This window comes from Varanus komodoensis, unplaced genomic scaffold (genome assembly GCF_004798865.1).
Source record: "Varanus komodoensis strain SLA01 unplaced genomic scaffold, ASM479886v1 scaffold3, whole genome shotgun sequence".
NCBI lineage: Eukaryota > Metazoa > Chordata > Lepidosauria > Squamata > Varanidae > Varanus > Varanus komodoensis.
Window position 1 is genome coordinate 36,579,943 of NW_025335761.1, and position 71,369 is coordinate 36,651,311.

General features: G+C 45.0%; 3 protein-coding genes across 3 annotated transcripts in view; 2 read left to right on the forward strand and 1 right to left on the reverse strand.

Annotated features, from left to right (window-relative positions):
- Positions 1 to 3,422, forward strand: part of VASH1 (vasohibin 1) — a 24,724-nt gene extending 21,302 nt beyond the window's left edge. Inside the window, exon 10 of the transcript XR_006415286.1 lies at positions 598 to 3,422. The gene's annotated coding sequence lies outside the window, so the exon portion shown is untranslated. The remainder of the gene's footprint in view (positions 1 to 597) is intronic.
- Positions 3,423 to 5,191: 1,769 nt separating this feature from the next.
- Positions 5,192 to 21,027, reverse strand: ANGEL1 (angel homolog 1). Its single transcript, XM_044435907.1, has 10 exons — positions 20,950 to 21,027; positions 18,517 to 19,125; positions 17,504 to 17,724; positions 16,208 to 16,277; positions 14,792 to 15,225; positions 12,581 to 12,707; positions 11,204 to 11,314; positions 10,089 to 10,158; positions 8,432 to 8,595; positions 5,192 to 7,158 (listed from the first exon to the last, which is right to left on the reverse strand). Exons 1-10 carry the CDS (start codon positions 21,011 to 21,013, stop codon positions 6,998 to 7,000), a joined length of 2,031 nt encoding a protein of 676 aa, XP_044291842.1. The 5' UTR covers positions 21,014 to 21,027; the 3' UTR covers positions 5,192 to 6,997.
- A 3,419-nt stretch (positions 21,028 to 24,446) lies between these two features.
- Positions 24,447 to 48,973, forward strand: LRRC74A (leucine rich repeat containing 74A). Its single transcript, XM_044435803.1, has 14 exons — positions 24,447 to 24,483; positions 26,770 to 26,892; positions 28,017 to 28,192; positions 29,918 to 30,025; positions 31,636 to 31,732; positions 34,357 to 34,406; positions 37,258 to 37,339; positions 37,967 to 38,052; positions 40,549 to 40,743; positions 42,978 to 43,073; positions 43,365 to 43,508; positions 45,660 to 45,767; positions 48,299 to 48,384; positions 48,907 to 48,973. The coding sequence occupies exons 1-14, from the start codon at positions 24,447 to 24,449 to the stop codon at positions 48,971 to 48,973; spliced, it is 1,455 nt and encodes a 484-aa protein (XP_044291738.1).
- The last annotated feature ends 22,396 nt before the right edge of the window (positions 48,974 to 71,369 follow it).

The following is a 71,369-nucleotide window of genomic DNA, read 5'->3' on the forward strand; positions in this document are numbered from 1 at the left end:
GTACACAACCCCTTTTCCCAAATGATTGCAAGCCTCAAAATGTATGGAATTTAATAGTTAGATGAATTCTTTTCTCTGCTCAATCTTGGGAAGTACAAGTACTAAAAGTACCTCAAAGGCTGTCACAAAGAGGAAGGTGGAGATCTCTTCTTGCTGATACCAGAGGGTAGGACACGGAATAATCAATTCAAGCTGCAACAACCCAGATTCAGGCTAGATATCAGGAAAAGCTTCCTCACTGTCAGAGCAGTACAGAGGACAGAGGAACAAGCTGCCTAGAGGGGTGATGGGATCTCCCACACTGGAGACATTCCAAAAGAAACTGGTCAGCCATCTGAGTGGGATGGTGTAAATTGGTGTCCTGCAACAGCAGGGGGTTGGACTTGATGGCCTTCATGGCCCCTTCCAACTCTACTATTCTATGATTCTATAAGTATTCTCACTTAAAAATGCAGACTCACTTAATTCCCCATCCATCCCTAGCAACTGCCTCTGTAAAGTCTCTTATCAACCCCCCACCCATTTTTTAAAAAAATACCAGATACTATCATCTAACTTGTACTGTGTCACCATCTTCCACCTTTTCTACCTTGTTAGATGCCAAGTCCTGCAACAGAAACAGGAAGAGCAAAGGTGATACTCATGAGCTGGTGATGATCTGTTGGTTGTTGAGATTAGCCTTAAGTTTGGGCCATGCTTTAGATCTGGAAAAGCTTGAACCAGGCTCTAGATTGAATGCAAAGAAAGATGTTGAAGAATGGATGCCGGTCACTGAGTTGAGCCCTTGAAGTGAACTAATCACTGGCACGAGGAGTCTCTCTTCAAAAGGATGCCATTATAAAGCAGCTGAACCTTGTTGTTGTTAGTGGTGATCAACCACAACTAATAAAGGAAACATAAAACACAATTAGAACATGAGTTTTTGCCTAGTGTGTAACGGGTCCTGCCTGTTTCAGAAAAGAAAAGAGAAAGAGTGGTCTAGCTATAGGCAGAGAGAAGAAGTTGGCTGGAAAGTTGTAAAGGCAGAGTCACAACTAGTAGTAGTGTTGAGGACCAGGGCTACTTAGTGCAGGAAAAAATTAGTTTAAGAATCTTACGGAGAAGAAATGTGGCAACTGTTCACATGCTGCGCTGAACTTTTAAAACTAAAGGGAGGCAAACGGTGGCCCTCCCTCTAGTTTTAAAACTGTTTTAGGAAAAAGAGTGCCCCGATTGTAGTAGAATTCACTGACAGAATAGGCAAATGCAGGAATGTATAGAATCCCCTTCCCTAAATGCTTTCCCCTGCCATGAGGTCAGCCAAGCTTGTGGAGGGCCACGAGTTGCCCATGTAAGTCACCGTTCCCTCACAGTAACAGCAGAGAACTGCATTCATTAAACCCACATTGTGTCTGGGCACTTGCGTGTACTACTTCAAAGTGAACCCTCTGTCTTAGAGGTGAGTTTCGTCCAGAATACCTCAAAAATGTAACGACACTGAATATATTAAAACTGAGAGGGGGTTGTGCACTGCTGCAGTTTACTTCACAGTTCCAGGTTGTGCTGAGAAAGCTGATGATGCGTCAGTAAGGATGGACTGGAGAACTGAATAGTATGATCAGCAGCCCCGTGTGCAGAGGGGGAATTGAATGTTCAAATGCATCCGTACCTACGCTTGAAAATTAGCTTATCAGCAAGAAGGTTGCTCCATCTTCCCTTTGAAGGACTAAGCCTGACCATGAGCGAAGTGTGTATGGTATTCTACTGCCACGAGCAGAAGCATCACAGAGGAGCAGTGCAGACAGCAGTGCTGGGGGGAAATCAGGTGTCTGAAGAGGATGTCAGGAACAAGCTGGTGCTAATGGGACATGTGGGTTTGCTTCCAACACAAATGGGTATCTCTGTCACTGGAATATTCTTGCTCGAGTGTCTGAATTTGTGTGCATTTGGAGTCTCTTGTGTGGCTGAAATACCAATAGGAAAAATAGGAAGAGACTGGAAGAGGGCAGACATAGTCATGCTTCCCACAACCTTGAAAGGAAAGGAAGGAGCTGCACACACTGTAGTAGCATGGCAGGAACAAAAAGCTTCACCTCTGAGTAGCCTGCAAGGAGAAGTGTGGTGAAAGGGTGGTATGAAGTACAGGTTTTTTCTCCCATGATTATTTCTATTGGTGAAATGCTGCTCCCTCCAAAGCTAACACAGCAGTTGATGCAATGGTGTTTTAAACTGAGCTGTGACTTCACTTGCACTGTAGTTGTGTCAGTATTAGCAGGTCTACTTTATAACAAGGCAAATGTTGTGTGTCCACTATATTTGCTGTTGGTTTTTTGACCTTCCTTTTGACTTCACATGGCCAACTAGTTACCTGTTTCTGTGGTGTAATGTCCATTCTCACTGTCTGTACATCTGCCTGGTCAATATCTCCGTTCGTGCCTGTCCCATTCTTGAGTATCAATCAGCCTGCATCATGAATGGACAAACTCACTGGATCTGGTCAGTGCAGCCAACCCTGATTCAGGGGAACTTCATCTCTGCTAACGCAGTGCTGAGCTCCTGCCTGTTCTGCCTTCGCACGCAGCCTTGTGTCAGAGAAGTCCTGTGTGCTGCAGAAGTGCTGGAGAAGGTCTTGGGACATACATGCTGGACCAATGGGGTACTGCCTTTCACGAACTGTATATCACAATATACCTCCCTGTAGCTGCCTACTGTGGGGAAACGTGTGTTCTGATTGGGCAGCTTTCATGCTGTTGCTGATTTCTCATTGAGGGACCTCTGCTAACCCTGAGGTTCCTTGGAACAGTTTTCAGATTTTTAAACCTGCCTTAGAGGGCTACAGAGACCCATTGTATCTATTGCCCCCAGCCTTCTGTGCAGGGCTAGGTTTACATTTGCCCTCTGTTGAGATATATACAAGGAATTTGTGACTCATTTCCTTGTCATTGGCTGCTGTTCCTGCCCTGTTCATAGGCCAGAAAGTCAGCTAAGCTGGGCTCCTCAGGGAATTCTCAATGAAGCATGATCTCAGTAGCAGATGTCTCATTTATCCATCAACCACCCCCCCCCCATTCGTTGACCACCTGGCTCAAACAACTCTGACTGCCTCCAAGCTCTGTGGAGCAGAAATTCTCTGCCTGATTTGTCAGGAACAAGATGGTGCTAATGGGACTTGTGGGTTTGCTTCCAACACAAGCAGTATTAAATGCTGGTTTTAGCAGCTAGATTTTGTTTTCAGAGCCATTAGCATAAAAGTATTGTATTGAAAACAGCTGGTTTTCTTTCTTGGCCTATCATGTGTGTCTTTTGTGTAAACTGGTGCCACTTGTGGATCTGTGACCTTAAGTAGACACCACACAGACCTTTCTTAGATTTAGTTTTTCTTGCTTCCCAGTTCTGTATTTCTCCCCAATTCTTTTTCAGAGTAAAACAACCAACCAACCAAAGTTATTTTCTGCATAATTATTTACACCTTGAAAGGGGATAAAGCTAACTGTTCATTGATGTTGGCAGGTGCAATCACAAAGGGTACCGCTAAGCTCTGCTTTCTTTGGGCACCTTGGGCCTTTCATGCAACTGTTTGCTAGCTTGTATTATCATTCACCTGGCAAGTGGTAACTCTGGGACACTAACCACAGAAAGTGTGTGAAGGGCTTTGTGAGAGCTGTGTGGTGTAGTGGTTGGAATGTGGGACTGGAATTCAGGAGATCCTGATCTAGGTTTTAGTCCTCACTCTACCATGAAGTTAACTGGATGAGAGTAAAGTGGAGCTACATAAGCCACCCTGAGTTTTTCTCAAGAAGAAAAAAGGTGGGATATAAATGCAGTGTGATGATGATAATAATGATCAGAGTCAGCCTAACAAATGCTTATCTTTTCTGAAACTAAATTGCCCTATCCAAGCAAAAGGCCAGTGTGCTGCAAAAATTCAAACAGCAGAGTCCTTTTCCTGTGACTGAGGAAACTCAGAATAAAAATAGGCAGGGCATCATCTTTGAGATGTTGGAAACTGGAGAAACACCAGACCTGGGCCCATTTCAGTTTTACCTTGTGTACACAGAGGAAAGGTGAAGGGTGCCACAGCATGGTGCCTTGAAGGAGAAGCAGTATATTAGGCTGCTGTTTGACAAAGAGTGTCTCTTAAGTACCAATGATACACGAGAGGTGCAAGTCAAAAGAGGCTAGAAGCTCAAATAGTTTGCATTGTTTTCCCTAAGGACAAGAGCCTAGACAAATGGCAGTAAATCATCCTTCTCTATCCTGGTCCTCCCACTGCAATGTTTGAGACTTTACTTCTCAGTATCCCTGACCATCTGCATGCTAGCTGCAGCTGAAAATTCTGAAATGATCAGAGAAGATTTGAATTAGTGGAGGAAACTAGAATAACCCTCAATAAAAGCATGGCAAGCAGAAAAAGGTTGGGAACTTGCAAGGAGCCCCCTAATCCTGAACTTCTCAGGTGCAGAATGTAGGGCAAAATGGAGCAAACAGAACTAGGCTATTAAGTCGTGTTTATTCTTTCAAGAAAAGAAAGATGGAGGGGGAGAATAAGTGTACTGTGAAGCAAAGTGTTCTTGGCTGAAACTGGACTCAGACTTGAGCTCTTTGGTTGGACTAAAGGATGGTTTAGGCCAGCAACACTGATATCCCTCCCTGCCAAGGCATGTAGGGACAAGATCTCTTCAAACTCTAGAAATTGCTATGTTTTTCAGAGGAATGTTAGACCACAACACAGAAGTAACACTTAAAGAGGGCTGACTTGGCAATGAAACAACTCCTGAGAGCACATCTTCTGTTTCTCCTGTGGAAGCCAATCCAGATTCCTGAAGGGATGCTGTGCATCAGGAAAGGTGTCCTAGGGAGGGGGAGGAGCTGTTCCCATCTGTGCTAGCTATATGATTTGCAAAGCAGGTGAGGAGGAAAATACATATTATATTTATATCCATCCAGAAAGAGAAATCAATATACTGCAGTCTTCAGGCAAAGCCAGCAAGTGGAGAGAGCATTTGTAAATCAAGTTGCTCTAGCAATATTGCTGACAGTTTAAGGTAGGGATGTAGAACTTGCGGCCTAGATCCAAAACTCACTGTGCCGCTCTGCCTTTACATCCCCCCCCCCGCCCCGATCTCCATTAAGTGCTACAAAATTAAAGCAAAAGATGAGATTCACAGAATGCTAAATTCTGTGTCTTATTAAACAAATCTAGAAAAACAGGTAGGTGCACAGATTTGCCTTTTTTTATTGGAGCATCAAAGTCCACTACCTATAGCCAGGTGCAACTTTAGGGATGGCATCAGATGCAAAAGATGGTATGAAGCTGCCTTGAACACAAAGCTAATCCAAATATGAGTTGCTACTGGTCAGTTAATCTAACATAAACTATCAGTCAGCTGAGCTGTAAAGCCCAAGACATGTACAGGTAGCTAAGCAATGCCCGTTTTTCATGTAATGAGCACTAAAGCTGAAACATGAACAATTAACAAAAGGTTAATTTTGTTAACAAAAGTTTTTTTTTCTTTTCAACATGATTACTATTAACTCTTTGGAGCCAGCGGGCCTCGTAGATCTTCTGCCCTCCCCTGCTGTTAAGTTACAAAGTCATTAAGGGTACAATTGTACATGTTTAGCCAGAAAAAAAGCCTACAATTTCCAGCATTCCCCAGCCAGCAGAGCTGTGGGCCTTTTTAAGGAGCTGTTGTACTGAGATAATCTCTTTGGAAAGGCACATAGCATTTGTCATTTTTGGATGATGCTTTGCTGAGAAAATATTTTGAGACTGAAGCCGCCTGTATCCTAAGCATTGCCCGCACTATCCACCAGAGGGCTCCTCCCACAGACAACTCCAATGAAGCACTTCACAGCTTCGTCCTGTGTTCTCCCCTCCACAACCCCATCTCAAGCAGCTTAAGTTTACAACTGTTCTGAAATTATAAAATTTTATTTTGCAAAGTTAACAAAACATTAAAAATACTGAAAATTCCCAATGCATTTTCTTTTCTGAGATAAACACTGCAGCATGGCTCACACACAGCTGATGTAATTCATGTGGGTTCTGTGCACCAAAGAACAGATGGGTGGGGTTATCTAGAGGTTTGACCACTAGTCTTTAGCTGCAACCCAATGATTAGAGAGAATGAGCAGCAACTGCCAGGCCAGGCCCAGCTGAGGGACTTCATGCTGTGGCTTCCAAGCTGTAAACAAAGCAGCTTTCCTCCCATTTTTCTACCATTTTTTTTCCAATCCGTCCTTCTGACTTGAGGCACAAAATTCCATCCCGATGGGTAAGAGACAGAGAGTAACAAAAGCTTTCTGAAGACCTGAGAATAGAATGCAATAAGGATTGAGAGAAAAAGAATTCTGCAACAAATGCAGAAGGGTTTCAAATGTCTCTGCTGTTCATGCAATCTTGTTGTGGAATCCGAAAAGAACACGTCTCTGTATGGTCAGGTGATTCCAAGGGGGTTGGAAGGCCATGCCAGCCAGCAAGCACCTGTCCCTGGAAGTTAAGAGCAGAAGCAGCACCTCCAAAAAGTGATTTTGCATGCTTGCTGAAATCAGCCCCACCACAACTATTCTGGAAATAATGCATGTAAAAAGGGGAGAGGGGAGGGAAAGTCTCAGGTCAAATCAGCTCTCATCCTGCTAGCCAAAGCCTTTGCCCTATAGGATCTGCCTTCTAGATCATGGTGGCTAAGCATAGTCACCGAGCAGAGAAGGACCATCTAATCATTTGCTGGAAGATGCCTTTTGAAAGGTTAGTGTAGCAGCCAGAGTAAAGGCAGGCATAAACTGGCAGTGAAGCTCAGACTAGACTGCAGCATTACAGGGTAAGCCTAGTGGATATTTCCTCATGAAAAAGCACAGGAGAGAAAAGCCAAGGGTATCTCCAAAACAGGGAAGGGTGAGGGTAGAGAAGAGAGAAAAAAAGAATTTTTTTTTTGAGTTAGCTGATGCAAACTTCAAAAACAGCATGATTTTCTCAGACTAACTCTCGTGAGAATCCTGGAGTTCTGGCACATGATCAGAAGTCAGAGATCTCGAGGCCAAAGCTGGCCAGAAGACAGAGGTGATCAGATGAGCAGAAAGGGTTTGGCAGGCCGTTTGCAGACCAAAGGATGTCTTCAGAGAGGAGGGAGAGGCGGCCGAGCAACTTGAGGGCTCCATCTTGGTACATCCTGCGGCCTGAAGAGGAATTAGAGTCGCATGTAAGACAAGGGAAGCTCAACCCCATGTGGAGACTTTGAAAGCAGCTTATATTCTACCACATGCAGGGACTGCAGTGAATGTGCCAGGGGGCGAAAAATACACACCGGTACCAAAGCAGTCAAGGGCACTTTTCCCCAATATACAAATATATGGAATACCCTCCTCTAACTGGATGCTCTCCAGATGTGCTGGACTGCAATTCCCATCATTCCCAGCCAGCATGGGAGCTATAGTCCAAAACATCTGGAGAGCACACATTTGGGGAAGGCTGCTATAGACTCATACACAACACAGCCCCTTGCCAGTATTATTTAATTTCTTTAAAATAAAAAAAAAAAAGCTGACATCATCCCTCCCAAATTGGGAAGATCCCAGATGGCCTATAGCCTATCCTCCTGAACCTATCAGCATCCTGGAGACGGTGACTCCTGGCTGGGAATGAGGGGCACTGAGTTCCAAAAATTCTCAGCAAAGGTGGATCAGATCAAGCAATCACCATGGCAGCTCACTTCAGAATACCTCCCCCCCCCACCCCCTCACTGCAGTGCTGAGATGGACAGGCCACAGAAGCATAAGAATTGAAAAGGCCTGTCTAGTCCAGTGTTCTGTCCACTTCGTGACCTGTGGGATGGCCACAGGCAGAACACGAGTGCAAGAGCACCATCTGTTTGCGTTTCCCAGCAACAGGCCTACTGCCTCTGACAATGGAGCGTACAGTCATCAGGACAAGCAGACACCAGAGCTTTCTCTTCCATGGCTCTCAGGACTGCTAACTGCAGTCTTCCAAGAGTTTTAAGGAGGCATCCTCTGGGCACTTCAGACAGTGTCTGAAGTGCCACAGGACAGTTCAGATTCCCAGATCCAAGGACAGAGACAGTACTCGGGCTGCGGAGCTGGAGGTCAGAGCTCCAACCCACCCCCTCCTATCCTTGCAGCCAGTGCATTGGCTGATCTCCAAGCTTCAGAAAGCAACTCCAGAGAGGGGAAAGCCAGGTGTTTCCGTGGGCAGGAAGAGAAGGAAACTGGAGAGGCCTGGATATGAGGGATCTACAGTCGCTCCAGCCTCTTCCCTGACCCTCTGAGAAGTTCCTGCTAGATGAGCAAAAAAGCACATTTAGTGAAAATGTGGAGCAGGACAGGAAGGCAAGGATCACCTCTGCCATGCCCCACAGGATGCCCGCAGGATGCCCCATGTTCAAGGTTGAACCAGTATCCCAATAAGGCTGGGCCCTGTATTTGTTGCGCTTACATTCATCATGATGATTCTTGACTGGCTTTGCTGAGTAGAAGATGTAATCAACTGTGGCCCCTGCACCCATTGGCATGGTTGTAATCTCAGGGCGGCCTCTCTCAGGCAGGAAGTGGTTGTACACAGAGGTCAGGTTGAGGTTGTGGTGAATATTACCTGGATACCTGCACAGAAGAAAGAGCAAGACGGGAGCAGGAGGGTAAGAAGTTGGATGAATAGATTCAGAAGCAAGAAAACGTACTGTGAGTACTCAATGTGCAATGAGTACTCACAGCCTGCTCCTCCTGCTGCTCTACTTTGAAAAAGCCACAGGAGTCAATGCCAGTGCTATACATCAAGGGTCAAACTAGGTGGCATGTTAAGTTGTATTCATTTATTTTGCTGTAAATGAGTTTTTCTGTGAGTGAGTGGAAGTTATAGTATTCCAGCTGAGCTATTCAAAATCCTAAAAGATGATGCAGTTAAAGTTCTACATTCAATATGCCAACAAATTTGGAAAACTCAGCAGTGGCCATAGAATTGGAAAAGGTCAGTTTACATTCCAATCCCAAAGAAGGGCAATGCCAAAGAATGTTCAAACTACTACACAAATGTGCTTATTTCACATATTAGCAAAGTTATGCTCAAAATCCTACAAGCTAGGCTTCAGCAGTATGTGGCCTGTGAACTACCAGAAGTACAAGTGGGGTTTCGCAGAGGAAATAGAGACCAAATTGCCAACATACGCTGGATTATGGAGAAAACTAGGGCGTTCCAGAAAAATATCTATTTTTGCTTCAATGCTTTCTGCATTGGAAGGAAAGTGCCTACCAGATAACCAGACAGTATCATCCCCTCTACTTGCACATTTCTAAAACGAAAGGTGATACAAAGACGCATTTAGTGGTATGTGTACTCTGGACCCTGGAAGCCAGGTATGCAAAATCCTCTCTTGAAGCCCTTCCCTTCAGCAACACAGAGTCTAGCAGTCTTTCAGCAGAAATGCTTTGTGTACCTTCTAAGGCAGGAGAATGTGTGGCTCTTCCATCTGTTGGTGTACAACTCCATCACCCCTAGCCAGCATAGCCACTGCTAGAGGAATATGGGAGTGTGAGCCAAAACATCTGGGAAGCCACACATTGCCCAATCCTGCTTTAAGGGCCACCTTCGACAGCTATTTGCTTTGCCTCTGCTGTCTAATCCTGAGGAAAAGCGCCTTGTAAAATACAGGAACTTTCCCCCAGAGTTAGACAACAGTGGTAAAATTGTATTAACTCGAAAATTACAGGAGCATATTTGAGAAATGACTCATTTCAGGAGGAATCTGCTGCTACTGGGGCCCAAATCCTGCTGTGGCTCAGGTGAAGTGGAGCAGGGAGCCCGAATCCAGTAAGTTCGCGACATCCTGGGGGTGAGCAGACTCTCTAGCAAGCACCTGTCTCAGGCAAGCAAGCGCCCTCTCCTTGGAAAAGCTAGCAGAGGCACATGGAGTTCTCCATGCTAGCAAGAGCCTTGTGACTGGGATCGGACAAACTCTTGCAGCCAAAGCTGTGTCGATTCTGACCAGCATTCTTTAGAGCGCAGCTCTGTGCATGTTCAAGTTGTAGGACTGCTTTCCTTCCATGTTCCTGGTTAAGGCCTTGCCACATTTATAGCACTCAAACCCTTTTCCTGTTACCTTGAACAAAACGGTTCCGGATCAGAGTTGTTCACAACAGTGAGCTCCTTTGGCCAGTGTGCAGGACAGTCTGCAGAGCAGCAAAGCAACAACAAAAATGCAGATCAAACACACAATCAAACTTGTATGCTTTGGGGCCAAACCCACCAGAAGTGGCCTAATCAAATGCTGCCCCTCCATCCCACAATGCTAGGCAACACGGAAACAGTGGTCTCGGTGTCCAGTGTCGGCTCCCTTGAATATTTCCAACTTGAAAGCATTTATGACAGTTAACATTCCATGCAGGGAGCAATTTTCATGAGGGATTATAGGTTAACCCTCTCCATATGCTGGAATTCCCCTCCATTCCCGTACACAGCAATACAGCATAGAAAAAATAAAACTGCAATTGGAAGCTCTTCTTCTAGGCTGAATTACATGAAGTGAAGGATTTTTCCAGGAGGGAAAGATAGAAGTGGGGAACATGTGCGCAAGCACACACATGCAGTGTAAATTAATGGTAATTAAAATGGAACAACTGATTTGTTACTACTAATTGTAACCAGAGTGCAACTTTTTTGAAGAGGGGATTTTTATTTGAGGCAATTTGGAAGAAAAATTCATTGCAGTGCCTTCTGCGAAATGTAAATAAACCTGAGTATTTCTCAATTTACACATGAAGCAATCCACCAACATCTGGAGGGTCACAAATTCCTCATCTCCAATCCATGGAGCAGCAAACTAGCACTTCTGAGCAGAGAGCATGGGAGAATTCCACGTGGACCTTTTAATCAAATTTCATAGAGTAGGCATAGGTCTGCTAGCCTGATATCCTTCAGAAACAGAAGGGCTTTGGTGAAACCCTTACAACTTGGATGGGGAAAGCATGACCCTCCAGGTGTTGGACTGAAACTACCACCATCCCTCAACATTATCCATGGTGGATTGGGCTGACTGGAATTGCAATCCAGAATCCTCTGGATGACACCAAGTTCCCCACCCTTACTGTACAAGGCCCACAGGAAACGAGGATTATGCTGATGCTTCTGGGCCATCTCAAGCCATTATCTCATCTCTTACACTGAGGTATAGCTATAGGAAATCAAAGTGTCATGGTGAAACTTGTGTCTGGATACCTGGTTTTGCATCTGTCACACCTTCCAAAAGGATCAAATCTGCAGGCCGCTCGCAGGCAGCAGCACAGTAACGAAACTGAAGAAGGAAGTCACGGCTGTATTTGCGCCTATCTGCATGGAAGAAATCAGACCAGAAGGAGAGAAACAGAAGGAAATAGTCAAGGTGTGTCCTCAGACTGCAAACTGTTTGCTATTATTACATCTACAAGGCAGAGGTGCAAGTCCAGACTGCATCCTGTGGGCTGTGCAGACTCTATTTCAAATACTAAGTTGCCAATAAAAAAAGAGAATTGGAACCTAATCCTAGGGTTGGGGGTGCAGATCATACACACTCTTCCAAAAACTTAAAAGTTGCTTCAAGATAGTGAGAAATGGAACAGATGAAACATGAGAAGCCTAGAGCCTTGGACACATCTCCACAAGCATCAATCACAGACTTACATCCTTGACAACCCAGTCTTTCGCACCTCAGAGACCTCCAGATGGGTTGGACTGCATCCCAAAAATTAATGTGTGTGTGCCAGGCCAGAATATAAGCTGGTGTAAAAGGGCAGGGAATCATTAATAGCTTTCCCTCTGATAATGGATAACTTACAACATAATAATGTGTGTGCTTCTTTATATATTTATTTCCAATATTTTATCCTATCTAATATCCAAGATGGCTCTCTAGATGGCTTACAGAAGCAAAACCATAAGAACACATTAACTAAAACATAATCTTCAATATATATAAAAATCAAGTAAAATCCAATACCGTTAACCATCAAAATACAGGGTGAATAAAAAAGTTTTAGCCTGGCACTGAAATAAAGCATTGGTCCCAGGTACACCTCTTTGGGGAACAGGTCTCATAGCTGGGGCGCCAGCACAGGAAAGGCCCTCCCATAGGTAGCCACCCTTCTAGCCTCTTTCAAAGAGGGCTCCCGGAGAAGGACCTCAGTAGAAGATCTCAGAATTCAGGCATTTAGAGCTTCCTACGTCAATGTTAACACCAGTGCAGGTGACATAGGACTGGTGTTAAGTGGTCACATTGGCCAGTCCTAGTAAGCAGCCTGGTAGCTTTATTCTGTACCAATTGAAGTATCCAGACTATTTTCCAGGGTAGCCCCATGTATAGCACATTACAATAGTCCAACTGGAAGATGACCAGAGCATGGATTTCAATGGGACTTCCTCCCTAGTAAGTGGGTTTAGAATGGCAGCCTAAAACTCATCAAGAGTTATCAGAAGTGCTTAAAGTGTTAGTGGTGTGTGCCTGCATGTGTGGGCATGCACTGAAAAGCCCAAAGACCCTAGGCTGTTGGAAAACAGTCCGTTCATGGAAGAGGACAGGACAGTGATACACGTGTCCTCATTTTTCACCATGAAACTCACCTGACTTCTTGCTTTGGCAAAGAGTGATGTACTGGCAGCCATCTGTTACACCCAGGCTAGCAGGCCAGAGAGGAGTCAGCAGTTTCCGCTGATGTGGGTTCTGACACAATTCTTCCTGCCCAGACACCTGCAGAGGCAAAATTGGCAGAACACAAATGCCCACGAAGTCTTTTGAGGCAGAAAGAGCCTTTCCAAGCCACGGTCAGCCACTGACAGCAGGTACCTGGCCATGTTAAAGCAAGTCAGAAAGCCAGCAGCCATGCAGCTGCAGCAACCTTCTCTAACCTATCCACCTTTGGAGAAACACTAAGCTGGGGAAGGCCGATTTAGGGAATCAGAGCATTTTACATCTCCACTAAGGGCACAGAAAGAGAAAAACAAATGACCAGTACAGTCAAGCTCAGTATCACTGAAATAGGCTTTGCATGGCACAAGGAGGTATAGCATCATGTGCATTTGTCTCAGGGACAGAAGGAGATTTCAGGTCCAATCATCTTAAATGCACCAGTCCCCAACAGTGCTCACCATGCATCAAATGCATACATCTTGGAGTTCACATATACTTGGAGTTCAGCACTTCCATGTTTTCTTGCCTGATCATACTTTATGGTTTATGCAGACATTTTCAATGGTCTGGTACTTTGCTTATCTTATCATGATTTAACTTCCTGAAAAGCTTTGATATTAATTCTTTCATATTTCTGAGCCTGCTTTGTCCATCTCTCAAGCTGCCTGTTTTGTACTACTGTCTGTCTGTCTGTCTGTCTGTCTGTCTGTCTGTCTCATTGATATGCTGCCCAATTGTGCAACAGCACCTCTGGGTGGCTCACAACCACAGTGTACACTATTTATTGGGGATCATGGGCGGAAGGGTGCTGTTGCACTTGTGTTCTCCTCGTGAGTTTCCTATGAGCAGCCAGTTGCCTACTGTACGAACAGATGGAGCGCTGGTCTGATCCAGCACGGCTGCTCTTATGTTCTTCGGATGATGACTAGAGCTGCCATGCCCTACTTAGGCCATAAAGTGGCTCCCATTGAAAGCAAATACTAAGTATGCGACAGTTCCAGCTAGCTAGTCTGGGAAGACATTTTTCTCCGTTGTGCCAAAATGCAACAGAGGTCATCCTATGAAGCTGACTGGTAGGAGATGCAGGACAGATGAAAGCAAGTATGTCGCACAACACATAGTTAAACTGTGGAATTTTCTTCCAAAAGTAGTAGCAATCACCACCAATCTGGATGAATTTAATTATTACTATATACTGCATTACATTTACAGTGCACCATTCTTCCTCTTGCAAGGAACCCAAGGCAGCTCAAAAGCTTCTTCTCCACTCCGTTTCACCCTAACAGCAAAAACTGTGAGGAAGGTTAGACTGAGGTTACTGCAGGCTGTTCTTAGCACTGTCTCTATTTTGTGTCTTTGGTCAGATCCTGGCTAAATTCATGGATAAGAAATCTTTCAGTGACTGCAGGTCTTCATGGCTCTGTGCTGTGTGTGGTATCAGAGGCAGTTTCTGGGGATGATGGGCTCTGTGCACCAGTTTCTGGGGATGATGGGCAAGAATGTGCTGTTGCACTCATATCCTGCTTGTGTTTTTGGAGTGTGTGACTAGTTGGCCACTGTGTGAACTGAATGCTGGACTAGATGGATCTTTGTCTGATCCAGCATGACCCCTTTTATGCACTATGACACCGCAGGAAACTTCCATGAAGGCACACACAGATTCAAAGTTCTCATTTCACTGTTATCCCCATTCCTTTCTAAATATCCTGGTTACTCCATTTTTTTAAATCTTAAGTTACTTTTATCTGATCAATCCAATTGCCAAATACTGTTCGGTAGCTTGTACAGTGCATGATAGAATTAATCCTAAATGTTGTTAAGTTCTACCAGAATGCATTTATTTTCTTATCTGAATTATCGTAATTTCACTAGTACTGCATTTTCTTATTTGTAATTAATTGTAATTTTGTGTTTTACTTATTGGCTGGTCAATGACCAAATAAATAATTGAGTTCTCATTTCACCAGAAATTAATTGGTTCAGTTTTGCTGAAGAATTTGACCAGACACAAAAATAGAGACAGTGCTAAGAACAGCCAACAGTAACCTCAAGAGATGTTAAATCCTCAGAGATTGCATGAATTGCACACTCAAGAGCTGAAGCTAGCCAATAGCTGTTGCTTCCTAGTCACTTTCTCTGCTTACCTTCCAGGCAGGCATCCCATGGTAGTACAACTGGCCATTCCGGATGAATCTGTACAGTGGCGAATCAGGCACAGAGTTAAGGTCCCCACATAAGATGACAGGGCAGTAATTGCCATCTGCCATCTTTGCAGTCTTGTCAATCTCTGCCAGGAGTAGAGCCATCTGGGCCAGCTTGATATCTCCCCGACGAGGGTTGTACAACACATGAGTGTTTGCCACACATAAGGGCTTGATTGCCTTGCCTCCCAAGGTCTCCGGAAGCACAGGCTGCAGCAGCAGCACTAGGCCCACATTGTCCCTGTTGAGGATATCCAAGCCAGGTCGGAAGTATTCAACAGGGCTGGCGCTGATCAACTGGAACTTGCTCTGTTTGTAGCAGACTGCACACCCATCCGTCTTGCGTCCTGTCCGTCGCTTGTAGATGCAGGTAAAGCCTGGCCAAACAACAAAAGCCCTTATCAGAGCCATGGTCAGCAATTCAGGCTGCAACCCCACCATACAATGGGAGTAAGACCCACTGAACTCCAAGTGAACCTGGTGCATAGGAACAGTGTGACAGTCTCTGCAAGTCAGACATAATATATACATCTTATTCTTCTGGCTTGTGTTTACAACAGGCATGTGTTTTTCCTGGCCCACTTATAGACTGAATCTGGGACTTTCTACATGCAGAACAGCAGGCCACATTCCCTGCAGACTGCACAATCTGTTCCTGCCAGGGTAGAGAGGGGGGTGCTTTTCTTTGTCTCAGGAGAGACAAAGGATTGATACAGGAAGAAAACCCACTTGCAGAGGGATCCCAGTGTGCAGGGAAAGGAGGTTCAGCCATTCCATTTACACATGTGGAGAAAGGGAGGAGAGCTGAAGATTCTGCATGAAGGGGAAGGCTGTGTATGGGTGACCAGCAACCCTCAATTGATAGCAAAGAAAGGTTATTTACCCAGCAACAATATATAGGTATGAGCTTTCCTTGTTGCAATGCAGTGGGGTAGCCTGGTCCTGAATGGGAAACTAAGACCAAACTCACTGTTGGCAACACGAACTACTAGAATTGGGTAGCTGACACTGAAATAAACTCTTTCTCCATGAAGGCTGGGAAAAAACCTCCTAGAATACTTTGTGCCAGTGGTCTTATGCTGTCAGGAGTCATCTTATGTCCCTCTTCTTTCCTTTTCTCATGTGATCTCACTTCTTTCTAGCCGAAGTCCAACACATTAATCACTTTACCCTTTGTTAGCAAGCTATTTTATGACTATCAGGTGTTACTAATAAACTGAGCATTATGCTGCACGCAAAAACACAGATCAGCATAATTGCCGGCATTTGCAGAATCTTCCTGGCAACTGTGGCTATGGGGACTCTCCTGCTGAGCACCTGTGCTTCAAAATTTATCCCAGCAGCAAAAGGAGGTGATACCTATCATCATAAGTGCTGGCTCCAGCTGCTCCCAAAAGTGATTTTCTTGAACTTCTTGGAGACAGAGAACCTGGAGGGGGGGGGGGGCAGAATGAGAACACACTTAGCAGCTGCCAGTCCAAGGCAGAACAACAGAAAAGATTTCTTCATTTTAGTATTTTCTCTTTGCTGATTCCACTTGTCCTAGAGTGGAAATGCACACACCATCCTTTGGGACTGTGCACCGTTATGCAGTCAAGCAATGTCAGCCAAATAGGGTACCTCAGGCTGTAGAGTTTTGAAAAGGCGGGAGCCTGAAACCAGAGATGCTCACAACTATGAAATGGTTCTACCAAGATGTCAGATTGTTCTCAGCAGCCCTTGACAGGTGAACCCCTAAACCAGCCATTTCAAAAACATACCAGACTCAAAGTCTGGCAGTGGGTTGTATGTGAGGATGATACAGATTGCACTTTTTGCAGTGGAGGGCCCCTGGTGTTTTATTAACAAACACTGGCTGAGTGAAAGTGTCTCAGGTGCACATTAAGCAAATACAGAAGGGTCCAGGTCTGCTAAGTAAGAACACTCCTAGCCCCCGGCAACTAATACCTCCTTCAAACTTATTCCAGTTTTGTGCTATTTTGAGTCACAAATCCCAAGTTTTGTGCTGCCACCTATAAACTGATACATCATATACTGGTTCATAGTTAATACATACTAAACCCAGTATCATGGCATCACCTCCAAAACAGTGCCAAGGTCTTGCACTAATTTTATGCCAAAAATCTTTGAGTTGTAAACGGGGCTATAATCCACACAGGTTTGTGCTAATTTATTAAAATACCAGAACAACTGAAACAGTTATTTTAAAATTATCCCCTTATTCACAAGGATGGGAGCCCACTGAACTCAGCAAGACATGAGTAAAAACCTAAGATTTGTGGCAGAAAACAACATAAACTTGGAGAAATGGTTAGAGGTGATATGGGAATGTAATTTTTTGTCCAACTTAACTCCAATTTGTCCAATTTGATACATTAATGCACAGCTATGGGTGGTGGCAGAAAACTCAGGTTTAGTGGCATAAAAGAACATAAAATTTGGCATATTTAGAGAAGATATGAGAATGTGCATCTTTTACCTTCACACAGCCCCCTCCAAGGGAATATATCATTTTCACACTTTTGGTAGCCACACAAAAGCTCAGTATTTATGGCACAAAACTGGCACAAAATTGTGGTAAACGTTTGGTAGGGAAACTAGCTTGAGGCAAGGTGCTCATACTTAACAAAGGCAATGGGTTCAAGTTTTACTCACATCCGGATCCCAGTGCTGAATCTCCTGCAAGAGATTTGTGAAACGATAGGTCCAGTTCAGAATGTCTGGATGGCAATGCATGTAAAGATGAGGGGTTTGCTCTATCAGGTCCTGGGACAGAATGTTGTAGGACATGACCCTGAATTCAAAGAATCCCTCAGAGCCCAGGTCCGGGATGCAGGCCTGAGCCGAAAGATCCTCCCAATCTCTCCACAAAATCTCTGCAAAAGGACAAAGAGCAGAAGCGGTTAAGTCAGTGTTGAAAATGCTTCTCTGTGGTACACCTGGAACTAAGGAAAATATTCCAGGTGGTGAGGGTGGCATTGGGGTATTTAGATAGAAAAATCTGCAACTCCATTTCCCAACAGCCCCAATCTAATGTAAGAGTCCACACAATTTCTTTTAACTTAAAAGAAAAAAACAATAGGAGATCCTGATTACAGCATCCTGATCCCATGTCACATTTGGTTCGAAGCTAAAAGTCAAATCACCTGAACTGGTAAAATATACCTTGGCATTTAATGAGAGCCATTTGGGCTAAAGAGGCAGGTTAGAAATCTAAAAAAAGTACACATTTTTAAAGATGAAAAATGGCACCTCCAATACAGAAATTCCCTCACAGGTAAAGGAGTGCCTATTTCACATATTCCTGGGGATGCCACCCTCCTCAAAATTCTCCTTCCTGTAAGCTTAGCTGATATCCTCCCAGTTGTTCAAAGCATGCATTTTTCCAAGGCTATATTGCTCCCAGTTGTAATGCAAAATATTTTCCAAGAGTTGTTCTTGTAGGGGAATTAAGACCCATGAGCTTCATCTAAGACCTACTTCTGGTAGAAACAACACTGGTAGAACTGATTTGTCAATAGCAGCTGCCTGAATGCTTAATTTCTTCCTGGCAGTATGGCTGTAGAGATTGCCATGATAAGCACCTGCACTTCCAAGTTTTACCACTATACTACCAGCAGTGCCCTAAGAGTGTGGTGAAAAACAAGATGAAATACCACCATACTTACCATGATAAGGTATCTCTAGTGGGAGTGGCTGAAATTGACCAGTGCTCTGGAAAGGCCACAGAACTCCCTCTGTTGACACCACCTCTGTCTCTTGTGCAGGACTCCAGGCTAAGACAGCAGGGTCCTCAATCCAGACTTCTGTGGACAGGGGGGCAGCATCAACCATCTGAGGATCATCCTGCGTCCTTACAGCTGTCCACAGAGCATTGTCTCCCAGGGCTGCTCTTCCCTCCACTGGTAAGTTTGCCAGTGTGCTTTCTACAAACGCCTGGAGTCCTGCAGGTAGTTCAGTCTGGACCTCATTCTGCTGCTGCTGCTGCTGCTGCTCCTGGTCCCCAGATTGTGGTGGCAAGTTCAGGTCACTTAAGCTCATCATGAGTAGTTCTGAGCCTTCCTGCCACTCGGCAGCCAAAACGGCGGAACCTTTCTCCGATTCTGAAGTACTATCATTGGTGTGTAGCCCGCCAGCTCCTTCCTCCAGCCACTGCTGCAGCAGGGCTTGCTGCTCCTCTGCAACCGGCTTGCCGCTGGCAGGAGCAGAGAGACCGTCTATATGGGTGGCCGGGCTCTTCGCCAGAAGCACGTTCTTTTGACATGTAAAGAAAGCATCTGCCCAAAAATATATAAATACATATATGTACACTTTACACCAGATGCTGATAAAAGAGGACCTGCTACCTATTATAGTAAAATTAGATGTAGTGAAATGATTTCAGTGGAACAACAGATTATATGTCACTATTCAGAGGGAGTAAAGCTTGGCACAGTAGGACAACCTTTCAGGTTTTGCCATGGCTGGAAAAAGAAAGTGGTCCAAGGCAATGTTTCCTGGATACATCTGATGCTTTGGATGTCAATTCCTCAGTGGCTCAGTCAGCAAAGCCAATGGATTGGACTTCTGAAAATTGTCATCCAAAATAACTGGATGACAGTTTTCTGGTTGCCTATCTCTAAAGCAAGGGTAAGTAGTCCAGGTGCCCCCCAGATGTTTTGGACTACAAGTCCTATTAACTGCAGCCAGCACTGCCAATGGCAAAGGATATTTGTGAAAATGCACCCCAAATCCCCTAATGAACCCACTCAGCAGTTCTATGCTGGGAGACAGCCTTGAGAAATCCCACTCAGAAAGGGGTCAAACATAAGTCCCTAGCTTCACCTTCTGAAGCCAGCCCACAAGGAAAGACCAGAACTATTGCAGAGCCCAGTCCAGATGGTCCAGAAGGACAGCACCATCAATGGTAGTGTGAGACCTCCAGCAGAACCTGATCCTGGCACAGATGACCAATTTAGGTGACCAAAATGGCCAAGATGCTTCCAAACCACACAGGTGGTTGAGCACCTTCTCCCAAACAAGGACCATTTCAACCAAGTGCCCTGTGACTGGGATAGGAAGAAGGAAGCTGTAACCACCACCATCTCTTCAAATATGCTTTTAAAACAAATGTCAATTATATTTCTCCTGCCTAGCCCTTATACCACATGTTACATTTCTGGTGCAGGCCTCTATGATGCTGCTAAAATAAGCTGACCTGGAAAGTTTTTATGATAAAGGTGGGATATAGATGCATAAATAAATAAATAAATAAATTTGGCACAGATGTAGTTCAAGGTGCTTCAGTCCTAAATAGTCCAACATTTTTTCTTCTGCTGCTCTGAAGAATAATGCACCCCATCTCATCTCACCTATAATGCAGAGAAAACTACTACTGAGCACACTTAAAGGGATGTTGCAAGGACAGCAGGAAGATAACGCTTTTGGAACAGTACAGCAGCGCTTGTGTATAAAGCAAGTATTACATAAACACCACGCATATTTGCCTGCTGACATGCCCCGCCCAGGGCCACTCCTTCGGGATCCAATACTGGCCTTAAGCGCACTATTGCTAGGTTTACAAACTGATATTCTAGCATATGCAATTTCCAGAGGGGGAGCCATGTTCACTTTGTTGCAGCAAAAACAACAGCGTCTCGCGGCACCGTGAAGACTAGTGCCTTCATTCTGACATGAGTTTTCGCGGAACCCGCCTGGAAGGCCGCCTCTGTCAATTCCGCCCCAGAGCGGTTGACATGCTGATTTACCTCCTGGGGGGGAGGGGGGGGACGTCGTGAGCACATGGGGAGACCGGTAGCCAGAGGGGCCGGATGGGGGCGTCGGTGGCCGTTAAGGCCTCCAAGCACTGCCGTCCCCCAGGAGTGGGGCAGACAAGCGGCGGGGGTGGGGAGCAGGTGTTACGCTCTTCCCGGGATTCCTGCCAGCCTCAGCCGCCCCCCCCCAGCTCACGTTAGACTAGGCCAGGGCCTCGGCTAGCAGCAGGAGAGCGGCCTCCCCGCCGCGGTCGGGGAGAAGCCCCCGCCGCGCCTCGCTCTCTGCATGCTCCGGCCCGCGACGCCGCCCCCTGCGTGGGGGCGCAGAAGAGGCAGAAGGGGGGTTACCTTGGAAAGCCCGGAGGAGCCGGGCGAGGGGCAGCAGAACGTAACAGAGCACCGTCCCGATCATGCCGCCCGCTCCGCTCCGCTCCTCCCCTGCCAGCTGCCAGCCGCCAGCCGCCAGCCACGCGTGAACCTAGCTCCGCCTTGACGGAACTCTTCGAAGGGCGCCCGGGACTGGCAGGCGAACTGGCGGCCGGGCGGCCGCGCCGTTGAGCGTCGTAGCGCCGGCCCGGAGCCTTCCTCGCTCGGCGGACAGCCTTTGTTGGAGACTAGGGAAGCGTTAAGCTCGGAAATAGCTGGGAGCGGGGTAGAGGACTCACTTCCCACGTTACACTAACTAACGGGTGGGCGACCGGCGCGGGGGGTGACAGGGCATACGCAAAACTCGCACCCTTCTAAATCGGCGTTTGCTAATCCGAAACAAGTGCGAAACATTTCGGTGTGATCGTCCAGTGTGCTTAAAGGAGGTGCGGGGGGACGAGGAGACCCAGATTCAGACCTCCCTTCGGACATGAAGTTTTTCAAGGATCTTCGGCCACTCACTGCTTCTAGCCTTAACCTACCTCACAGGGTTGTCAGGAGGAGAAGGGGGCACTCGCGCACCATGTGGGCCACCTTGGGTCTTTGGAGAAAAGGCGGGACGTGGGTGCAATGCCCAAAGTTTGTGGGTGGCTGGAGTGGTAGCACCTGCCGTGCTGTCTCCTGTGGGAATCCAACCGCGAGTTGATAGGTGGGGGGCTATAGGAATTTGACCTGTCCTTGTTTATAAACGGGTATGTAAATCAGCATAATACCCTATTAATTATTGCTCAGGTGTGTAGACTGCCCACTAATATAGAAAAGTTCTTAAGCACCCTTTTTGTTGAGTTTACTTCCATTCCCCCCCCCCCGTTTAGATGTTTGCCTATTTTAGGAGGATTCTGAAATGCATTAATAAACTACAGGATTCTGGATTAAACATTATTCATTATTCTAATTAATTCATATAAGCTGGGGTGATTTTCTGTGAATGCATCAGGAAGAGATCTCAAGCTCTGAATCGGAGCAGGATATGCAGAAGAACAACGCTGCCAGATCAAAGTGAGGGTCCATCAACTCCAGCAGGCTCTTCCCAGTGGGAAGCCCATAAGCAGCCCGTGGGTGGTGGGTGTGCATCAGCCCACTGGCCCTGGTGCCAGAGGGTAGCATCTAAAGAATCAGGAAGGCTAATTTTTTAAACTAAAAGCTGTCTTCTTCTTGACTTCTGGTTTCTGAAACTTAAATTGCTGTCAGGTTTTTTTTCAAAATTAATTCCACCACCAAAAGTGTATCAGGTTTTAGCATTAATATTTTAACTTACCTAGCTTAAGAAGCTCCTAAATATCATCCTGGACTTCCAAATGTTGTAGCTACTTTCTCTTCCTATTTCCATTCCGGTTGTTTGCTTTTCCTTTCATGTATGGCCTAGCTTATTTACCTGACCTATGTGAGCTGGTTGTACTAAATTTACCCCTTGCTTGTCCTCGTGATTGCTCCTCCCAAAATAACAACCCTATCACTGGCTTTAGCCTTGGATTTATTTACATGCTTTCTGGGTAAATCTGAGGTCACAAAAGTGACAACTTGGAAGCTCTCTTCATATGGTTCTGCCTAGTCCAGCTGTCACTGATAAACTACAAAAAGTCTCTGTACACTTCAAAGCTATTCAGAATAGCAAACAAACAGCCCAATCCCATGCAAAGTTAGGCATGCTTAAACAGCTTCCACGTGGACCATGTTTTGATCCACAATTCTAAGTAGGAGGAAGGATGTGTTGCCACCATATATTTCATCATTTATTTACAAGATTTTTATCTTGTAATTAAAAAAGTACAAGATGTGCACTGTGGTCCCTTGTGTCTTCTGCATGACAGACTTGGTCGATAGCATGTTTTATTCTATGCACTTATCCTTGCAAATGGCACAATCTAAGCAGTCTTCAGCTCCATAATGCTATAATTGAAACCCAATATTTATGAATGAAAGAACACTAGACTTCATTTTTGGATGTCTGCCATCTTCGCAGAGAGTTAAAGAACAGTGTATAGACCAGGGTGTCAAACCACTTTTAGGGTACAACTCCAAACTCCCATGACTTCCCTGATGTCTGTTCCCTGTTGGGCTGAAGCTGGTGGGGCAGGAAAAGGACCAGAAGGGTTCTTCCTGCCCCCACCAAACACACACACTGATCTTGATGGATTTTCAGCCCATACAGCAAGGATGCTTCAGAGGGTGAAGCTAGAAGCTGGAGCAGGCTCAGGATACCTTTTATGCAAGTTTCTCTTCCACTTCCCACCCACTGGAGCACCCTCTTTTTATTTTAGACCTCTGGGAAGCAGGCAGCACAGTTCTCTTTGCAGCAGCTGTGGGGAGAGGACAGCAAGTTGATCTTGGTTGGACATCTCACCCCTACTGTGATTCTCTGGGAAGCTTATCCAGAGACTTGCTAGGTAGCTCTCTTAGTCCAAGGACTGAATTCAATTGCAGAGAAAAGGCTATTGTGGGGGTGGAGACAACCATGCCAGCATAGTTTAGCTTAAAACTCTTGCTACCACTAACTGAACCTTAAGGAGGATATTTCTGCCTTAGAGAATGTGAGAGAACTGCACAAAAGGAAAAAGGGGGTAGTGGCCTGCAGAAATGGGTGGAGTATTTGGTCAATTCTGGAAGGCTGCAGTGGGACCCAGGCTACTTCAGATTTGGTCCACGGACCCAAGGTTCAGCACCTCTCTTAGAAACAGTGGATGTGTCTAAATGTTGCGGCCAGGAGGCATTCTAAGAAAGTGACCACATGGGGCATGAACTCCTGTGACCTTGCTCATTTTATATGCTGGATCCAAATTATGTTGTAAATTGGCCATCCAGATTGCCTTTTATCAGAAATGTAGGCATTCCTGTGGAAAGAAAAACATGACCAACCAATGTGACACTTAATAAACTAACAAACCCAGCCTGGACTTGGGTCACAAAAGACTGCAAAATTGACATACCGACCCGAGTATTGCTTCTCACAACCTCCACGGGCTTTGCTGTTCCTTTGATGTTCAATAGCACGACTTTCTGAAACCAGATCTCTCACCTGAATTCTTATCCATTTTGATCCAGCTCGGCAAAGAGGACCTGATGCAAGGCAGAGCTCTGTGATCATAGGAGATACCATATATCTTGAGTCACAATGTCTGGATGAGGTCATGGAATATTGATGAAATTAAAGTGACCTGAACTCAAGGAGGAGTGAGCAGCATGCACAGCACACCAGCAGTCCCAGGGACTTGGAAATGTGGTCTTCCTAACCAGAAACAATATCATTCGGGATTCCACATTGCCAGCTGACACCACAGGTCATGAACCATTTTTTGTGATGTACAATAGTTAGGGTTGAATGGCTCAGATTTTGTTTTAGAAGGATCTGAAACTGAGAGGACTGTAAAAAAACACGGGGAGGACTGATAACAATCAGAAAAGGAATCATGAGCAACACCATGGACTTCTTAAACTTCGACTTTGATGAGGATGAAGGTGAGAGTGGTGTCTAAAGTACAAATCACCAAAAGAATGTCAATAGAGCTCTAGCCCAGCAGACATCACAATTATACAATGGCTTGTTGTCGAATGTGTGAAATCCAAAAAGGGGAGTGGAGACTTTGAAATATCTTTGTGGGAATGGGAAGTAGCCAAGGGCTGTGTGGGTCCAGAAACTGACCCTTTTAATCCACTGCTCTCAGGATTTTCTCACCAAAAAACCAGGAAGTGGTACTTGCATATGCCAGAAAATGATGCAGTCCAGGAACAAACCATTGGTATCATTACAGAGATGATGATCACAGAATGGTTGTTTGTGCAGATTGGAACCAGGGAGGGTGCACTAACAAATATTTGCCTTGCAGAAGGGAGTTGACCCTTGATGGTGGTGTTGTTGCAACCTTTATTGCAAAGATTGTCAGCCCAGAGCCTTCCAGATGTTTTAAGTTGCAACTGAATATGTCTTTATTTGTAGGATATATATACCATTTTGTGTTGCATAAGCTTTCTGAATGAAAAACAATAACAAGAAAGAAATAAAACTCCAAATGCAGGATTAAAATATTTAAAATCAATTTATGCCAATTAAACCAGAGCTGGTTAGTCAGGAAAGGCTTCTTTAAATGAATACATCTCCAGCAGGCATCAAAAACAAAGCATTGGAATCTGCTTGCCATTTTTAGGCAAGGAGTTTCAGAGAGGAAACCAATACATAGAAGCAGAGTGAGTCAGAAGGGGTCACCTGGGCCATCCAGTCTGACCCCCAGCTCCAGCCGGCTCCACTCATGACATGCGCATGCAAGGCTCTACTCCGACTGCAGTTGAAACAGACTGCTAGTCCATGTGGAACAACCAGGAGTGTCTCAGCTGATGCTCTTAGTGCCTGAGGAGGCTGATAAGAGATCCCTCACCATTGGTTATGTTGGCTAGGTCTGATGGGACCTGTAGACCAACAATACATAGAGAGTCATGTGTTTCTCAACCTTGCATTCCTGCTTGTAATTCTATTTCATTGACCAACCACTGAGCCACTTCCAGCACCCAATAAAGTCTTTATTTGGGACCTCTGGCTGCATTTTTGTTTCTTTAACCACATTGTATTCTGAATTGGTATTTATGATTGTCTTTTACATATAACCCTCCTTTGAAAGAAAAGCATATTTGAGCAGGCCAGTAACTTAACTGTGGAGAGCAGATCTGCTGAAATGAGCGATACTGTCAGTGACCTCAACCAGCGCTCTTCCACCCTGCCCTCGTCCCTCCACCATATATCTGTGCATGGATGAATGAACTGTGGATCTCATGTCAAACATGAATATTGAATAGCGCTGAATGTAGGTCCAAAAGGACACGTCAGTAACCCAATGAGTGGGAGGAAGAGGTTGAACAGTACTCTGTGCAAAAAAAGAAATGAGTTTGTAAAAAACAAAACAGTTTTTCTTTTGAAAAAAAATTCATTTGAATTGGCATTTAGTAACCACACAGCTTGGAGGCTGGGATGCGATTTGACTGCTCTTAAAGCCATTTTCCAAGCTCTGTTTTTGCCTAATTATAAAATAAATTATGAATTGGGAGATAAGAGAAGTGGTATCACCTCTAAAGGAATCTAGTTACGTGTCTTCTGATCCCCGTGCACATTGGCAGTCAAACCACTTCACCTTATTGGAGATCAGCACAACTCTGGATGCCTTCTCTGACTGATTCAAAAGAGAGCTAGCAGTCCCTCAGGGCAAGAAAGCAATACTGTGAAAGGAAGGAAAATGGTCATCGTGATTATTGGTGGAAGGGCCACAAACTCTGGGAAATGTGGTAGTGGATCTTGATGGTGCAAGTATGGGTCAGCACTGGGAGAAGTGGTAGCAAGATTCTCTTTGACACAAGCCTTGGGATCCCATTGAACCAAGACAGCAGACTGAGTGGATGAATCTTCTGACACCAGCTGCGGAAAGCATCCATCAACCTGTATCGGCTTCTTGGTGAGTACAGTGCATAAAGGAGAGGATTGCAAAAGCACAAGAGATGGGGAAGGACTGCAAAAGCTATGTAGGGTGCAATCCTTCCATGATTGCAAAGGAAAAAGTCCTATGTTGGCTGGGGAATGCTCAGATTTCCAGGGCTTTTAATGTCTAAACATGCATAAAATTGCATGCTTGAAGTACACTAAGATTCATTAATGGATACACTGGTGTGTAATGTGGTTTCCTGCACAGGATGTTGTGTGTTGGACATTGCATGGACTTCACATTTACGTTTACAGAGTACATCTAATTAATCTTGTTCCAGACCAGAATGGCGAGATGTCAGAGAGCAGCACATCTGCAGAGATCCTGTCTATTACCGACGCTACCGACACTGTAGAAGAGAAGGTGCGGGAAGACAGTTCTGACACAGACCTTGAGATCGAAGGTGACTGTTTCCTGTCCTTTCTGCCATCCAGACTTTCCCCCTTCACTTAGACAAAATGGCGAGTCAGGGAAGTTTTGACAGAGATTAAAAATAGCATGGAGAACAAGAATAGGGAGAACTTTTTCCTTCCTCTCTCAAAATACTCAAACCCAGCGAAGTCATTCCATGAAGCTGATTGGTGAGAGATTCAGGAAGATAAAACTATGGAATTTGCTGCCCCAATATGGCCACCAAAGTGGATGGCTTTAAACAAATTCATGGAAGAGAAGGCTATGACTGACTGCTGGTCCTGATGGCTGTACATTGCCTCCAGTATCGGTATTCTTATTGCTGAGGCACTGAGGCAGGAGAGTGCTGTTACATCCGTGTCCTGCTTGTGGATTTCTTGCAGGCAGCAGCTTGGTCCAAAATGCTGGACTAGACAGACCCTTGGTCTGATCTCGCAATGCTTTACACTGCTATGTTCTCATCCTTGTAATAACCTTGTGAGAGAGGGAATCACCCAAGCAGATTTGTTTCCTTAAAGTACAGTTTAGGTTGCTACACTGAGGAATGCTGTTTCTCATTTTACTTCACCAAGGCTAAGCAAAGCATGGATCAAACACAAAATAGCCTGACTAAAGATATTTGACAAGGCTGGCCTGGTCAAAGTTATTACCTGGAGATCTGGACTTGAATTTGTGAGTCTGAACATGGCACACAATCCGGTTTTAGTAGGACGGGGATGCATAGGTTCTTCCATATCAGGTATCTCTCCAATGAAGCAGCAAACAGAGTTATTCTAGGATGTGCATCCCTTTAGGCCCTGCATGTGGGTTTCCCTTGCTATACTGCAGTTCCCGTGAGCATAAATGCAACTCAGTTGAACTACACATTCTGCCTGACTTGTAATGGAGGCTTGACACAACCGAAATAATTACAAAGTTCTCTTATGATTTCTTTTTTTCCTGGAGTAAACATGAGTTCAGCACATTTGCAAGGCTTGAAGAAAAACTTCAGAGGTGCTCAACCACATGAATATTATAAATATTTTCAGGATCTCCAGTTCACCCTTTTTCTTTGCAACTGTCCTGCTGAATCCTAGGGGGAAATGCTTTGCCAACCGGACTGCTTTGCTGTTACAGATACTGAGCGATCGTTTGCAACTGTCAAGGGTGCGGAGCTGTACATCGAGGCTTGCAAGCTGGTGGGAGTAGTTCCTGTTTCATACTTCATTCGGAACATGGAAGAGCCTGTCATGAACCTTAACCATCATGGTCTTGGGCCGAAGGGTACCAAAGCCATTGCCATCGCACTGGTTGTGAGTACTTAACATGGATTTCTTCAGTGGTATTTCACTGGCAGTCAACACACCTACAAAAGCAGCAACTGCTTCATGGCTGGAGAAGGCTTGTGTCCACACATGCAACATTCACAAACTCAGCAAGCAAGGTGTGCTAAGCATTACATCTCTCCCTTTGTCTATAGTTTCTTGGTCAGACTTAGGGGTCTCAGGAAGGGAACTGAACTTGGCTTGGTTTCCACAATGGTGAGAGCACTGAGGACTTATTCAGATCCAAGAGAGCTGAAATAAATCCTTTTTAAGGCCAAGCCCAACACAGTGCCCTTCAGATGTGCTGAATTACACCCCATATTCCCCATCTAGCAGGGACTAAAGGAGGTGGAGTCTAACATATCTGGTGGGGGAAGGCAATCTAAGCCAGTCAAGGACAAATCTATGAATGGAGCTCCCAAATTTATGGTATGTGTCAATTTTACCAGAAAAATAGCAAGAGAGCAATGAGTTAATCCCTGCTCCCCACCGTGCAGTCCCAATCTAATTCACGCTCCCTGCTTCTGCTGCTTTTAAGCTACCTAGACAGACAGAAAGGAGACCAGAGCACTTTGCTCCTCAACCCCTCCTCCAGCCCTTTTCTGCACTTAGGTTTCTCTTGGGCATAATTTCTGCGATGCTTCCACCATGCAGGGTTTGCATATTGCATTGCAAGCATCACTGCCTAGAAAACAGAGAAACAGAGAGAGTCAGAAGGGGCCTCCCGGACCATCTAGTCTGACCCCTGGCTCCCACCAGCTCCGCTCGTGACATTCCCACCATGTGCATGTCCAGCCTATCCTTGAACACCCTCACGGATGGGGCCTCAACGACCTCCCGGAGTGTGGTGCTATGTACTAAGCTGCTCAACAAGTATTGCCACTGGTTGAGCACTTACATCTGCAGCATGTGCTGATGGTCACATGAAGCAGTGCTAACCTGCATGTCGCATGAATTGTGCATGCATTCATGCTTGGCTCACTTTTGAAGACTAACCAACATTAACTAACAGAGCAGGGGAGTGATCAGAGTTGAGGCCAGGATGGGTGAGAAGGAGGCTTTGATCCTCCCCGCTGTAACAACCCAGTGGACTGCCCCCCACCTGAACTGCTACCAGCCCAGGAGGAAAATTACTAGGATTTCCATCAGCGGCATGGAAGTTTAACCCTGCCCCCCACTGCACATTGTAGTGCTGCTCTGCCTGCCCATACACGACTGCCATTAAAAAGAAGCACATGAACTGCATTGACACAAAGAATGCAATGATACAGTGAATTTGGTTGGTAATGTTAACTGGCTGGATTTTCTCGTGTCTGTATTTTATGGATGGCAAGTTGTGACAAATAATATTGAAGACAGACTTAACACTTAATGACAGTCTGAGTAACCTAATTTAGCTACTTGTCTGAGACAGCCAGTGTGACGGTGTGGTTAGAGTGTTGGGCTGAGGACCTGGGAGATCGGGATTCTAGTCCTCACTTGACCATGAAGCTCATTTGGGTGACCTTGGGCCAGCCTAATCTATCCCACAAGGTTCTTGCTGAGGATAAAGTGAAACTTTGTAAGCCACCTTAGGTTCCTTACAGGAATAAAAAGGTGGGATATAAATGCAATAAAATTATAATAACAATAACAGCTCTCTGTCCTCTTTGAATTAATTTATTTAATACATAATTTAATTTAATTTAATTTAATTAATTCTCCTTTTTATAGTCCAACACAACAATCACTCACTTAGAGCTAGAGGATAACTGGATTCTGGGAGAAGGAACCACATACCTGGTGCAGATGCTGCGGGAAAACTGCTACATCCAAGAGATGGTATCCACTTTTTCCCTGTATGGAGGGTAAAGGGAGTTCACTTATATTTGAGAATGAGCTTTCTTGACCATTCTGCTTGCCTATTTCATTATTATTTTTGTATTGTTTATTGAGGAGCAAAATGTTTTACCACAACAATACACAATAATGTCCCAATTAATTGTAGGCCAATTATAAATTCCTGTTTACAGGGTAAACAGGCAGGTCTTTAAAGATTAAGCATAGAAGAACCAAGACTATCAGACTCTCCAAAATTCTCCAAACTGTACTTCAGATCTCAGTTTGGTTCACTTCCAGCTCTGTTAGTGGGTTCTTTTTGGTTTATCTGAACAAGAAAAGTATGCATTTCAAATGGGGGAAATGCGGATTTTTCAAAACTCTATGCTTATTCTAAGCATAGAACCCTGACATCATTGCAACTGGACTTCAGAGGTGGAAAAGGGGCTAGGGAGGAGGAGACGGTAGGATTGAAAGGACTTACACTGATTCCAGCCTCCTTCCCTCCCACTCCACAGTACTAAATCTAGATAGCAGTGAATGGCCATCTAGAGAAAGTGCAGGGTGCAAGATGCAATAATCAAAGTAAAATTAAGTGTTATCACCATACTGTGGAAACCCCAGCCCAAATCTCCAGATAACTTGCCCTCCAAGATAACATGTTTCCAAAGTTACATTTGAAAGTATAGAAGGCAAGCTAGACACTTGCTGCACCCCATTTCAATGGTCATGGGGTCAGGCAGTAGCCCACCAACACCCACCCCGGGTCTAAAACCAGGAAAGACTGAAACCAGTCCCAGCAGTCCCAGGCACTCTTGGATGAGACTGATTATCTGGATCCTTTCCAGTCGGGGTCCAGACCACATTTCGAGATGGAAATGGCTTTGGTTGCCCTGTAGGATGACCTACATTAGGAGAAAGGTTGTAGAGCGTGACTCTTCTGGATCTCTTAGTGCCTTTCAATACCATTAACGATCACTTGATGGAACGCCTCTCCCAGCTGCAATCTTGCCAGTCACTACCACCACATCCAGGGCCTTCCTCCAAATGCCATCTCTAAGGAAGTCTCTTCTGGTGGTGACAAGCAGGAGAGCCTTGTCACTGGCAGCCCCAGTTATGGAACAGGCTCCCCACTGAAGTTCACCAGACACCAATTCTACAATCCTTTCGGCCCCAGGGTATTTAATGCCAAGGCACTGAACAGCTTTAATTAGTATATGGAGGCATTATGTTTGCTGTTTAACAGGTTCTCGTTTTAACTCAGCTGCTTAAGTTGCTTAAATACAGTTATTACTATTGTAATCATTAAATATACTCTGTAGTGACATTTTTTATTTTATTGTTATCTGTATTTTATATTGTACTTTACTGCATTTTATAAACAGTTGTAAACTGCCCAAAGAGCTTCAGTTATAGCTTCAGCTATAGAGATACTGCCCAACATATAGAAATTAAACAAACAAGCAAACCCCATGTCTGAGTAGAGTTTCACACAGGACTTAACAGATGTCAGATATCCTAAGCATTCCTAACTTGGAAAGCTTCATCCTCTGAAGGTTCGTTTCCTCTCTTCTCTCCCCCACGCCGCACATTTTTCCTCATTGTCCTTTCAGAACATTTCCAATAATCATCTCAATACAGATGGAGCTGAAGCAATCTGCAGGATGTTCTTCAATAACATTTCTAATGTCCGGTCCATTCAACTTTCAGGTAGGCTTTGTACACCTATGAGCATGGGTGCAATGCTAACAATTTAAATGCAGGTGGCCATTGTGGCAAATCCCATTATCAGGGCACCAAAGAGAGTCTGGAAGTGCAGCTGAGCTGTGATTCCTCCCTCTCTCCTGCCCTCTCTTTTTCTCTATCATATATGCCTTTGGTAAAGCTGCTGTGTCTTGCCCAGCCAAGAACAAGCTACCCCCAGATACCCTGCTTTACAACAGGGCTAGCTCCGAAGAATGTGTTGCTGCTGGGAAAACCGAGCTTTCTTCCCTAGCTTCTATGGGGAAGGCACCTAAGATCAGGTGGAACAGGGTAGCCTGAGAGGGGTGGCCGAAGATGCCACCATCGCTGGAATCCTGCCCTCGCGCTCTGGGTCTGCCTCACTACTGCCCATGAGCAATGGGGGAAGAAGGCGCAGTGTGGTGTGGTGGCCAGAGTGTTGGACTGGAGCTCAGGGGAACTTGGTCCCGCTGTGCCATGAAGCTCAGTGGGTGACTTTGGGCCAGTCACCCACTCCCAGTCTTAGCTACTTCACAGGGTGGTTGTTGTGAGGATATAATGGAGTGGAGGAGGACTATGTAAGCTGCCTTTGGTTCCTTGCAGGAGGAACATCAGTGCAGTGTAATAGTAATCAGAAGTTGGTATTTCTAAGTTCCCCAAAAGTTCCACAGCAAGAGTAGACAGACTTCACTTTTGTGGGAACTACGCAGTTTTGGTTTCTTTTGATTAAGACCTGGAGGGCCTCCAACCAGGCACCAATGCAAAATGGTGGCCAAGAGGGCACAGCCATGCATGCAGTGGTGTCTTGGGACAGAGGCAATTGGCAGATGTTCTCCACAGGCCAAGAGCCTGTGTATTCAAGGGCAAACCTCCTTCTGTTGCCACCAACAGCCACTCCACAAGGCTGTATTGCAGGAGGTAGGAGGGGGAAGCAGAGCCATTCCACCAGTCCTGCTGTTTCCCTTACATGATATGTCTTTTTAGATTGCAATCCCATGGGCAGATTGTCTTCTTTGCACGATTGTTTATAAGCTACTTCAGATGCCTTTTTGGCTGAAGAGTAAGATAAAAATACTCTAATGAATATAAGTGACCACAGATTGCGGATTATAATGCAGCCTTCTAAAGCTGGACAGCAGAGCTGGCATGTGCCCGTTACTCATGTATATAGGCGAGGAATGCCGATGCTGGTAGAAGGGATGAGTATAGGATCAGCTGCAACAGGGGGCTTTTGCGGAGGGCGGGGATGTCAATTTTTAAAGTCTAGGGAGACAGAATTGGAATGGGTGAGATATTTGTTAGGTTCACTGAATTTGCAGTTCCCAAAGCAAAACATGAATTGGACATGATTAAATGTCAAAATCTGTAGAGTTCCAAAGCTTGTACTTGTAATGCAGTTTACAGCACCCTTCCCACCAAAAAATTGCATACAAAATTTGCATATTTGGAAAATGTGAACAAAAATGCTTTATCTGACGGAAAATTGCTTAAAATGCATACATTTGAAAATAACAGGCACAGATGCATATAGTCTGGAAATGATACATGAAAATATGCATAAATATGTTCATCCAATCTGATGAAGAAATGAAATAGAGTGAATTTAGCCAAATAAAAATAAGAAGCTGAGCAAAATTGAGCTTGACAGATGACTCATTCCTAGCTAGAAGCCTTCAGAGATCTACTACAAATCACCCAGAGCATATTTGAGTATATTCTGTAAGGATCTGTATGTTTGTCATAGATTTCTAAATGCCTCAAGTAGGGATGTATGGATTATCTTAAATTTGTTCTGTCCGGGTTTCAAGCATCTTGTATTCTGTCATCTGCTCATTGACTGACTCCTATTTCTTCTTAGCCAAAATTTGGCTTTACCTACAACAATGCTCATTAGTGTAAATCTTCCCCCCAAACGACAAAGCAGTCAACCATTCCACGGAATGTGTGTACTATGCAAGTCCATTTTGCAGTCGGATTCACAGAAATCTGAACTTCAGATCTGAATCTGTTGCAAATTTCTCCAACCTCTCGAGGTCCAACACATGCTTTGCATGCCTATGGCTTCAGTTCAGTCCCTGGCCATGGTGTAAGGGACCCACAGCTTCCAAGATGCAGCACTGGTGCTTTCTTATTGATGGAGATGATAACAGTCATATGCCACCCCTGCACTTCACCATGTATCACCATTCCATGGCGAATTTAACTGGGTAACCTCCCAAATGGACAGAGGGAACACTGGACATAATCTGCCTTGACTTTAGCAACGCTTTCTGCATAGTGCCCCACGACATGCTGATAAGCGAATTAGCGAACAGTGGGCTAAATAGAAAAACTATTCCATGGATTCAAAATTGGCTGCCAAATTGGACACAAAGAGCGCTCATCAATCTTCTCTAACTGGAGGGAGATCACTAGGGTAGTTACCTAACAGGGCTGTAGTGAGGGTACAGTGGAGGGTTGACTAGGAACATGAGGTGGCACCGCAGAAAGAGCCAATGTGTCTGAAGAGTTTCCTTGGAGGAATAACACTGAATGAGACCACTGCATGCTCTTGACCCTGGACTTGTACAAAAGAGCCCTCTGTCCTGGTAACATCCTTTCTTCCTCTGCAGGAAACCAATTTAGGGAAGAGGCGGCACTGTATTTTTCTGAATCATTAATGGTGAGTAATTTGCTAGCCAGGAAAGGTGTGTGAGACTGCAACACAGTGAGGGCAAACATGCACAATGGCCACAAGTGGAAGAACTCCGTAGACCCATTAGAGGAATGATGGGCCTTGGCACTCCTGTGTATGACAGTCCCTCCATCATTCAGCAAACACATGGTCCAATTGTGACGTGCTGAAGAGGCAGCTGTGAATAGCAGCTTTCCGCACCCAGTGCCCTGAGATGTCTTGGGCCACAGCACCCTCCATCAGGGATGCATCTATTCCCCAGAGCCCGGAGTATATTGGTGCCAGTGAAAGATCTTTTTCTTAGCTTAATTGCCAGACAGGGCATGATTTTCAAGGGGGATTGTGGCTGGGGAAGCAAGGGTTAATTCTCCCCCACATGGTGCAGCACCCCACCCCAAAATATCTCCCAGCATGTGTGGTCATTAAGCTTAAATGTCTTCCATTGGTTTGGAATTATCTGAGGTGGGATGCAAATTAACTGAAGGATTTCTTTTATTTGAGATTATTTGGATGAAGAATTAATTGCCTGCTTTTTGCCTCCCCTGAAATTTAAATAAAGTCTAGTAATTGTTTCTATATTTGCGTTTATAAATCTGCATATGGAAATATGTCTCCTATGGGCCTGGACTCTGAACCTTTATGTGTCTAACAAGAATCCTGCAGGCTGTGCAGCTCCCATTGGCCACGCTGGCTGGAAATGATGAGACTTGCAGTCCAACCATCTGGAAGACCCAGTGGGGGAAGGCTGGTGCATGGGATCTGGCAGCATCATGGAGGACAAATGGACCCCCTTTCCCCAAAGCCATGCTCAGACTGTGCCTTCTGCGTGGTACAAGCTCTTCCTCCGAGCCCCGGGGTGGTGCAGCCCCATGGCCTTTGTGGGGCCTTTTGTGTAGCCCGACCTTCTTGTGGCTGGAGCAGGGCTTATGCTGTGCTCAACTGTGCTCCTCCCAGAGAAATTTCAGGTGGTCCGCCTGGAGATGTCCTTTTTAATGCAAGGCCATCAAGGGAAGTGGAAACTGGGAGTGGAGGAGTGACACCCTGGAGCTGCTTTACAATCCTCTGTCATGCCTCATGTCTGCTCAGAACACCCCTCCCCAAAGGAGTTTTCTCCAGGCTGCAGGCGGAGCCCCTGTATCTTTTCTCTTGTCAGGAGCAGAGCAGCTGAGGGAAACGGATGGGTGATTCTGAACTGACCAATGGCAAGAAGGGAAAGGGTTGGATAGTGCAGCCCCCCTCCCCAGGCTTGATCCCCCTGATTCCAAGCTTCTTCCTCTTCCTCTTCTTAAGGAGGAAGGATAATGGACTTGCTCTTCAGATTGGCCTTGACCCTAAGAGGAAATGGGGGCTGTCCAGGCACTGCAGAGCTAAGTGGTAACCAGGATGTTTGTGTGATCAGCAAGAACTGCAATGCAAAGGGCCCCTGTTAAGAGCAGGATTGCACCACCAGTGTCTCTGCACTGAATTTCCTTCTGACCACACCCTTTACACCACAGCCCCTACCTCCATATGTAGCATATATAACCTTGATATTCATCACGTTCTGCCTTACATCTGATGCAAAAGGTTACGCCAGAATAAATGCACTGTATTCGTCTCTAAGGTAAGGGTGTGCAGCTTGTGGCACTCCTCTTGTTTTGGCTGATAACTCCCAGACTCCCTCACCATTGTTTATCCTGGCTAGGCTGGTGGGAGTTGCAGGCCAGAGCCTGGAGGGTGACAAGCTACCCACCCCTGCTCTAGACTTTTTATTGTTCATGACAACTACAATGGCGCAAACCTCTGGTTGGTGTAAGGCAGTAGCTGAAATCCCGCCTGAGGATCTGGGAGAAGCCTAGCATAGGATAGAGCTGGGCAGACTTCTGGCTTGTGGGATCTACTCTTTTAAACTAGACACCCAATGTCGAGCAACTGGAGCCTGCTGCAAAAGTCACACCCTTAGAACTAAAAAATACTAAACCCAGGTACCCAGAATGGAACTTGCAGTCCTCCACAAATAAATCAATTCCTCTCAAGGTGTTCTTCATTTCAGTAGCTTGATTTTTGGCAGAGCTGTGAGATGCTTTGCAAAACACAACCAGTGAGAGCTTACCATGCTTACTCTGGGGGTGTAAATATGGGTGACTTTGCCATTAAGCCCAGTGTGGCTGCCACTCCAAAAGGCAGACTGGAGGAAGGACGTTCCATTAGCAGAGAGTGGAAGGGTGACAAAATTATGCATCACACCAAGACAGGCATCTCATGGCATGTCCTAGTGATGGAGTCTCCGCTGAGTGCACATGGACAGCTGTCATGGTATCCACCTGGCTGCCTACCAATCCTGATTTTAAGATTTTTAAAAATTAGAGGCCAGTATGCTGCAAAGTGGACCACGGCTCTCCAGTTCCGTATTTATTGGGTTCAAATGAGTGGCTTTGTGTTTTGGCACTCAGCTCCCATCTCTGCCTTGTACATAAGGCCTTTGCGCAAGTTGCTTTTCTTTTTGTCTCACCATGTGGCCTTCCGGGGTGCTTTATGACCAGCCATGACCACCAGGGTAGCCTTTTTACAGATGGGCAAATTCCTCTCCATGGCAGCCATTTCCGAGAGCACCATGGCACCTTCTCAAAATCCTAAGTGTGTCCACCAACCCAAATAGGTTGTACACATGGGACCGTGTTGGAGATAGAATCACTGCTACCTCAGGGGAGTTTGATGGCTGCACACCACAAAGAGGCTTTGTGAGGCAGGGGAAGCCGTGGTTACTGGATTCTGCATCAGGAAACTGAATGTCCAAGGCTAGCCCTTGGACTGAAGGTCTCAGCTGAGTCTTGTGTCTGTGTGCCGTTTCTTTCCCCAGGCCAATTATAGAATGATAGAGCTGGACCTTAGCCACAACGAGTTTGCTGACAAGGCTGGAGAGCAGCTGGGACAGATGCTTGGTAACCTTACTCATTATTTCTGCCGATACTACCACTATTGTGAGTGATGCATCCCACACTGCCTGAGCAGAGGGAAGGGGCAACATTAGCTGAGTTTGGCTTCCATTTGGCCAAGAGATCATTGGAAGCCGATGCTATTAAAACAAACAAACAAAAAACTAGAGGCAAATATGATACAGGTAGTGGGGAACAGCCACAAGCATTTCTTGCATGCCCGATGCCCCATTCATCCTTCAAGAGGTCTATCTTACCATGATGTTTGAAGCAAAGCAAGTTGCTGAACTGGCCACAACCAGTTTTAAAGAAAACATAAAGGTAGGCTCCAGCTGAGCCCAGAGCTAGTGCTAATGACAATGCATTCGTGTCTTCTAATATGCACTCAATGTAACAAGCACCTGCTCAGGCAATGGGGGAAAGTGGCGATTAGCTGCCAGACTTCAGCACTGCCAAAAGTGCCTCCTACTCCTGTCCAGCACTTATAATAAGACAGTGTGACTCTGGGACTGCTGTGGCCCCCTCTGCACCTCTCATGTCTTCAAAGAAGCATCACTTTTCACTTGTCCTAATCTTTGCTTCCTCAGCAAAGTCTTTTTTGTCCTGCTTTGCTGTTTTGCTTCTTCTCCTCAGCCAACAATGAGTCACTGGAGATCCTCAACTTGAGCTGGAATCAGCTGCGGATGAAAGGGGCTGTAGCCCTGAGTGCTGGCCTCAGGGTAAGAATCTGTCTAACCTTCTGCTGAGTTGGGGCAAAGCAAGGCTGGGTGTGTGGAGGAAGCTGCAGAGGTAGAAGTTCAAACCAGAGAGAGATCCTGGACAGTTCCGTGAAAGAGCAGAAGAAGAGCCCTGCTGGAAAAGACCAAGGGCCCATCTGCTCCAGCGTTCTGGTCACGAGATGGCCAACCAGCTTCCACAATAGGAAGCCCATAAACAGAACGGAAATGCAACAACATCTTCCTGCTTGCTTTCCCAGCAACTGGTGCACATTGGTGTGCTGCTTCTGATCCTGGAAGTAATATATAGCCTCCATGATGGACAACTGTTGATAGCCTTCTTCATGAATTTGTCCAGTCTCCTTTGAAGGCCATCATTCCATCTTGTGGAAGTGAATTCCCTAGTTTACCAATGTACTGTGTAAAAAAAGCACTTCTCTGTATCAGTCCAAATTTTGTCTCCCCTGCAAAACACAAAGACAAAACATACATTATTTCTGGGGCTGAAATAAATTTAAAAATATGACCCCAGTTGTGTGTTTTGCTGCTCTGAAAAAACAGGAACATGAATTTTGACTTTGGATCTAAAACTATTAAAAACCCCGCGACCATCCAGTTGCTGTCTAGGAACCGTGGGATGGCACTTGAAAGCTACATTAGAGCTTTAGAGATGGAAGCATTATGAGGAGGGATAGAGCATTCTATTTCCAGATGGTGTCTACTGCATTTGTGTTCATAAGGCTGTCTTGTAATGTTTCTTCATAGGCATTTTAAAATATCTGCACAAATATTGATATGTCAATGCATCTAAATGCATTTAAATCCATATTTCTGAACATATTTTCTGCTAAAATACACATTTGAAAGTGTATCTTATCTTTATAGTTATATTTGCAAAATTCAAAGAACTGCAACAGCCAAAATATAATTACCCACTGATCCAAATGTTAGTGTGGGAGGTCATTTTGCATTGGAATTAACAAAAGCAGAATTCCTCTAGCATTCCTAGAGTTTCTTTACATGAGTGGTTGAACCCTCTGCTGTATGGAGGCATCTTCTATTTTCATAACAGAGGGAAAATGCATGCTGTACACTGGGTTTTTTCCGGCATGGTTGCATTTCTCTGCCTTTTGATATATTCTGTGCTCAGTTGCAAGGTGGTGTGTACTATAGCTGCAGTATAGTGGCTCTTCATGTTTTGTTCCAGTTTGTCATGACTTGATTCCTGACTTTCTTTACTGGGGGAAAAAACCCTCTGAAAAATGCTGGAAAACTCAGAAGAGACCCAGGAGGACAACAATATTGTAAAAAGAACCTGCAAACGTCTGTGAGGGAACACAAGCATACTAAAAATGCTTCATGTAGAGAAGCCCCTTGTCATGAGAAGGCAGTTGGTAAACAACAGGGGCTAATGCAACAATGACCACTACCCTGGTCAGATTTTTAAAATTTATTTATTTATTTAAGATTTTTGTATACCTTCCGAATACTACTGTCTTGGGATGGTCTTACAATATATATGTCTGTAATACGCCCTATAACCAAAGTTCCCGGGGAGCTCACACTGATAAAGATATGTATAGATCATAGATATGAAGGACATTGTCATGGAAGAGAAGGCTAACAGAAGTACTAGTCCTTGTGGCACTGTGCTACCTCCAGATCAGAAGCAGTGTGCTGTCGGTGGCTGGCTTCCCTGCCTCTCCCTTTCATAGAATGAACAGTTATTTGGCAAAGGCACTTTGTTTCCAGTGTACATCCAGCAAGCTATACGGCAACAAAGGAAGAGTCTCTGGACGTGTACAGAGTGGTTCATTGAACCCAAACCAGAAACTTCCCAAGCACTTTTCTTTTCAGTAACCCTGGGCCCCACCCCTCTGGGTGTCCCCTGTGGAGATGGGCAAGCCTCCTAGATATATGCAGACCCTCCAGTTTGCTAGACGCTGCACCATGGGGTTAAGGATTGGGACAGGCTCTTCTGGCTCCTCTCCCATGTCCCCTCCCGGCGCTTCCAACGCTGTCAGTTCCCAGAGTCAGTCTGAACACCTGGAGACAGTAGCCTTGAGATAAGCAATTCCTCCTCCACCATCTCAATGTCAACAGACCCGTTTTCCCAGGCCTCACCGTCCTTGTCTGAAGAGTTGGTGCCACCCTGGCCTGGAAAGCGTGCAGAGAGCAGCTACCTCTTTCATTCCCAAGAGTATGCCTGTGTGTACCAGTTCCTGGGGCCAGGGAGGTGCTGTTGCCCTCATGTCCTGCTTGTGGGTTCCCCCTGGTTCTCCCGGGACAGCTGGTTGGCTGCTTTATAAACAAAATGCATTACCAGATAAATGTTGGCCTGACCCAGCAGGCTTTTCGTAGGGTTTGATATCTTCATTTATGGATCTAATTTTTAAGAGTGTCTATACTTCCCTTCGAAAAAGAGATTACAGGGTTTTATGCACAGAGTCACCCGTCAATGTTAGTTTGCTTTTCCTCTTCCTTCCTCTCCCCCTGGAGGCCAATGGATGCCTGAAGATACTTAACCTGGCTTGGAATGGCTTTGGGAACGAGGGTGCTCTGGCCCTCGGGGAAGCCCTCAAGGTCAACAGCGTCCTAACTGAACTGGACATCAGCAGCAACCACATCAACAACGAAGGCACTATAAAGCTGTGCAGAGGATTAGAAGTCAACGGAAGCCTTCGCATACTGAAGGTAATGTTTCATTTTCCTGCCTGGAATTTTCTGGAGGCGCATGCGTAGGTGGGCACCATATGGCTTGTGTGAGCCAGGTGGGGCTTCTCTGCAGGAGGCATGTATTGTGCCTCGTGACTCCTTACTCATGGATGTTCGCAAGGCCTTTTCATGCCACCCCCTCCTTCTGGGGCTTCCTCCATGTTTTCCAGCCATTTCTGGAGTTTTTTATGGAGCAAGGCACATATGCTTTATTTATTTACGTATTTATTTCAATGTATATGTCACTATATTAGCCCGCACTTGGCTTTGGATGCTGCCATGATTTGCTACACATACTAACTCTAATTTTGCAGTTCCACTCTATATCACAGCACCACCTTGTGTTGTGTAATGGAACATATAGCAAGGCAGAAAGGAATGTGCCCCGTACCCCACCCCCCACCCCAAAACAACCAAACACTTCCCTGCAAAGGAAACAGGAGAAACCTCAGCAAAGTTCTGTCTCCTGTAGAGAAGCCTGTACAGTAGCATGCCAGTCTGTGTGTGCGGCTTCTGGGCTTTTAGTAGAATCTAAAAAACCCATGTGTCTCATCACCACTGCCTTTATCAGAGCCAAAGACGAAGCATGCTGAGAGTCGTAGTCCAAAACATCAGGAGGGCACCAAATTTGGAGAACACTGGCCTAAAGTCCTATCAGAACAGGGATAAGCCCAGGATTTCATGATCCAAGTGACCCTTTGTAGCCTAGGACCACAAAGATTTGTTGTGCCTATCCTAGAGTCATAAAGGAGCTGGTGGAAGAACTCTCAGAACCACTGTCTATTATCCTTGAGAAATTTTGGAGGACAGGGGAAGTGTCAGATGATTGGAGAAGGGATAATGTTGGCCCTGTCTTCAGGAAAGGAAAACAAAAAGAGGAACTTGGGAACTACAGACTGGTCAGCCTGACATCAATCCCTGGAAAAATTCTGAAGTAGATAATAAAGCAGTCAGTCTGAAAACACCTTGAAAACAATGCAGCAATTACTAGAAGCCAACATGGATTTCTCAAGAAGCTTTTGATAAAGTGTCCCATGATATCTTGATTAGCAAACTAGCTAAAAGTGGGCTAGGTGGAACAACCATCAGGTGGATTCACAGATGGCTATAGAACTGGACTCAAAGAGTGCTCATCAATGGCACCTTCTAAAACTGGGGAAAGGTTGTGATTGGGATATTGCAGGGTTCGGTCCTGAGCCCTGTGTTTTTCAACATTCTTATTAATGAATTGGATGTGAAAGTGCAGGAAATGATTATCATATTTGAAGATGACACTAAACGGGGTGGGATAGCCAATACCCTGGAAGACAGAAAGAAGATTCAAGGTGATCTTGATAGGTTGGAGTTCTGGGCTGCAAACAGCAGAATGAAATTCCTTCAGCACAAATGCCAGGTTTTGCACCTGAGGGGAAAAACCTAACTGCATCATTACAAAATAGGGAATACTTGGCTCAACAATACTGCAAGTAAGAAGGATCTTGGAAATGTTGTAGATCACAAACTGGATATGAGTAAACAATGTGATGTGGCTGCAAAAAGGACAAATGCTATTTTAGTCTGTATTAGCAGAAGTATCACTTCCAATCCCATGGTTTCCCTTAACTTGGCACTAGCTAGGCCTCATCTGGAGTACTGTGTCCAGTTCTGGGCACCATAATTTAGGAAAGATGCAGACAAGCTAGAAAGGACTTGGAGCAGAGCAACAAGGATGATCCAGGGACTGGAAAGAAAGCCCAATGGGGAGAGATTGAAAGAACAGGGCATGTTTAGCCTCAAGAAGAAAAGACTGAGGGGAGATATGATAGCACTCTACAAGTACTTGAAAGGCTGCCACAAAGAAGAAGAAGAAGAAGAAGAAGAAGAAGAAGAAGAAGAAGAAGAAGAAGATCTTTTCTCAACCACCCCAGAGCGCGGGACATGGAATAATAGCTCAATTTACAAGAATCCAGATTTCGGCTAGACATCAGGAAGAACTTCCTGTTAGAGCAGCGTGGCAATGGAACCAATGAACTAGGGAGGTTGTGGGTCCTCCCACACTTGAGGCGTTCATGGTGCAACTGGACAGCCATCTGAGAGGCATGGTTTAAGTTTGAGTCCTGCACGGAGCAGGAAGTTGGACCCAATGGCCTTCTGGCCCCTTCTAACTCTACTATTCTACTCTTCTGATTCTATGATTCTATAGCCAGATAATCTGTTTCTTCTTTTCCTCTTAGATATCTCAGAATCCTATTACAGTAGAGGGCGCCATTGCACTTGTCACATCGGTGAGGAAGAATTCAAAATCCAGAATGGAAGAAATAAACGTCTCAGTAAGAGGATATGATGGGTGGGAGAGCTCAGAAATGTATAGGTAGTCTCTGAAATGTTTAATGTTGACCTTCCTTTAAAACCTTCCATAATCTGTATTCAGTTTCCTCTGCAAATTTGGCACGGTGATGAATGAACCAAAAAGTTTCAATCTTACTGCTGTTTTGCTTTCTGAATAAAGCGAATCCACAGATGTTATCCCCAGTAAGAGATCTGGCAAGTAAGCCTCAGTCTCGGGCAACAGAGTCCATTCTTTCTGCACGAAGTCTGATCTGCTCTTTGCTCTGCTTCAGAACGTGCTGGTGAATGAAGGCTTCATCAAGCTGCTGGATATCGTCTGTGAGATCCGGCCTGAACTTGATGTCATCTATGGAGGGGTTGGAGGCTCCATTTCCAAGAAACTGGAGCAGCTCCCAGATCCTATGAAGCTGATTCAGGTGAGGGTCTCTCCTTGCATTTAATGCACTTTGGCAAAGCGCTGGTCAGTGAGCTCACTCAGAGCAGGAATCTGGGCAAGCTGTGGCTGGTGCGTTTAGCTGTATAAACAGGAGGGCCCTCAAAGGCAACAAGGTTGGCTCACTTGGAGATAACATAAGAGAGGTATCGTGAAAGTGTAGGACAAGATACCAAGAAAGAGGTGCTTAGCATTCCAATAGTTTCAGAGTCGATCCCTGCCATTTCCAGGTAGGCTTGGGAAAAGACTTCTGTCTGACATCCTGGAGAGCCAATGTTTGTGGAGGGAGTGCTGAGGTAGATGGACCAGTGGTTTGATGTGGTTTCTCAGCAGCTTCTTATGCAGTCCTTACAAGCCTTGCCAGATGGTGGTATGGAGTTGGATGATAGGATTACTTCTGGGAGGCAGGCAACTGGTCTCCATCCTGATCCAATCACATCCTTGCAGCCTGAGCTCCTGACCTTTCATGCCAACTCAGGAACTCCTATAGGATCTGCTGGAAAGGTCCTTCACCAGGAACACAGGGGCCCAAGCCTGTTGCAAACACAATGCTTTATTTTCAGATTTCTGTGCTGGTGCTTCCTTCTTTGACCCAGCTGCAATGCTGGCGGCACCGCTCTGAGGAGGGAGGAACAGGGTCCCAGCCTGAATGCTGAAGTATAAACAGTGTAAAACCTGACTAGGTCTTTGTGAGCAAAGCAGTGCTTGTGTAACTTTAGCGGTGTAGTCCTATTCACTGCAAGTCTCATTGATTTCAGTGGAGTTTACTGGGGTGAACTAAATTACATGCTGGGGTGCATAAAGTGATCAGAGATCCCCCCCACCAGAGATCATTCCTACAGCCCCTAGAGATTTGTTGGAGACCCAGATCAGGGGTCAGAAAAGAGCTCAGGGCTGGGGATCCATGTGCGATTTGTCCTCCCCACCCTGCCTTGCAGTTGACACAGAAAGAACATTCCGGCCACATGAAAGCCTTGGGGAAACGGTGAGGGGGCTTCTGGGAGATGGGGAAGGGAGACCAGGTCCAGCAGAGGAAACTCCTTCTTCCCCGTCTCAGCTAATTGGCTGAAATCAGCCATCTAGTTGATTTGCAAGTTAGAAGGTGCACAGAGGTGAAGATTGCTCCCATGCTACTCCCACCCTGCATGGGAAACCTGTAATCCTCCTTCAGGGGGTTACTGGCAGCCCCACTGGATGGTGCCTTTTTGTTTAGTCGCTAAGTCGTGTCCAACCCTTCATGACCCCATGGACATAGACATCTTTTTATTTTGCCATTTCTGGTAGTGCTGACCGAAGAAGGTGCTCCCACCTTTGCAGCCCTGTTCCCAAGCCACAAAGGTGGGAGAGTATTTCTCCATGACGCTGGTGGGGGCTTGCGAAAGAAAGAGACTAAAGGAGGAGCACGTCTTCTTCTCTTCCCCCTCGCATGTTCCCTACTGCTGTAAGCAATGGCTGCCAGCCAGTGAGCTGCCATGTGCTCCTGTAACGGAGAGGTTGAAAGACACTGTGTACGTAACGATCCCCCAGCTTTCCCCACCAGGACGCACTGGGAGCAACACTGCGTCATGAAACAGTATCATTCAAACTCCACTGCATGGGAAGCTGCTCCTCACCATTTTCTTTAGTGCAAGCAGGTTGGGGGCATGATCCAGGCACAGAGAGGAGCTGCTGAAACTTTCCCACCAAGCCTGTTTCCCCACCTCCCAATATATCACTCAAACTGTCGGCTAGAAAAATGAGAACAATCTCCACTGAGGGGTGGGGGGCAGTTTCCACAAGGGTGGTGGGCATGGTGGGCTTTGGGGTGGGGGGAATGTTTGAGAAGGTTTAAACCTCACCTATGTGTGTGCGATGGTCCCAGTCTGCCTGGAGGGCCCAAATGGTGGGTTACAGTAAGCAGAATGATAAGGATCAGCTGTACATTAGGTATGTAATGCTGCATGTTGTATAGCCTTTAAAGGATCCAACCTGGATTTGAGCAAGAAAAGAGTTCTCCAAGGTGTAGATATAGTGGTAGATCGTGTAACCTGAGTTTCCAGTAGGACAAATTGGGGCAATGGTGTGTGGAGTGCAGAGTAATGGAATTTGTGGTCTCATTTGCATTTCTTTCCTTTTTTTCATTTCTTATCCCTAGAACTACTTGGATGATCACAAGCTGAGACTCTGGGATTTCTTTAGGAATATGGATAAATATGGCAACATGAAAATTCCTGTGGCAGAGTTTCGGAGAGCCATGATGCTGGTATGTCTCAAACCTTGAAGCAGTTTGAATGACTTAATAGTCATGGGTTTTGCCAAAGAACCCTGGGAATTGTATGTTTCTGAGGCTGTGAGAAACTGCGTTTATAAGCTTCCAAGTCCCTTCCCAGAACAGATGTCTTCAGCAAATGACAAATACTGCAATCCTGCGTGTGTGTAGAGTGGCTGTGGCATGCTGGGAGCTGTAGGATGTTGTGCCATCTAAGCATGCAAATAAGGTCATTTTCAGTTTGATTTACTGCAACGGATGATGGGATATATCCAGTGTTAAAGTAACATAAGTCCTATTCATTTCAATGGGTCTGCTCTAAGCAGGACTGACATGCGAAGCAACTCACTATCTGCAGGAGTTAATTTCTCACATTCATTGGTACATCTCAAGGTACACCAAGTACCTTCACACTCATTTATGGCTACAGACTTTCATTTTCCTTCCCATAGATCACATGACTGATGGCACCAAGAAGTAGATAGGAAGGAAAAGGAATGGGCCAATATAGAGAGAGGAAAAGCAATGACATTATTGGGAAGTGAAGCTCTTTGAAAAATGAGACAATTTGTAGAGATTGCAGTTTTATTGATGGAAACTACTTTGGGTCCAATGGAAATAGGTGGGATATCAGTGAGTCAGTCAACAGAGATATGCAGGAACATTTTTGGCCAAAGCCCAGACATGAGATGGGCAGGGCTGGCTGCTAGCAAAGTATTGATGGGGATGCTGGAGAAGGCAATGGATTCAAAGAGTTCAGAATTCTCCAAAGCTGACCTGAAGATTCCATAGCGGACCAGCTTTTTCTGAGTTATGTGGATTTTGCAGACCCCTTTAAAAAAATTCTGGAATTGTCTGAAAATTTATTCATACCAAAAAAGCAAAATAACAACTCTCTCCAACCAGTGAATAGCATGCAACAATTTCTCCTTGTGCCTAAAAAATAAAAAATGTGAGTTTGCAGGCAAGGGGGTGGATCTGTGAATCTCTGCAAATGCACATTTATGCAACCAAGGAAACACACATTCAGAAGATTGAGAAAAGTTCAGTTCCATCAATGAGCAGACAGTGGAATGAAAGATACCTGACAATCTGCAAAACACAGATTTTAGAAAACCTGTGCATCTGTAGACATGGCCAGGAAAATGTAGGAAGTAAAAAGGAAGGATCAGCCAAGGTAATCTTTCCACCTTGCAATTCAGGCAATTGAATGCATTTCCTTATGAACAAGTCATATTCATTTATTTATTTGATTTCTGTGCCACCCAATTAACCACAGGCTCTCTGTGCAGCTTACATACAATCAAAGAATAAAATACAACCATGCAACAAGACAATAATATAAATAAAATTAATAATTATAAAACAACTGATAATAACAAAACATAAATACATAAAGCAAATCACAAAAGTTAATAAACAGAGAGGGGATATAAAAATAATCTGCTAAAATAGCATCATTAACAATCAAAATTTTAAAAAATCATACAATTTACACTTAAAATCCTGGCAGCACAAATTTAAAAACAAACACAGCAAAATAACCTTCCAAATATACGTGAAACAAAAAGGTCTTCAGCCGGCATCTGAAGGATTCTAGAGTTGGGGTCTGCCTAATCTCCTGTGCAATCAAATTGCACAAGCGGCACACATTCCAAGAGAAGGCCCTCCTCCTTGCTGCCCCCCCACTTCACTCGGTGGGGGGGATGTAGAGGAGGGCCTCTGATGTGCAGCACAGTGATCAGGAGGGTATAGATGGAGAGGTGCCCCCTTCGATAGCCTGGTCTCAGGCCTTTTAGGGCCTTCTATGTCATTGCAAGCACTCTAAATTGGGTCTGGATGGCAAGCGGCAGCCAATGTAGCCTGGCAGGATGTGTTCATGAATGCCCATCCTAGTTAGCAGACCCAGTGTATAATTCTGAACAAGTTGCAATGTCCAGACCGTTTTCAAAGGCAGCCCCACCTACAGCACATTGTAGCAGTCCAAGGGGAAGGTTACCAGCAATTGGACAACTCTGGCAAAGCTCCACTCATCCAAGTAGGGGCTGATAATCAGCCAGGGCTGAGAGAAAGCGCTCCTAGGTGCTGAGTCCACCTGAGCACCAAATGACAACTTGGGATTCAGGAGCACTCCAGGGCTGCAAACCTGGTCCTTTAGCGGGAGAAGCTGAAGTTGAATTGACTTCCTCATGTTAGATCATTTTAGACTTCTCCCTTAATGGTCTTGTGGCTGTATAGATGGCAATGAGCATTACTGCACATACTTCAAACTATGGTAAGCCACCTCTATTGCCTCTGGGGGTGGGAGGTCTCCCTGTTCATTCTGTTGGGTAGTCCCTTGGACCTCTGCCGCAAAGTCCTGCCTGGAGGGCAGAGCCCTGTTATATGGCATCTTTCTCTGCAGAATAGATGGAGGAGAGAGGTGTGGAATCATTGCTACCTGTTATTTTCCCAACATGGAATGAAATATGGAATCACCAAGCTGTAACTCAATATACAGTTAAGCTTTTCTTGTTATATCCCAGCAAACAAAGATTCCTCTGAATCGAGAACAGGTTGCAGAACTGGTGCACAAGCTGGACCAGAACAGGACGGGATATGTGGACTACAGGTGAGCATTATATAACATCATAGCATGGGTAGAGAGCCTCTTTCAGTTGGAGTGCTGGACTAAATTTCAAAGATGACCCTGGGGCCATATTTCAGTGGTGTTTGGGGCTACAATACCCCCAGTACCAGCATATTTTAGCCTAAAATTCTCACAACCAGGAACTAAGCCTCGTGTGAGGCATTTCAATCTTTTAATCCACCATCAGAGAAACTTAGTGTTCCCTGCTGATTAGACTTCTCTCAGATTATGGCGACCAACATGCAACTACAGTGGAGCTTTTCCTTTGCCACGTGCCAGTTCTAGCACTGGTGAACCAAAAGCAAGATCCTATAGTAGCAGTGGATGCACCTGACCCTGGTTAGCGAGGCAGCATCTGGAGGCCTTCCAAACCATTTTCTATGGTGCCCGATGTTCAGTTCTATTAGTAGCATAAGGTGAGGTCTCTTGTGGCAAAAGGGAGATAACTCAGTCAAGTTTTCCTTTTTAATCCTCGCTCTTTTTTCCTTCCACCTTTCAAATTAGTTGTTTTAAAGTTGAGGAGCCAGAACAGAAGCCTAAGGACAAGAAGGAGGAAGAGGAAGAAACCTAATCAGGTCCAGAAGTCAGGTTAGCCAGTGAAAGTTGGAAGGATTAATTGCTGGCAAGAAGTTAACCAACATGTGGTGGGGACTGGGGGAAAAAGACCCGAAGGTGGAGATGTATCTGGATAATCAAATGTCTGGACATTAGACAATAAAATGTACTACAATACCAGCTGATTTCTGTACATCCAAAAGAGGGGAGTACGGGATGCAAAATGCAGCTAGGAAGAATTCAGTAGTTTCCCAGATAGCATGTCCATTATTATTGACCTTTCAGTGCCAAGTGGAATGTATGTACCTAAATGGGCACCTATTAACTTTTTCCCTTGATGTTGCTAATGACAAACTACAAAACTGTCCTAAGTGTGCTCTTGCCATTTTGCAAACTCCCTTTTGTTTTTGTTTGTTGTTGGCAAGTAGTATTTATGGGTGAAAACAGCTGTACAGTTGCAATAATGGCCAAAGTAGTTTCAATGCTTTCTGCACAGATGCAGATTTCCCTGTTTCGACAAAGGTTATTTCTAGAATTGGCCTGTGTGTGATGAATGACACAATTATACCTCCACCTTGCATGGCTGCACTGTCTGATGGTTTCTTTATTTTTAAACCTCTCCACAGCAATTCAGTTTCCTGCTATGCAATTGCAGTATGAGAGTCCTAACCCATATTGATGGTGTGAGCCTGTGCCTACTGAGTTTTGTGGGTCTCAATTCCCAACAGTGGGCACAGGTATGCACCCTTCGAAGGAGGAGGTAATTGCCCAGCTACTTCGATCGTAGCCCAGTGCCCTGTCCTTTTATACCTTTTCCATTTCTATCTTTGCAGATACTGCAGGGAGATGGTGTTCTCTCCCCAGCAACTGGACTGAGAGCACAACCAGTAAATGTTAATGATATTCAACAGAATAATCATGACTATTCTTCACCTCTCCCTTTATAGACACAACATACACACATAACCAAATACTCCAAATGTGTTCACTAAAGCAGGATATGGAACTATCATCATTTAAGGAGGACTTGCAGGAATTTTGCACACAGAATGTAATAAAGCTACTGCTTGTTTTGACTTAATGTTCATAAGGGCCTAGAGGCCTTCTCTTTCTGATCCCTATTCCTTGAGATAGGATCAAAGCAAAGCCTCTCCCAGCCTGATCCAAGCTGCTATGCTGGGTGGGTCATGTTGGCAGTTCCAAGAGTTTTTTCTACCTAAAGTGTCCGAAGATGCTTTGTGTTGTCATATTTTACAGCTGAAGAGTGAGCTGAAGTTTGTCTTAGACTGCCATGTTTACCCCAGATTAGGATGAGGGCAGGCAAAAGAAGCCCCTTTGCTCTTCTACCTTTAGAAAAGTGGATTTTAGCAGCTACATGATGCACTTTGCCTGCCTAAAGAGCTTCTTTTGCAAAAGAATATTAGAGATGGCTTTTTTGCATCAGATTTCTCTGATCAGCACATTTTCAGGCCAGGCTGTCCTGCAAGGTATGCTTGGGGGATTGTGAAAGGTTTCACCAAGTGGCGAAGATCTTGTTCGGAAAAGAGATTAACAATCGAAGAAGCTACTGCTGATCTAGCAAGAGAAAGCTGCACCTCTGCCTTCCCCAGCAGGAGGCATGTGGGCAAGCTGAGCCTGCCCTGCCCCACCTTCCCAAGCTCCACCTGGGACTTCGGAAGGGGCACATGGCAGGTACTGGCTTGCTGCATGCGCCCTTTTCCACCTTTGCCATGACTGTGGGGCAGGGGTAGGGCAGCATGTTCAGCTGCAGCTCCTCCTAAGGAAAGGCAGCCCTATGTGCCCCCTCCCGATCCGTGTTTGCAGCTGCGAGCACAAGGGCATCATGCCCGTGGGCAGGAAGAAGGCACATTCAGCCGGATCTCCCTGGGAAGAGATGCACCAGCCCTGCTGGTTGAGGTGCTTGTGCTAACATGGAGAAGCATCCCCTCTGCTTAGACAGCAGCTCGCCAAGAGGAGGGGTTGCTTTCCCACTGCTTCAGCCCTGAAGCTACTCAGCTGAGCAGTGCTGCAGCAGGGAGATGGCACAGGCCGCCTCACACTGGCCGTGCAAGGCCAGAGAGAGGGGTCTCATGCAATCCCCCGTCCCAGGATGACTGTGCCACATGCCTGCTGATGCTGACAGAAGTGTGGGGCATATGGCACCTGTTGAAAGCATGCACTTTTGACAGCTGTTGTCCCCATGACCCTCAGTGCTATCTGGGATAGTGGCTGGAGAATTGGGGGAGGCATCACTTGAGTACCCCCTTTGTGCCCAATCAGTAGCCAATGACTTTGAGTCCAGGTATATAGGTACCCTGGGCTTAAAGTATCATATGAACCCACCCAATATTTCATGATCCAGATTATCAGCATTAGTGAGGAATTTAAAGATGACCAAACTCGTTTAATCTGAGGCTGTTGTAGTGGCGACCAAGCACTGAATCCCATGGTATCATTCCACCACTGGTGGAATGGATTTCCAGCTTCCTTCTATAGTGCCCCATGCATCCCTCAGATCTGCTCCGGGGGGTTAGGAGACCCTCCAGATCAGTTCTGGGGCATGGGCAGAGGGGCGAAAACAGGGAAGTTCTGAGCCTTAATGGGAAGCCCCATTGCGTGAACAGACCTTCACTCATGTGAGGGTTGGATCCAAGCACCACATGCTTCCTGTGCAGATGTGCAGACTTGAAATGGCTTTTTATTCCTGAGAGAGAATGAAAATGTTTCATGCTGGCACTTAATCCTAAAGAAATTATGGTGTTACTTAATCCAGAAATAGGGTCTAAAACAGATACAAAATCTATGTGTCCTACTTTACAGAAGCAAGTTTTTGGTTTGAAATATTCCAAAACATTTTCTGTTTTCTGTTTGAAATGTTCTCTCTCTGAATTTCTGTCCAGTCTAAGTCCTGTTTCAGCCAAAAAAAGGAGAAGGGGAGCCTTGAAATTTCTTGCCAACACTTAGTACTGGACAGCAGACTGATCAAACAAAAAGGTTACCTGGTCACAGTCTCTCCCAATATGGTATGAAGTATTGGTAAATATAAAGAGATGAGGCACACTGAAAATCAAGTTTCTTTGACAAACACAGACAAAAGAAGAGTCATAGATAATGGGAAAGCATGTTTACTCATGGGGAAACAAATGGAAGAGGCATTTAAGAAAATGTACACACCAACATTGCATGAGGACTTAGCTAAAACTTTGACTTTGGCAGGCATAGGAAAGACCTTGTCAGGGCTTGATAATAAGTTTGTTTTCCCGTTAGCATGTTGGCTTCTTACTCATAGACAACAAAGCAAATCCAGTATTTTGCACCTGTTTCAGAGATCTGAATTCGCTCTTAGTTTCCCTGGGTTCAAGGGCAGTGATGCAGTCAAAGGGCTGACAAGTTTTTTCTTTCTTTTCTTTTGAAGCTTTATGTTCATGGACGAAAAGGTATTTCTACAACGATTTGTCATGACAACTAGAAAGGAAGAGGCAGGATACCTTTGGACTAAATAGCCTTCATGGCCCCTTCCAACTCTACTATTCTATGATTCTATGACTCTTTCACTGACTGTGTGCAGAAACACAATGACCTGCACTTGGCAGTTGCTCATGAGTTGAGTGTGGTAGCTGCTGAACCATAGATATGGTCTGAACTAAAGAGTTAGGGTTGGGATTATCATGTCAACTTAACCCACCTGTGCTAATAAGCCATGTCTTGGTAACCACAAGCAACTCATGAAGAGAACTCATGGATTGTTGTTGGGTTGTGAACCATGGCTTGTTATCTTGGCTGGGTTCAAGCCACATGATGGCCTAGATTTCAACAACAACCTGTAGTTCAACAACCCTTGAGTGTGGGTTTTCATGTTTACTAAACCCAGTCAATATCAAGTAAAGCAGCCAACAAACAGAGAAGGATTATCTAGTCAAGACGCCCTCTTTGAAAATTTATCTAGGCACTTGGCTGGCCACTGTTGGACAAAGTATTGGGAAGATGTGTCATACTCAGACTAATGGTTCTTCTTACCACTTCTTAAAAGAAAACAGCAGCCCGGAATGCAGTCCCAGCTTGCAACATATTTCTAGTTTTTCCAGCATTTAATTAAACATGCTGCAAAGGGAAGTTATTGTTGTCGTGACTGGCCCAGTGTGGTGTCATTTCAAGCTAATTTTGTGTCATGTTTATTCAATGCACATATGGCAAGATATTCTTTCTGGACTGTGAGATGAAGATGAAATCATTCCAGAGTTTTCTGGGTTACACTTCATTTCCCCCACCACATGACACACCTGACTGTCACATTGCAGTTGCTTTGCTATGTGTTAACATTGTAGCCAGCTATACCATGAAGCATCAGCCCACCAACTCTTTAGTCTGCAGGTGTCAGTGGCAACACTACTTTTCTGATCCCAAGCTTTAATCTCTGCTTGTCATTAATAAAAAGAATATTAAAAGGGCTGCATTTATCGTATTCTCCAGCCAAATTGTACTCTCTTAGCATTGCACAGCAGCTACAGAGCCCAAGAATCTAAAAAACCACCATTTTGGCTTCTGCCACCCCTGCCCCCACTGCTAAATGCAGGAACACAGAGGCAGAACTAGGCTGTCACGGACTTCATGCAGCCTGCAATTCACAAACTGATCTATCCAATATGAGACTATTCTGGTGCCTCAGAAAACAAGCACACAAACCACCCTCACAGAAGCTGGAGATGGACAAGATCCTTAGAGCAGAACAAAGCAATTCTGTATGCCACTTCTTATGGCAACGTCTTCTTATTTATTTATTTATTTATTTATTTATTTATTATTATTAAGCGGCTGCACCAAAAGAAGCATCTCTTTGACTAGGAAACATCCATCCTTCTTTCACTTTTAACATCCTTATGACTATTGCAATAGGCTGCCGTATCTCAAGTGTAGGTTTCTACTCATTGTTTGGAGGTGATTTGCTCCAGGGGAAACAATATAAATGATTGGATCCATAAAGACCTTCAGCTCATTCCTGCATATTGATTCTCCTCCTCACTCTCTGTTGCTACACAGAGGCTTCGTCGATACACGGAAACAGATGGTGCGTGACCAGCGACGTCAGCTAAAGCTGGAGGAGTCACGTCAGAGGAAGGAGAAACACAAGAATGAGCGTGTGCTGGAGACGTTCAAGAGTGCTGTGGAAGTGGTTACGCCACCCAGCTCTACAGCGATCTCTCCTAGCCAGAAGTCAGTGGCACAGCCAGATTCTGAAAGTCCTCCTCCTACCCTCCTCTCAACCACCCCTCTGAGCTCATGGTATTACCCAGCTACAACCAGGGTGTCCACCAGTAGCCAGCATTCTGCTGGACAGATGTCAGCGTCCAGCAATCCCCTCTCTCAGAGCAACCCACACGCTGCATCTGAGGGCATGCCAGCCTCCGACCTGCAAACCAAGTACTACTCAGAGCCCAACCTAAGTTGTCCAGAAACCCCAATTTGCTCTTGCTACAACCTGGCTGCCTCAGAACTAGATGTAGACTCTGGTACCAAACCTAGTGATGTGGCCAAGTCCTTCAAGGTCATGCCTACGGAGAACAGAAATTTTACCCAGAGGCCTCATTTCCATTTGGTCCAAGATTATAATCCTGTTGCTGCAACGCAGCAAAGACTCAAATTAAAAATTGCAAAGAAGAACTGGTAACTGAGTGGGGGATTTTTGTAGCCCCATTAGTGGCAGTGCAGGTAACCTCTGAATGCTTTTAAGCACAGGAGAAATGTATCCGACTTGTTTCCACTGCACAGCATTGTTTCATTGCTTTTGCACTGATCTTGCTCATAGACATAATTTCCAGATGCTGGATGAATTTTCTGAGCATGAATGGTGGCTATCATATACACCAGTGTATAAGATAACCCTTGAAACTAATAATAGAAAAACAAACATTGGGGGTTGTCTTATATGCTTTACACCAGGAAAACAGCCCAAAATATTTGCCTTATACACTGATAAATACTGTATTTTTATGAAAGATACTTCCAGGTCACTTGTAGAAAGAATGAGTAAGAAAGGGAGGGTGCAGAGTCCAATGAGCGTACATGGTTTGTGAACAGAAAGGCACAAGCTTAATCCTTGGCATTTTCTGATAAAAGATTCACAGTTCGTTCTGCCTAAGACCCTGGAAAGAAATGTTGTCAGAGCAGACAGCTCTGGTCTGTAACAGCAAATAGCCAGTATCACAGCAGTTTCATGCATTCATTTCCTTCACCAGTGAAACTGTTGTGATCCTTCTAATGGGATGTGATAATGGTTAGCGCACTAATCTGGGGCAGAGAAGAATTCTAGTTGATGGGCCCAAAGTAGGGTTAGGACAAACCCTAGTGGAACCTGTTCCTCTAGCATTTATGTACTTCCTTTCATGCTTGACCCTGCAGATGCTCACAGAATGAAAGTTGCACTACTAGCAACCTTCTTCTGTATCAGGTGCTGCAGCTCAAATAGCTGTTGCAGGTGGTGCAGAGGAAAGACGCTGCTTGTGCAATGCAGTGTACAGTGCTCAGTTCCTGGTAAGTGCTCTGCAGACATTGGGTGCACTCGCCGGGAACTTGGATCAGGGCCACTGCAAAGTAGACCAGAGTTCAGAGAACTGAGCCCAAGGAATCTTGACAGATTTCCACCCCCAAACAGATTCCTCACACAACTCTAGCCCAAAGTCAAGAGTCCAAGTCAAGGAAAAAGATTTCTGGCAGCAGGATGGAAATGACAGGATGTTTCATTTTCCAGTGTATCACTCTTAACCTCATCTCAGGCTAATGAAAAAATTGGCATTAATCAAATTTGGGGTTATTTTTTTACCCCAGGTAAAGCTGCCTCAAAAAATGCTGCACATGAAAACCCTTTGTTCTGGCTGAAATTTTCCATCAAAATGTTTCATTCAGCATAAGAATGACTTTCTGTTATCAGAAAGTGCCAGTAATTTAAGGTTTAACAAGAAAATTTGCTCAAAAATGCTTCATCCATTGACCTTTTTTCTGCACAACAGTAATTTTTAAAAATCAGAGCAAAGCTTTCCTTCAGTGGATTATAATTCTCTTTATTGGTGGTTTTAGCTAAGAAACTTAGTTTTACTAAGAGAGCAAGATGAACTGAATTGGTATGTCTTTTGTTCCTTTGTCTGGGGTCTATTTTGGAAGGTATAAATGTACCCCCATTCATAGCTAGATTCTAGGGTATTGTTGCACCCCAGGCAGGTGTTGGTTTTGGTTTACAGGGAAACAACTACAACTGTAAAAGGCAGGAGGATAAATGTGGGAATTTTTTAGAGTAAGACACTTTGTGACAATGTCCAAGAAGGGTAAGCCAGTAGGATTGCTCCTGTGTAAATTCCAACACAGAATGTGAACCAGTTACTCCATGATGCAGGATGAGATGCAATCCTGTATAGATTTAGGTAGAATAAAGGCCTGCCTCACCAATCCTATACCAGCCACCTATCTGTCGAAACCTGCACAGGATTATGCCCTTAACACTGTAATCATGAAAGCAGCACAGTTGCTTGGAAGTAAGTCTCATTCAAATGTATGGAACCATATGAGTGGGAAGGAATGGGTTGTAAGTCATGAAATACTGATACCGCAATTTTATTTCTCCCTTAATCCACTGCCAGGCTTAGCTTTTGTAATGATTTGCTGACTATATCAGCTGTAAACTCAGCTTTATTTTGAACTCCTTGTAAAACAAGCATAAAACAGAAGCTAATGTAATATAAGGGAATGTCTTGGAAACATATTAGTGCTGCACAACCAAATTTATAAAAAAAAAACCTGTACTTTATGCCAGAGATCCATCTGTGCTACACAGTTGGAAAGGGATAGAATTCTTGTAGTGAAGCAGTGAAATGGAAAATTCTGCAGCTGTCAAGTTTCAAATTAGTTTGTTTCTCACTGTGGGCATACCAAAAATCAAGAAAATTTGCAGAACTCTTTCTTCTTTCTCAGCTCAAAAAGTGCTCAGCTCTCCACAGTGGCTCAGTTCAGATACCAACCCGAGCCATGACTTTGCTGACTGTAGTTGAGAACATGGTTTGAGCTTCCAGTCATATAAGGTGGGTTAGGGCTGCTTTTGTTTCCCATCTTCTCAGCTTTCAGCATCCTATGTTCCCTCCCATCTCCATGGAGCTGCAACCTCTGGAGGCAGAGCAATGGCCCTAACTGTGGTTTAACAATGGTGTGTGCATGTGAACCTCAAGCAGTGATGTGAACCAGTGTCATGGTCTGACAGCACTTTGCAAGTCGTGGAGTGGAAGTAGTCATGGGTTCAGAGACATGCATTGATGAGGTCTGATGCTGCTTGCTGCTGTCCTTCACACTGTCATGGGATGCACTTAGGGGGACTGGCATCTCATTCCCTCTACACAAAAACAAGCCAGTGCAACCCTCTGCCATGCAGACTTTCCCGCAAGTTACCTGCACTGAAGTCAAGGTGAATGATTTGTGAGCAAGGCCATTGAAAGTGATGCAATTTACTTCTGAGTGGTCATGCATTTCAGCTCATTTCTTGACCAAGAGGGGAAACTATTTTGTCGAGGGGAGGGAGTTTTTGAAAGTCAGATAGAGCATGAATCCAGAGGTAGGGGAAAAACAGGGAAGCAACTGAAGGATCTTTGAGTTGCTGCTGTTTTGCCAAAGTCCTAATAAAACACTTCCATCTACAGCCCAGCAAGCCCGCTGAAAACACTGCTTCTGGACCCCAGGACAGTATTGCAAGTTTAGCACACACTGAAATATACTATGGGGAATGTGCAACATACAAAAAAGCCATGCTATACCTGGTCTGAAGAATCCGGAACGTATTGGCAGAGGTGGCATGAGGAGGATGGGGTGGGGTGAACATAATGTGGCATAGCCATGAGTCCAGACCGATGGAAATGCTTAGCGTAGATCAAGGGTCCTCAAAACTTTTTGAATAGGGGGCCAGTTGAAAGGCTGTGGTGACCATCGCAGGCTGGTGAGGTGGGAGTGCCTGGGGGCGCAGGCTGGTGAGGTGAGGTGCCGTCGGGCACGCGAGGTGGCATCGGGCACACACGGCGGTGGCTCGCTCAGAGATCTCCCAGTGGGTACAAAACCGTCTCCAAGCGAGCAAGCCACCACCTCCCTGCCTGCGCAGCAAGCGCGTGGGAGGGTGGCGAACGGCGGCGCGGGCCGGGTGGATGGCCCTGGAGGGCCGGATGCATCCCGCAGGCCGTAGGTTGAGGACCCATGGCGTAGATTGTCTCCAAGTCTCTTGCCCATCTAACAAGTCAGTGAGAGCAACACTGAGGAAGAGGTGAGGAACAAGAGCAAGTGGTGAGGGAGCAGACGCACTCAAAATCCAGCCCATTCTTGTTCAACTTTACTTGCTGGTGTGTCTTACATGGGGATGCAGGTGGCGCAGTGGCTTAAACTAGACCCAGATTAAGGTGGTGTGACTAAGTTTGTTGCTGTACCATATTTCAGACCATCTGGGGGTTTTCAGCTCCAAAGGACTGGATATATCAAGAACAGACGCACAGAATTATTGCTGAGCAAACTCGTTTTTGTTACAGTTAAGCAACTGTTTGGTGCTTTGGCCACTAGGTGACATGATGGTACCAAAATTAAATGAGGCCTGGTCTATCTCTGTCTCTTCAAATTGCCTGGCTGTTCTAAACGGAGAGACTGCCGTAATATCACCCATGATATCACCATGGCAACAGCTTGCATGTTTGGAACAGCAGGCCTTAGCATGTCACTTATTTGCAGGCTTTCTCTGTAATTTTGAATTGCGACCCCCTCATATTCATAACAAAACTCTGTAAGATCCTGAAAGCAATGATGGTTTGGATTATTGTTGCTTTATCTTTTTATTTTACTATTATTCTCTCTCTCTCTCTCTCTCTCTCTCTCGCTCTCTCTCTCGCTCTCGCTCTGTGTGTGTGTGTGTGCATGCTCGCTAGATTTATGCTGTAAACTACCTTGGGTATGTTTGAAGGGTGGGATTAAAATGCATTAAATATATCAATAAATAGTAGCATCTCTCAAGGGAAAGAATGAGACACTTGAAGAAAATCCTTAATTCCCAAGCCAGGCCCTAAGAGCTCTTCCACACAAGGCCACAAACACACTGTACTGATGTGCATTTTGTTGCAGAGTTGACATCCAAGAGCTGCAGGAGTGATTTCTTTCCTCCAGGTGGCACTGTGGCACAGTGGAATGGCGGAAATACTGACCAGGCCATCTCAGTTTTCTCTGCTCTCAAAACGCCCCCACCTGTGGTTACACACAGAGGTGAAACTGGAGGGTCACAATATTGTCTAAGCAACCATGAATAGGGAGAGATGAGTGTATTATTGATATTTGACTCTTCAGCTGTCCATTGATTCATTGTATGTTGTTTTCATGTGTTTTTAAAATTTAATGTTTTTAGGTGAAATATTGTAATCCGTTTAGAGTCCTTGGACTAGTCAGTGCTTTTTTTGTAAGAAAAATGGTGCTGGAACTCATGAAATTATTTACCTTTTGCGTGTAGTCAGTCACTGTACAGACACCCACACACGTCAGTTGTGTAACGAAACATAATGGTTGCCGCCTGCAGTAAGCACTCAGTGCGCGACCACATGACCAATCACAAGCTGAGCAGCGCCATCACAATCAGCACGGATGAAGTACACATGCGTCAGACTCGACACACAAGCAGCCCGCATGCACCGTTTTAATGATTTTGCCACCGACCTGCTACGCTCGACGGGGCAATTCAAATCCACGTGGACCAAACATCAAATTTTCAAAAGTTACTTTTAAAACTTGGAAAATCCACTGAAAAACGGTGCCAGAACTCTGTCCCTTCTGGTGCGTTCTATGACAAAAAAAGCAATGGGACTAGTTATAGAGGAATATAAGTTGAATAACTAAATATCAGTGCCCCAGGCAGAAAAGCCTTAAATTGGGCAGTTTCAGTCCTCCTGAGGTCCCAGTATAGCCCTCTGGAGTTCTTCAGATGGCCACATTCCCATTCTGTGGAATTCCTGTGTTTTCTTTACAAGAGTGTTGAACTGTATTATCCCCTTTAGTAGTCTGGGGGAATTCAGGCATGCTTTGTTCTGTGTCAGAGATAGGAAAAAGGTGGTCATCCAACAGCATCTAGAGGCCTGCTGTTTCCTACCCATGTTCAGCACAATCACATCCTCCAATAAATTAAACTGTTGTGGTAATCCATGTGCTGATGAGAGAAGAGTCTCATATGAACGCTGCAGTCACATTCCAATGTGGGATTGAATAAGGGGAAAAAGTGTCTCTACACACACACATGATTTTGCACTTGTGTCCACAGCCAATTCACATATCATCTGACTAATGTGTGGTTTATTATTGCTCCTTCTCCGGAAATGTCACCAGGGAAAAGGCTAGAAGAGTTAAAAGTCTGGTCCATGCTTCATCTCCAGGCCTGCCTGTTCTTGTGAAATATGATGAGGAACTCCATTAATGTGTATACCATATAGAACCTGTCATACATGGGAGTGCTGGAATTTGAACTCAGACCAGCTGCACTGGTCAGAGAGTTTCAAAGGACATCAAGATACAGGTTTGAGTGCTGTACAGCAGGGGAAGGCTTGCGTTTGAAGTACAAATGTAGTTTTGGATACAGTGTTCCAGCAGAACAAGCTAGTCACAAATAAGGCAGTCCATTTTAAAATCACAGTGCAGTGCAAAGTTAACAGATTTCAATTGTCTTCTGCTCATTGCCAGAGCTGTGCTACAAGTACTTTGGAGAAATCACAAGGCCAGGTGTTCAATTTTATAGAGGATACCTGGCCACCCTGTTGTCAGAGGACAACCCTGATGGTTGTCAGCAGTGCTTTTTTTGTAAAAAAAAAAAAAAAAAAAAAAGGGTGCCGGAACTCACCTCGCTGCAGTAAGCACACACAAGCCGAGCAGCAGAGCAGCGTCTCAAGCAGCTATCTCTCACTATCAGTGAGCAGACACAATAGCAGCCTGCAGGCACTATGTTAATGATGTTTGCTGCTGATCTGCTACGCCAAAATCACTTCATAAAATCCATTGAAAAAAAAAGCCCTGGTTGTCAGAGAACAGTTCTCTAAACAAAGGTGTCTTCTAGTTGAAAGGCTACTTGGTTGAAGGGTAAAGAGCCATCAGAAAGGGCAGCCTACAAGTGCCTTGAAGTTGCTCATCCACAGTTAGCAGCAAAATCAACTGAGCGAGGCATGTAGGTCACTTGGACACAGTCTTCGCAGTTACGGTGATATCTGTATCATTTCTGTTTAAATTAGAGTAAGGATTTCTAAATTTACATCCATACATATGCTTCAGCATATGCAAATGATATTTATGTAATATAATATATTTATGTTATTGCCACCCTGAGACACTGTAAAGGGTGGGATACAAAAATTTAAAATAAATGAAATGTAAATTTATGCCCGCTATTTATTTATTTATTTATTTTCTGATTTATATCCTGCCTTTTTCCTATAAAGGGCTCAAGGCAGCTTACATCTCCTCCTCCATCTTATTCCCACAACAACAACCCTGTGAGGTAGGTTGGGCTGAGAGTCTGTGACTGGCCCAGTCACCCAGTTGGCTCCATGGCTGAGTGGGGACTAGAACCCAGATCTTCTGAGTCCCAGTCCCATGCTCTTAACCACTACACCACATTGGCTCTCTTTTGTCATCTTTTGGGGTGTAAATGGACACCCTATGGGGAAAGCATCTGTTTTAAGGCCCAAGAAGGGTCTCCCAGGGCATTTTGGAGCAAAACTGGGTTCCAAAAAGGACAATTTCCAGTTGTTCCCAGAAGTGCTAAATCTCCATTGCAGAACCAGTGAATACTTCTTGCAGAACAGAAGCAGTGGGGCTGGCCATTTATGGGTACTCACCATTAGATATGGCGGACAGGCTACATGTTGCTTGTCCCTGTTCTGCAGTGACTAAGAGTGGCTATCCAGGTTACCTAGAGGGCTTTTCCAGACCTACCTGGAAGATGCTGGGGACCACGGTGGTCATCTGCATGTGATGCGTGTTTTCTGCCACACCACAAGGGCCCTGGCCACCCTACAGGTGCTTGCCTGGATGTCCATGCCGCAGAACTTTCTCAGTAGGAACTGAAACAAGAGTTGCATAAAATTGATTCATCAATGACATTTCTATACCGCCCGATAGCGGACGTTATCTGTACACTTCACAAAACCACACAGAAACCCATAAAATATAACAACACAATAAAAATGTGATATAAAACCTTTGGTTTATAGCAGAATAAAACCCAAATAAAACTGGACTAACAGCCAGCAGAGTGCGAAGCCAGCAGCCTTGGATTGCACTGAAAGTGTAAGATTGCAGCCTTAGGAATAATTCCTGAGGTTAAAAAATGAAGGGAAGAGGCTTTTGGAAGGCTTTGACAACAGCCCACTGACCAGAGGTTGCGCACCAGTGGAGTGCTCCCTCCCTCCCTCCCTCTCTTGATTTTCATTGATCCCTTCATATGCTAATTGAAGCTTCAAATACATGCCCTGGGGAACTCTCTCTTGATGGTGTTCAGCTGCCACTGCACCCTTGAGGAAAGGAGGAAAGTGGCCGACAGCCCAGAAACAACAGGCTGAGACTGGCCAAGGTGTGGCAGCACCACCACCACCGTGAGCAACCTCCCTGACCACACATACTCAAATTATAGCTGCATGCACAGCATCCTCTGAAATCCAGGGCGCTCAGTGGACATTTCAGGAGCCCTGACAGCCCCAGATGGATCCTTTGAACAGAGACTGCCTGAGCCGACTGGCCATCTGAGTGCACTTTGCTGCACCATTAGGGGGCTGAACTGAATGAACTAGGAGATCTCTTGGTTCAGTCTATGATTCTGTGGTTCAATTATCCTGTTTTCTCCCAATTTATTTAGTTCCCAACTTTTAAATATTATCCCCTGGTGATTTTCCTCTCCAGTAGTATTTTGGTTAAATTATGACCGTATGCTTTTAGCGTATGATATAAAATAACGTTATTCAGTTCTGAACTTTGTCTGGCTTCACCCAATGGATCTTTTGCTTTTGGTGTGGGGGTTCAGATATATTTCCTGTCTGATTTGTTTTACTGCAAAGCAGTTTTTACACTTCAGGTCTGAGTGGAGGAATGGAATGGGAAAGGCTACCTAACCTGGCTCTTTCCCCCATTCGGCTCCCCACCTCAGCTCCTTGCATGTGTGCAAAATAAAGATACACCACAGTTCCTCAGCAGTCTAGAGCTCAAGCTCATCTCATACTCATCCAAGCTCCAAGATGCTAGTCCGTTGCCTTTCTGAGAGCTCCCAGGCTTTCACACCACATCTGCACACAGAACAAAATGTGAGCTTCTTTCCTTTCTCCCTTGCCAGAAGGCCTCCTTGGCTAGCACAGGGATAGAGGGAGGGAAGGTGTGATGGGATGCCAGGGCTGGCCCTAGCACTGGGCAAAACGAGGCGGCCAGGGCCAGGGGTGGCGGTGGCCAGGTATGGTGTCAGGATATCGGAGCAAAGACTAACGTGGTGCCATGAAGGCATCAACTCTAAGTTACTTTGCTGCTCTGAGGAGCAATGGAGAATGCTATCTACACATGACAGGGGATGGGAGCAAAACATGTTCCCGTGGATATGTGGCAGCATCCCTTGGGCTGGCCCGGTAAGATACAAAGGAAGGCAGGGCTTCTGAGCCTTTAGAGGATATTTCAGCAGATGTAGTTTGCATAGCATTGCAGCAAGAAAAAAGCAGAACCTTAAAAAGTATAGGGGTATGCAAGGATATATATATATATATTTCCATGTAGTTACTCTCCATTTGTTTCCTTTAAAAAAATCTCATTAATTTCATTATTCATTATTTTCCTTTTAATACCCTTTCATAAATTATTTGGAACAAGTTCATTTGTTTCATGATTCCCATTCATTTTTATTTTTCAATTGATTTCAATGCAGGACTCAGCAGCTCTTCCGTTCCTAACTGTGGTATTTTCCACCCAAACGGCATGCATTTTAATGCCACCCAGGGCATCAGACACGATAAGTTTTAGCCATGTAGAACAAAGGGACTGCATTTTATAGACTCAAATTCTATATCTGTCAATTTCCATGCATCTTTCCATGAACTGCACAGGCTGTTTAAAAATGTTTTAATTTCTCATTCTAATAGAAAGTAATGAAAAATAAATCCAGCCAATCAAATGAATGAATCCCTGTTAGCCTCTGGAGGCATGTGGTATTATATGAATAGCCCTAAATACATACATATCTTATAATATTTGTTCCAAAAGTCTTTGTGCCTCCGCTGGATGAACTGACAGTGTTGCTTTAATAGCATCCACATCACTGGCGAGATGATATCCAAATGACACAGGAATGTCACCTTCAATCAAAAAAGAACATCACACATTGAGTTTATCAACATGACCTTACAAAGACTGAAGGTCTATGAGAAGGAAAGCTTGCAAGGACGAGTGTGAATCTTTCCAGTTCTACAGAGTATTTGGGCCACATTATTGATGCTAATGTTCTTCACAAGACAGCAGGAAAGGTCAAAGCCATAATGGATTTCTCTGATAATGTATAAATCAGACATGTTATTCTAGTACAGATGACTCATTTGTCTTCTTTCAAGGGCCTAAAGCTATTCCATAATTCTGTAAGAGCACAATCCTATGGTCTCCTGATGTTGTCTGGGGGCCTATATGATTGTGGGCTAGAGGCATTCGGGATGCAACTGGACAGCCATCTAAGAGATATGGTTTAACCTGGAGACCTGCACTGAACAGGAGATTGGACCCGATGGCTGTCTGGCCCTTCTGACTCTACTGTTCTGCGATTATTTGGAGTCCCAGCTACAAGATTCTACCATTTCTGAGTTGGGACTCCAAAGACCAAGCCCCTTTTTACACAGCAGGTATAGAAAGAACCATGTTGGAAGCCTCTGCAAGGACACGACTGAAAAGGGGTTGCTGGGGGAAGGAGTGGCGGTGGCTGGGGCAGCTGTCTTGCACCATTTCTTGCCAGCCTCCCTCCCTCCCCCAGTGCTTCACCAAGGTGGCTAAAAGACTACATTCTAGGTTAAATGTACAATGCGTGGCCCTATGGGGCTGGCAGTATCACTCCATGCATTGGATTCATGGAAACTTCTGAGAGTGGAGGCTTATGCGCATCTGCAGCAAAGGGCATTTAATAGTGCCCTTCATCAAGCAACACTACCAGTCCATAGAACTAGTACCATGTCCAAGATCAGGCACCCTCAACTGGTAGTTTTGGATTGCCTATTTTGTTCTTTATCTTATGGCAGCCACAACACAGGAAATGGCCACTGTGTCCTTATTTATTCCTGGTAGACTCTACCTACCTGCTAACAGATGTCCACGCCAAGCTCTGCTCTTGTGCTACAGTCCCGCACCACTTCCAACAACCTGCAAAGCCCGCACTTTGAAGCCCTCGCTGCCCTACAGCTAGATAGTGGTGAGTCAAACAAAGGTTCATGTTGATATAGTGCAAGGTCTTTTTGATTAGCAGGGATACTGGAGTCCTCTGCTACCCCTGTTTCCTCTGATCTTAGCTGCCATAATTATAGTGGTGTTGGTGGGAAATACTGCTCAGTTGTGCATTGTCCCTGTTGCAATGCCAAGTATTTTGGGGTGACCTGGTCTTGAATGGGCAATTAAGGTCCATCAGCTTTGTAAATGACCTGCTTCTAGTGCAGATGAAACTGCCAGAATAGTTTCATTGATAGGCACTGATATGGCTGCCTGAATGTTCAGCCTCTCCTAGGGGACATGGCAACTGTCATGATCAGTGTCTTCACTTCAACATTTACCACAACACCACTGGAGAGAAGGTTGCACGGTGGGTTCTATTTGCCCCCCTTGCATTAATATCTTGACCAATGTACACCATTATTATTTGCAATATTATGTACAGGCACTATAGAATTCTGTACTTTTTAAGCCCCACTTTCATAACATCCAAAAGCCCAAATATTACAAAACAGTATGAAGACTGAGCAAATGTTTGCAAGTATTTACATACATTTCTCTACTCAACACTTTTTATATTTCACAGGGATGAAAGAAAGTGCTGGAATTCAGAACGTCACAGGGTGCATGACTATAGAAAGGCCAAGGTAAAGTGTCTAAGAAATATATTGCAGGACTCGGAGCCAACTGATTGAATCAACTTTGTGATGACCACTTGCACATTACCAAAAAAGGAGGACAAAGGAGGAGACAGGCAGGGATGGACAGATCCGTCAATCCCAGCTCTCTTACCTTCTCATTTTTCTGATCTTATGGCTACAGTCCTGTACTCTACACCCTAGATGCATGTAAGACTCCAAAAACAAAACAAGGCACATGGTATTTTATGCAGACTGCTGTTTTTGACTAGCTACATAAAAGTGACAAGAAGTGGACAGGAAGGAGGCTGGGGTACTGATGGGAATTGGTGTAAGTCTTCGGCCCCAGCCTCTTCTCTCCTGTTCCCCTCCAGCATGCTGCCCTTTCCCCCCACTCAGGCCTAGTTGTGACCTCAGGTTGTGGGAGCAGCCAGTGTGCCTTTTTCTGTGGGGGCTGTAAGGGTGTCAAGTTGGTGGCTCACTCTTTAGAGTCCCAGCTCTGAGACTCCAGGATCATGGAGCTGGAACTACAAAGACTCTTAGGGCCTCTCACATGACACTGGGTGGCCAAGGGATCGTGCTGTAAGGTCAGTTTCCCCAAAATATGACTTTTTCTTTCAAATCTTAAAGAATTCACTTTTTTCCAGTTTTGCGATTAAAAAAAATTCACATGAACTTTTCCACATTTTTCATGCATTTCTTCTAATGGAAGCATTTTGTTTGCAATCTTGCTTGATCTCCAAATATATTCTAGACATTTTCCTAATACAATGTATTTGAATATTATTTTCTCTAATATAGTTATGTTTGTACATTTTTTACTGAAGACGTCCATTGCAAAACTCAGAGAAGTATGAATTTTGAATTACTAATTTCTATTTCATGTATTGGTTCATAAATGCGAAATTAGGTGCATATGCATTAAAATGTAGACAAAATTAATTTCATGCCCATCCCTTTATCTTTGAAAATAGAGAATACCTGACATTAGAGAGTGCCCCTCTGTAAAATAGGACACATGGCCACCTTAGGTTTTTTTGTTTGTTTGTTTGTTTGTTTGTTTTAAATTTCTGGGCAGTTTTGGCCCAGGCTTCTAACTGCAATCTAAATAACACTATGCAGCCCCTGGAAATTCCACATTTCCATGTGAGACTATCTGCCTTCATAAAAGTGTGTGCGCGCGCGTGTGTGTGTGTGCGTGTGTGCTTTCACCATTCTTTATGTGGCAGAGAACAGAATGACAAGTCCAATTGGTTGACTAAAATCTCAGGTAGATTAATTATTCTAGCATTTGCCAACTGTCAATTCTTACCCTTTCTCCCAAGGAATAGATAATCTAGAATTTAGGTGGCAATGGTAAAAAGAAAAGTTTATAGAGCTGTGCTAGAGTTAGATCCAACATACCCAAAGATGCACAATGGTCCTGATGTTTGACCTGCAGACTCACTTGGGCACCTGCAAAGTCTTGAGGCAAATGTCAGCACTCAGTTTGCCTGCTCGCAAAAGGAATTGCAAGCCGCGTGAAGCACGCACTGTCGTCACCACCTCCCCTCTTGCACTCCACAGCCCAAACAAGTGGCACTGGGGCTATGGCAGGGATGTGCACAGGCCATGGCTGGGTCCAGGCATCACGATAAAACAGACAAAAGGGCTGAGTACGGATTGAATGTGGATTGTGGTCTTTTTGTTTATAGTCATTATTCTAACCGAGGATCTATGCAAAGAAACTTGCTCGTAGATATGTGATCCTGACGTGTGCTCTCTTTGTCCTTTGTGTGATGCATTTTTTAGGGGATATGCATGTGGCCACCCAAAGAAGGCTCCTGTTGCCCCTGCTCATTTCAGCTGCTTCTGAGCACCATTATCTTAGGAAGATCCTTCTCAATTCCCCTTTCAACCACCTGAGGGCACTCTGATATCACAAATATTACTTAGCATCAAAGGATTGAAGTGCCTTTCCAAAAGAAAAGAAAAATTCACACACAGAGAGTCCATGTGCACACACCTCAGATTCTTTTCTCAGAAACACTTTCTTAAAAATTTGCGGAGTTCAACCAGTCAATAAAAGGAGATGACCCACCTCTCCTTCTCCCATCAAGAACCTGAGAACTATGTTCAAACTCAATGACCCTATTTGCCCAGCTGCAATTGTGAAAATCAGCCAGTGTTGTCTGAACTTGGCCAGGTGTGTGGTGGGAGAGAGGGGTTACAAAGTCACTCCAAACACTGCAATAAGCCCCATGTCTGATGTAGTTTCAAAGCCGCATCTGCTGCGCACCTTGCTGAGATCAGAAAACATGGGAAGACACTCATTGCAACGGCGATTAGGCAAATTGTGCAGAACTGCATGGTTGATCAGCACCCAAAGGACATATAAAAATTAAATCAATAGATCAATTAATGTGCAGGAGGGTAGGGCAAAGAAACTACCATGGCATCCTTTTGCTGTGATTGTACAAACCCGGTGAATGTGGTTTATTAACCACTTTGCAATTGTGTGAACCGAGTCAGTGACTAGGTTCAGTCAATACAATAACACACACTTAAGGGTTGAGTGTGTGTTATTTAACCATGGGTTGTTGCTGAACAATGTATTGTCATGTTGTCTGAACCTAGTTAGGATAATAAGCCATAGTTAAGTACCCATATTTCATAATGTCCCCATGGATTATTTGCAGATAACAAGCCTTGGTTATTCAGTAGGACATGGTAGAACCCAGAATAGTCAATTCAAGTTGCGACAGCCCAGATTCAGGCGGGATATCAGGAAAAGCTTCCTCACTGTCAGAGGAGTACAGAAGATACAGGAACCAGCTGCCTAGCGAGGTGGTGGGCTCTCCCACACTAGAGACATTCCGAAAGAAACTGGACAGCCATCGGAGTGGGATGGTATAAACTGGTGTCCTGCAAGAGCAGGGGGTTGGTCCCAATGGCCTTCATGGCCCCTTCCAACTGTACTATTCTATGATTCTATTATTTAGTACGGGGGATCAATCGTCGCAATAATCCACATTTCAACATCAACTCATGGCTCAATGGACGCCTACACTCAACCCTGGAGTGCGGAATATCTTGATGTCTGAACTAGCAATGTGTTTCAGGTTTCAGGGTGGAAATCCACTGGATTTTCTTGGCTTGGCTTCCCAGATTCCAGCCTGCTTTCTCTCTGTCCTGAGCCTGACTCACAGCAAGAGTGTACGTGTGAATCCAGCAGGAAGCAAGTCTTACTGCTGTGCAAATATAACTAGTGAGGCCATCCTGCACACTCGCTACCCACTGCCCACACACCCCCTGCGCACTTAGAGTTCTGCTTCCACACATGTGACTTGCAGGCTTTGTGTGCTTGGTGGGAGAATAATTTCACACCACGAAGGGGTCTGCTAGCATTCCTGAGCATTCTTGGCTTGCTTTCTAGGCCAGGACTGAGTGCAGGAAAGACATCAGGAGAGCTGGATTCTAGTCTGAACCCTGTCAGTGAATTGCTTCCTTTTACCAAATGGAGACACCCTTCTGTTCCCTTACCCCAGTTCCCTAAAACGGCTGCATGTAAATCACCAAAAAAAGGACAACAAAAGAGAATGCCTACGTGCATAAAATTTACATATGTTAATTCTTCTGTATAGGTGCCAATTTAGCAATTTCTTAAACTTTAAATAAAAATGCCATATATCTGCCCATGGTAAAGAAGACTGTGACTGGATAACCTGGGTGCCTGATCTTCATTCTGCTTTCCTGTTGATGGGTGTTTCAAGGCCTGTCCCTTCCTTCTCATGGTTTATTGTTTTTAAAATGGCCTTGGACTGGACAGCCCTTCAAAACATAGAACAGTTCTCTGGCAGGCCTTCAAAACAGAGGGCAGTCCTCTCCAAGGGAGGACAGATGGGCACCAAACCCCAAGGGCTGCCTGGTGCAGCATCCCACCCCTGAACACTTCCACTGCCGTTTTCCCTCTGCAGCAGAGAAGCCAACTTCTCCCTGGGAGGGCTGAGACAGACATAAACAGAGCCGCAGCTCAGATACTCAGACTGTGCATGCCCTATTCCAACAAGGAGCACATACTTGTGTTATTTCCAACCTGTTCTTTCATTCTTTCCTTTAGTCTGCAAGGAAACGCTTCTCCTGGCACACACTCTCAGGCCCTGCCCTTCACCCCCAAGCCTGTTGCTCGTCCCAGGCTCCAAAACAGTGAAATATGAGATTTGTCCTCTCCACATTCCCTGAAACAGCTGCCCAAGGGCTCCAAAGTTACAGGGTTGTAATTCAGCTTGGTTTCCAGCTCAGCATGAAAGAGGAGCATTTTGAAGCTGTCTTTCAGAGAGTGGATGTTCTTTGCAGAAGATAGTCCTCTATTTGAAGGTGTCCTCCTTTGAAGGGCTGCTCAGAAAGTCCACACCTGAGTTAAAGATGGAGCACACAAGAAGGGAGAGTGGGAAGGGCCTTGAGACTGACTATCAACAGATCACACCTGGGCAGCACAAGGGTTACCTGGCTCCAGCCCTTCCCTGCTGCAGGGAGGTCTACTGAATTTCTACTGAAATTAGGACCATGCTTGCTAATTGTGCATTTATACCTGTAAATGCATATAGGAGACCTTATGCCAAACTCTGCTCCCATTTGGCTTCTCGCTTGATGATGTGCAAGGAGCTACCTTGTCTCATGCCAAGTCAGGCAATTGGTCCTTCAAGTTTCATGTTGTCTATAGCAGCGTAAGTAACCTAGTGCCCCCCTGAGCTACAGGTCCCATCAGTGCCCACCAGCATGGATAGTGATCAGGAATGCTGGGAATCGGAAAACAAAGCAGCAGGGTGGGGGTGGGGGCTTCTTCTGGTCCACAAGGACTGCTAGTGGCTCGCCAGGAATTGTATGAGAGAAATCTTTCTCAGCCCTGCTTAAAAATGCCAGGGCCTGACTCTTTGGCCTTCTGTATGTGCTCTACCAGTGAGCCAAAGAAGGAGGAGCAGAGGATGGAGAAGAAGACAATGGTGATGGTAGTGTTGGCAATGATGACCATAATAATAATGATAATAAATGTTCAGATCCCTCTTTTTTCAAAGGGATAGAAAGTTTGGGAGGCAAAACTTTCCAGTTTTGGTTTTTTACAGAAGTGTTAACTAGAGATTTAGGGCATTTTTGTAATATTGGCTTTTTTGCACATATACAAGTAGGCATAAGTGGAAGTAAATGGCAGATCTGCTTTGAGTATATGGTGGGGCAGCCTGCCAAAAGCACAACAAGACTGCTCCTGGCAGCATTTTGGAGGAATCAAGGACAGCCTGAAGAGGTGTTTTAGACAAGGCACAGTCT

Coding starts and splice junctions, on each gene's coding strand:
- ANGEL1 (XM_044435907.1), bottom strand. CDS start 21,013: ATGATCGGGACGGTGCTCTGTTACGTTCTGCTGCCCCTCGCCCGGCTC. Junction 10,159..11,203: donor TGTGACAGATGCAAAACCAG/GTATCCAGACAC, acceptor GCTGCTCTGCAG/ACTGTCCTGCACACTGGCCA. Junction 8,596..10,088: donor CCGGAACCGTTTTGTTCAAG/GTAACAGGAAAA, acceptor TCTTCTGTGCAG/GTATCCAGGTAATATTCACC.
- LRRC74A (XM_044435803.1), top strand. CDS start 24,447: ATGGACTTCTTAAACTTCGACTTTGATGAGGATGAAG. Junction 37,340..37,966: donor GCAGCTGGGACAGATGCTTG/GTAACCTTACTC, acceptor TCTTCTCCTCAG/CCAACAATGAGTCACTGGAG. Junction 43,509..45,659: donor ATCCTATGAAGCTGATTCAG/GTGAGGGTCTCT, acceptor TCTTATCCCTAG/AACTACTTGGATGATCACAA.